The 51,068-nt window shown below is 34.7% G+C and overlaps 1 protein-coding gene across 1 annotated transcript; it reads right to left on the bottom strand.

Annotated features, from left to right (window-relative positions):
• Positions 1-10,637: 10,637 nt before the first annotated feature.
• On the bottom strand, positions 10,638-45,718 carry LOC115929870. The gene is made up of 14 exons (XM_030999962.1): positions 45,615-45,718; positions 34,442-34,623; positions 33,789-33,948; positions 32,140-32,366; positions 30,521-30,592; positions 28,928-29,106; positions 27,733-28,011; positions 20,407-20,556; positions 19,858-19,890; positions 18,666-18,698; positions 16,653-16,700; positions 16,019-16,063; positions 13,976-14,095; positions 10,638-13,250 (listed from the first exon to the last, which is right to left on the bottom strand). The coding sequence occupies exons 1-14, from the start codon at positions 45,716-45,718 to the stop codon at positions 13,140-13,142; spliced, it is 1,743 nt and encodes a 580-aa protein (XP_030855822.1). The 3' UTR covers positions 10,638-13,139.
• Between the last annotated feature and the right edge of the window lie 5,350 nt (positions 45,719-51,068).

The raw sequence follows: 51,068 nt of genomic DNA, 5'->3' as shown, positions 1-51,068 counted from the left end.
GGCTTTCCACACACACTTTTTTAGTCAGAACTGTACCAAGCGCCTATCCCGAAATGAGAAAATTCATGCTGTTCTCACTGCAATTTATTAGCCCCGTACTACAGTACACCATTGCGTACATGTAGTACCGGACTATTTTTTTGTTTCTGTTTTCATTCATTTACTTGGCACCGCAATTGCGGAATTAGCACCACAATTGCGGGGTTAGCCCTGCTTTTTTGCAGGTCCAGCTAACCCCATACATAGGTGGGGCTAGCCCTCTTTGGTAAATACGTGTCTGAACAGAAAGTGGAATAAGCTTAATAACCCCGGACTGCAGGTGGGGCTAAGACCCCCCTTTAACCTATAGTCCGGGTTAAGCAAAATTTTGCCAGTGTGAAAACAGTATTAGTGAACCGGTATCTTGTTCTGATGTGCAAGTTCCCTATATTTCCTAAATTATTATATACTTTTGTATTTTTTCTGGAGTCTAAATTCTTTCTACTTTCAAATAATATTATAAAAATTAAGTTCCATTTGTAATTTATTTACTACAGACAGTAAGCAAATCTCTTGTGATGTTAGTACCAATCTTGTTTATAAACCTTGTTGTTTATGCATGCAGATACAGTGGACATCTACATGTACATGTCTTTTTGTACAAGTACAATCTACATATGATGTAGGTTGTGGATTGTCAAGTGCTTTGTGACTTTGTGACATCAGTTAAGCAAATTCTTGGATCATCAGTGTACGTTCTGGAACAAAGTCAGCCAGCAGTTTGACTTGTCAGGAAATTATCAATAAAAATCAAAGTATGAGCTCATTATTTAGAGGTTAGCATATGCTAAACAGATGGAAGTGATATCATCAAACAATATAGCTAAAGTTAGCTACCTGACTTCTCTCGACATTGTATGGTACTGAAAAATGATGAATTTATGTACTCAAACTTTATAAATCTTCACAAGTGGTCCAGATTTGCAGAAGTTTTTTACAGTACTAAATTTTTGCAGTTAATAAAGATTTATTGCCTAGAAAATGTCTGTTATTAGTATTTAAAAATATTTAAAGAATAGATACATGTATGTGGCACAAATTTCTGGTTATATAGGTTATTTATGCAAATTACTGTCATAAATTGTTCATAATTATTGTTTTAAAAAATACTTTTTTGTTCATTGGAGATTTTTCTGAATTAGATTCAGTGAAAAGAGAATACATTGAACATATAATGGGAAAATGGTAAGTTTGTTGTTGTAGATTTGTATGCTTTTGTGTTTAGACAGAACTAATTTTAAGTTTACCAAACCACATTTTGGAGCTTATCAGGGTTGAATTGCTCATCACTCATTCATTGTTTCTCAGTCGTTTACTATTGCCGTTATCTCAAGCACAGATTTGCAAACTGTGCATTAAGTCATCTTTACACATTAAAACTTAATTAACTTGCTACATGTTCATGAACTTAATTTTCACAATTGCTTATTCAAAACTGGAAGCAAACGAGAAGCAAATGTAATGGGCAGGGTTCTTTGTTAAGACTAATCAAATTTTATATGGATTGCATACCCTGGAGCAGATTGATGATAGATGGCATACTCGACAGACAAAGCTGCAGTTGTTGCGGTATAAACGGCATATTTCTTTAGTGAGTAATTATTGGGTAGTCCCTGCAGCAACATCTATTTAGACATCTCGCAACCTCGAACTATCTTACACTCTAACAGTATCAAAGTTCAAAAGTTAAAGGGTCATACTCATAGACAGCATTTTACAATGCATGGGGTGCCTTTGCGGTAGTCCTGCTTCCAGCCAAATGTTTTTTTCCTCTCTTTACTCTGAGAGAAATTTGAAATGAATTTGGAATCAGTTGCAGAGATTTACAGCTGTTGATTTGATACAATAAGAATTGTAATCATTTTCAAGACTGAAGTCTATATTTTAATTTCAGAATTGTAACCTTTTATGAAAAGAACTTCTTTTTGAAACACTACGTTTTACACAATTCATTCTTTCGCCAGGTGGATGTCATATATATTTCATCAAGTGATATTTTATGTTTTCCCTCTTGTGTGACATGGCCCTTTGTCGATTGATCGATCGATTGATTGAGAGAGAGAGAGAGAGAGCAGGGTGCTACAAGAATTTTTTTCACCACTTGCCCTGTCGGGCAAGTGGGTTTTCAATTTACTTGCCCAAACAATATTTCCACTTGCCCAAAACTTTAAAGCGAAAAAGGACTCGAGGTTAAAGCATTTATTATCTCGTAATGATAAGTTAGTGTTTTAGATAGCAAATTAATGCACATACATGTACAGTGTAACTGTACTGAATAATAACCTAATATGTCAAAGAAAATGGTCAACAAAGGATGGTTGAAGGTTTAAAAAACGCATTTTATTGATTCTCCATAAATAATCAGATTCACATGAATCTCGGCAAGGTAGAATGGTTCAAGCAGGTTTAAGTTTTTAATATTCAGTCATGTAAAAAAGCATAATGACCCTGTTGTAAAAAATATGATACAAACATGTCATTAATGGTAGCCACATGTACCATGGTGCAACATCACATGTGTGTCTGTGCAAGCCGCTGTCATTTGGAAACGTAGGCTAATTTTCAGCTGTTAATAATTTGGGTCAACTCTTCCATCAAGAAACGTCATGTAAATAATGGGTAATCAACTATTTTAAATAAAGTACGGACATTTTTATTTCATCATTCACTGCTATAAATATCATGCCAAAATTTGTAAATTCTTACTAAATAATAATATTGAAGATATTTTACGATAAATCTCGGATAAGTATGCGAAAACTAGACTAAACAACGTCGCTAAAACCATGAAAACAAAACAACAACGGCTTATATTCTGGGGGTCTCGATACTATTATCAAAATGACTCGCTCGGTCGGATCTTGAGACCGCAGTAATAAATTGAAAACGAGACAAAAACATTCATCTGATTTATATGAGCAGCGAGTTTTAAATAATATGTTCACAATCATTAACAGTCATTATGAATAAATATCAAACATTTGACTTTTTGTACTTACTAGAAAATCCCTGTTGTTTATTCCATTCCGATTCGCACGTGTTCATTTCCCTAGAATAATGACGTCATATTTGGCGTGATTCAACCAATCGGCAATCAGAGAATAGCAAAGGCCTGTCGGTGCGGCCTGCAGAGCTAGAGAGAGAGAGCGCGAATAAGCTCGCAGCTGGTACGATCGCGCTAGCTGTCTCTAGCTAGCTCACGGCCGGCCGTGCGTGGAGGCGGAGCGGCATTCATGGCTTGAAGTGTCACTGTTGCATGCGCGCTGAGCTAGCTGAGCTGGCTAGCTGTCTGTGAAGTTTTTTCGAAATCGGAACGATCGCTTTTTTGCTTCTGGATTTTGACGACGGGTAAGAAGTTGATGGGTGAATGGTAGAGTTCTTGGACACTAGGAAATTACTGTAAAAGTATCACTTGCCCGAATCGGGCAAGTGATAATTTGATTTACTTGCCCGACGGCTCAATTTGGTTGCCCCGGGACGTCGGGCAAGCGGGTTTGTCGCGCCCTGGAGAGATAATATTGCCTACATTATTTCATTAATCCTTCTCCAGCAGAAGAATTTGCCTATTAGTAGTATTAGTCCAAACTTCTTAATTGTATTGTAGGCCTACATTTAGTGTAATTGTTCCCATCTTGGAAGAATGAATAGAGAATGTAAATTTACATACAGGTATGATCAAAATAAGCCTCAAATAACATGGGAAATACACTGGCCATGTGAAGTGCATCTGAAATTATTTCTCCCTCATCAACGATCACATCTACAACTGTAGATACTCATCCTCAAAAAGATAGAAGATATCTCCTGCTGTTCTTTTATGCACAATTCAAACAGCATCTTTTTGGCTGTACATGATACACTATGGGGTACCCATTACATTTTTTTCAAGCCATTAGGCAGTAAATCTTCCATAACCGTAAAGTTGATTTTATCGTTTTTTGTTCTGACCTAACCACAGCCCTGTTGTAGTATGTGACCTCAAGATGGCCTGAAGCAGGGCCAATCTTTCTACCCAACCCATACAACAGGTTGCAACTTTCAGGTGTTGGCAATATGGCCAGTTTTTTTTTTTAGGGCAAACTTTCCTGACTTTCCGCTAAGCAATTGGTTACTGAATCTGATTTTTTCAAAGATGTCTCTCCAGATCACAACTTTTTTTTCTTTTTTTTTTACAACTACAGTCATTTCCATAAAATTCTATTTAGAATATACAACAAACAACACACCACATGTTCCATAAACCACTGAAATAGGATTAATTTGTTTCTCTGTCCCTCTACAAGATACTTTATTGTATGAATGAATTGGGTCTAAAATATCTCCATGTGGTTATGATAAAATCTGAAATCAGATAATTGCATTCATAATCACCTCACATCGTCCTCTGTAAGATTCTCCAATGTATCCAAAATATCCTCGTATAGTTACATGTTGAATTGTGTAATGATAATCATATTGTTGTGATCATGTTGGGTAATTGATACTTCCATTTTCATCACAGTCAGTCATGAATTATGAATAGATAGCAGCTACATGTAGCAGCCTGCATTCAGGCCTCGAAGGGGAAAAAGTACTCATGAAGTTTCTAAACGTGAAATTACAAAACAACATTGTAGCATGGACTAACATTTTTAAAGGCCTTGTTCAGGCACTCTTTTCAAGCTTACCATACTGTTAGTTACATGTATGTAACCCGCCAGAAGAGGCTCCTAAACGTTCCTAAAGCGAACTGTATCGTATCGTACCGTACTGCTCAAGAAGCGTACCATGACAGACCAACTCCCAAATTGGTCCAGAGCATGCCAAGGTAAACTGGTGCGTACCTTATTGAGCACCTGAACACAAGCCGGTCTAAAGCGTCCCACATACCATACCTGAAGTGATCGAGTGCGCTAATTTAGCAAAAGTGATCAGGCGCAATACAGGCGGCTTTTCCAACTCCCCCCCCCCCCCACCCCCTGGTTTGAGTGCGAAGCGTATGGAATTGGTACCTTAGACCTGCACCTCCAACATACATGTAAGCCCCTCAATGCTCGCAAAACGAACAACCCTTGTATGGTACACATTGGGGCGCCACATCGATAGGGCACAGTTTGCCTCAAAAACACACCCCTAGACCAAAGCTATGGCTATAATATTTAGGATACATATAGAGTGATAGACTGGGGGGGGGGGGGAGAATGTCTTAACAATGGTCACCATATTACTTCTCCATTTACGGTAGACAGGGAAACTAAACAATGTTCTGTACATCGGTTCAATGTGATTAGATCTTGCTTGTGTGAATCAGTTGTGTAGCAAAACATTGTAGACTTGATAAAAACAGAGGTTTAGGCATCATTTTATTCCAACAAGTCTGTAAGGAATAATCGTTGAGATATATGGCCGATGATACATCTTTAATGTCTGAAGATTGCATTTTAGTAGTTCTAAAACATTTGGAGTGTAAATGACTATTATGTATACATTTTTCGATGTTTAATACAGCTTTATTTTTTACCTTACTGTACCATGGATAATGGTACAATACATGGATGAAAAATGTCTTACATTGTGAGATGCACGAGCCATGATAAATCAAGAGCATAAAACTGATAGAGATTTATAGATGGTGACAGGAACCCCTGTGCTTGCCGCATTACCATTTACCAACCTTCTCTCTTTCTGCTTTTCATCTCTAAACTTAATTCTCTGATTAATTGTTTTGAATCGTTTGAAATAACTGGAAAACTGGATGTGTTTATTCATCATGTCATTTAATTGTATCACTCATATGAAATGATATGTTTGAATTCTTATTTTGTGGTACAATTGACAGACTGTTTGAGAAGACTAAACGTGACATCTCCTGGGAAGAGGCCCAGTGTTCTCTTGTCCTCTCCCATCAATGGGATGGCCCAGCCCATAGAGGTCAACAAAGGTCAAATCCAATGCTGTGATAACTCCTCCTTAGGTTTCCTCCTCATCTCCAACCAGAAAGTGTTGGATCAGAGAGGAATGGAAACTCCTGAATTCCTAAACCAGGATGAGGATAAAAATATCTCTTTGGTTCTACTGAAACCCTATAGCCCAAGACTAGAGGAGAATCTGCATTTCAAACACAGCTGCACTGTCGTCTGGACCTATTTTCTCACAAGTTATCAGACTAGGTTACACTCATGTGGATCACATGCACAAGTTCATCATTACAGATGGCATGGATCTGAAACTTCTGTTTGACAAATATTTGTAAATTCCTATATTTGTTTTTTTCCTGAATCAATTTCTATTTCTTTTTCAATTTCTTAAAGGAAACCAAAACCTTCATACTAAGTTACTTTTATTGTAAAGTTTAAGATATTTGAAAAATATCAGTGAAAATTTGAACAAAATCGGGCAAGGAATAAGGAAGTAAGAGCTTTTTGAAATTACTAGTCACTAGAGGGCGGTATTCAATTTGATGACATCATCTGTGGACAACTCTCCATGCCTTTTGTACATCAAATTTCATGTTTTTCCTTCTTTCTTGTGATTGAGATAATGTACCCCCTGAAAGCAAGATATAGAATGCAAAATGATATTCTACTTCACATGTTATGAAGTCGGATCAAGAACACAAATAAATACGAAGAAAACAAAAAAATTGTGAAATTTTATGTACAAAAGGCATGGAGAGTTGTTCACAGATGATGTCATCAAATTGAATACCGCCCTCTAGTGACTAGTCATTTTAAAAAGCTCTAACTTTCTTATTCCTTGCCCGATTTTGTTCAAATTTTCACTGATTTTATTCAAATCTTTTAAACTTTACAATAAAAGTAACTTAGTATGAAGGCTAGAGCAATTCATTTCATGTAGTACGTTGCTCCTGGTTTTGTTTATGTCAAAGATATATGGATTATGGATAGGGTATAGGGACTCAAGACTGAGGGTTGCAATTTACTTCTAGGTTACATTTAAGGTGAAGGTTAACTCGCGATTAAGGTTTAGGTTTGGTGTTTGGTCCAAGTTTGAAGTAAGGAACTCTGTTACTGTAGGATATCGACAGGAGCAGTTGTCGTACAACTGATTTTGGGCCATACAAAATGTCCCTGTACTGTATTTTTCATAGTGGACCTGTCAAATCTGTTGCATGTTGTTTGGGAAACACTGACAAGCAAACATGTGGGAGAGTGTCGTAAAGTGATGAACCCACCCGATAGGCAGTGATAGCATACCGCACATAGCAGACCTGTGAAGTATATAAGGTCATCTGCCCCTCGGCATCATCTACCATTGGGTCTACATAATCTAACGTATGAAACACCACCTCGGGACATCAATCTTCATTTTGGAACAAACGCTATGGTACAAGTAGGTCTTGAAGGAACTGAAATAATGGTGCCTGCTGTCCTTACTCTTAGTTCTAGAACTGAAGGATAGGCCTATGACTATGAGTAGAAAACTCTGAGGTCACAGTTTTTAGACTGTCTTTTGGTGAACCCAGAGCATTATGTCTTGTAGGTCTACAGGCTACAGCTAGTGCATATACATGTATATGCTAGTATGCTACATAAATAAACATGATATTCCATCTTACACAAAGTATCCAGAAGTTAAAAAAGAGATTGAATGGGCATGTATGTCGTCATCACTACATGAGTAATTTCAATACCACTGCCACCAACCAGGGGATATTTTTATATGTATTTTTAAAAGTTGAAGTAATACCTCTAAATAGAAATATAAGACTGAAGGTCAGGGCTCTTTGTGTTGTGTCCATACATGTACAGAATATTGCCTTGCCTGTATTTTTGTTGATATATTTCACCTTGCATAATTGCATTTATTATGGCCCACGTGAAATAGAGGAACAGTAACGATAGTGTCTGTCTTTAAAAAATTGTGAGCATTGAGTCATCGGATGGCAAAAGTGCATTGGCCACATAAAGTTATGTATTGCGCACATGCATGAAAATACGGTACAGATTTGATCTAAATACTTATTGGACAAACAAAAAGCTGTCATCACTGGTTTATACAGGAACCTGTAGATAACTGTCTGGTCTATTCGATATCCTTCAGTATATTTATACATGGTACGCTGGCTGCTTTCACACCATTTGTACTATCCCTTAAATTCAATCACCCACCCTTTTCTTCAGAATGCATTCTCTCTCTCTCTCTCTCTCCGTCTCTCATGGTAAAGTTGTTGTCCACTTTTTGCATTTAAAGCCCCTCCCCCTTTTGCTCACTCAATTATGAGACTTTGAAATTTTCATGCACTTTGAATAGGAAAATGACAACAACTTTACCCATTACCAGGTTGAAAAAATGGTAAAGTTGTGACACAGGTTTTTTCACCATGATTTGACATTGAAAAGTCAAGAGAATATAATTTTTGCAGAGGGAATAATCCATTCCCTTATCAAAATTACTATGATATAGTAATCCACTTTTATTCCCTCTCCAAATTTGAAAAAGTGTCCTCTTTACCATAATACTAGACAACCCCTAATGTGACCAACATAGTGAAGCAAATGTAAAAAATTGTTTTTCCTTCTACTTGAAAGATCAAACTTTTTTTTCACTTAATCTCATCACACATTGTTCTATTTTGGTATTAGTACTTAGATAATATATTTATGAAAGTAATTTAACAATTTGTATGTTGATATAAACAGCGATATTTTTTTTAATGATTTTTTCTCAATGGAATTTATTGGGCATCATAGTCATTTTCTCCAGAAAATATGACCATAACATGGTAAAGTTGTTTCACAGGAACCAGTCAATTCTACAGTTTTCTTCAATGTCATTGCTCATTTATATAGAAAATATCAATCATATAGCCTTAACAATAAAATTTACCCTAAAAAACAACAATTTTGACTCAAAAACTCTAACCCTAATCGTGTTACTTGAAAATTTTGCCTTTGTTTTCTATTGTTAGTTCACTTTTTTGGTAAATGTGTGCCAGATAAAAATGACAGTGAAATGCAAATAATACAGGGAAATGCCCCATTTTCAAGATTTCCTATATTTTGAATATCAAAATTTAATGAAAATGATCATCCCATCTTCCTAAAGCTTAAAAGTAGTAGAGAAAATATGTTCTCACTTTTTCATTTTTTAAAGTCCCCAAAAATAATTATAGCGCCCTCTACTGCCACCAAAAGTTTTCTAAAGGAATGCCTTCTACTTTTTGTATTAACAATTCTGTAAATAACACCAGTCAATAATACTACATGCTGCATTTTAGTTACATGTGTATCATTGTCATAGCATTGAATTTTTCATTATTCAAGATTTATAATAATCACAGATATGAACAGGCTATTTTTCTCTTTTTATTAAAAAGTACATGTAATTTTTCTCATAAATTATGGTGATGATTTTTCTATCCCTTATTTTTTCAAATCAAGGATATATGCTTTTTGATAGCTACTGGACACCCATGGCATTTGAATACTGCACAAGGAAAATTGAAATGGACAAGTAATGCCTTTAAAAAACGGCAGTGAAGCTGGAGGGGGCGATTAGGGAGTCTGTGTCTCCCCCCCCCCCCCCCGCTCCCCATCAAGTGGTCAAAATGAAAGAGAGAAAAAAATAAATTAAAAAAACAATCAAAGAGGGGGGAAGGAACCTGATCAAAGACCAGGAAGATGATATGACCCCTTGTACACCCTCTTCCCAATTTGCCTTGCAAATAATTACTAAGATCGGTGCCCCTCCCCCTTGCCATCCATCCTGAAAGCAGTGCCCCCCCCCCCCTTTGTCTTGCACTGCAAAAGGACAATATCTGAGTTATCTGCACAGCACATTTGAAGATGTATATGGAAATGCACTATATAAATTCATTAATATGATTATTAATATTATTTGACCACTGTTCTACCACTAATCCATCAAGCCCCAAATAATGAAGGCCTAATGATCATTACTGTTAGTGATGTACCAATCAATCATTGTTGATAAAAACATTTCAAAAGCCTCATCAGCATCATCAGTACATTATTTGCTCTTTGATGACCCCCCCCCCCCCCCCACATAGTTTAATCATTTAACAAATCAGACTTTTTGTTTTCCTTTTCTTTTTCGTTTTGTTACTGCCACATGTTTTTGAAGGTCTATCTGCTTTATTTGCATCTTTCATATGTATGCCTAACAACCAATGAGGAGCGCAAACAGAAATGAATATTTATTTTGGGCAATCACCATGTATTGGTTGTTGTTCTTGTTGATATGTCACAATGTTTAATTACTGTTAATGCTTGATGTCTATGTTCCTGGAAATCAAATTAATAATAGTAAATTCAATCATTCAATCAATCAATCAATATCATCATCACCCTCACAATTATTACTATCTATTATCTGATCAACAGCATATCTCAACAAAAAGAGATAAATCGTTTAAGAGATTTGATTCGTATTGTAACTGTAAAAACATTCTGCTAAATAATAGTACACCATGCCATTGCAATGTTTTGTGGAATTTTCATCTTCAACACACAATCAACATGAGCATCATCTTCACGATCATCAGTTTATCACAATCATTACCATCTTCACTACCAACACTATGTCATCATAAACAACATAAGGATAAAAAAATATACAAAAGATACAATGTCATGTTTGTTTTAAACTGTACTGCATTGTGTAATGTTTTTAATGGTTGCAACATAATCAGTACTTTTCTGCATCCCTTTTTTTTATCCTCAAAATGTTATGTACAGTGTTTTCAGAATGTATATCTTCAAGTTACATGTAGCAAGTACGTCCCTCAGCACCTAATGATCTTCTCATGGTCCTACATACTCTTACAAATTTTCACTACGATACCTTATTTCGTTCAAGTTATGCACTAACAAGATATTTAAAAAATACATTTAATCAGGTAAATCTATACATGGTCATACATAGAGATAAATTTAATATATACACTGTTTATACATGCAGAGATGCCAACGTCTTGACCAAAAAAAAAACATACTGAATATCAGATTTTGAGAGAAAAATCAGATTTTTACAAAAACTTGGCTGATCACTGGCCCTGGGCCAGCAAAATGTCAGAAGTTTGTTTACTGGTAAGAACGAGCAAGTAAAATGTTTGCTCTTTCATTAAACATTTAATGAGAAAATTGTAGTGCATCAGTAATAATTCTTAGGATGCAAAAAGGGTGTTAAAATGCATAACGAGAATATTATACAACTTAATTGCTTGCATATATTGGCCAATGAGAATTTGGTTCAAGCCAGAAGTAGAATTGAGAAAAAATTACTGTATAGATTTGCATTATATACTTGAGGAATGTGTGCCACATTCCTGTTGACTGACATTATAAACCAATTTAAAGAAAAAACAAGTGTCTGATATTTAAAAAAAACACCAAGTTTTCTTTTTTTAATATGAAAAGTAGTATTATCAAGGGGCGATATCGTATAATCGTATTTCACATTTTTTTAATCTTACCAACAAATTTTCACTACGATACCTTATTTTGTTTAAGTTATGCACTAACAAGATATTTAAAAAATATGTTTAATCAGGTAATCTATACATGGTCATATATAGAGATAAATTTAATATATACACTGTTTATACATGCAGAGATGCCAACGTCTTGACCAAAAAAAAACATACTGAATATCCTAACCAATTGGATTTTGAGAGAAAAATCAGAATTTTACAAAAACTTGACACTACCGCTGGCTGATCATTGGTCCTGGGCCAGCAAAATATCAGATTTTTTTTTACTGGTAAGAACGAGCAAGTAAAATGTTTGCTCTTTCATTAAACATTTAATGAGAAAATAGTAATGCATCAGTAATAATTCTTATGATGCAAAAAGGGTGTTTAAATGCATAACGAGAATATTATACAACTGAATGCTTGCATATTTTGGCCAATGAAAGTTTGGTTCAAGCCAGAATAGAATTGAGAAAAAAATTACTGTTTAGACTTGCATTATATACTCGAGGAAATATGTGCCACATTCCTGTTGACTGACATTATAAACCAATTTAAAGAAAAAACAAGTGTCTGATATTTCAAAAAAAACACCAAGTTTTCTTTTTTTAATATGAAAAGTAGTATTATCATGGGGCGATATCGTACAATCGTATTTCACATTTATCGTACCAAATACGATAAGATCGTACTGGTTGGCATGTCTGTACATGTAGTACATGGTCAATGTCTCACCAACAATTACAGAAAGCGATACATTTTATTCAGGCATTATACACGATGTGCATATAAAATAATAGACAAAGATCCCCTGCATATGTCATCATTACTAGTTGAGGATACTCAATGGGGAAGAGACACAAAATCAAACAACTTTGGATACAAAACAAATAATACCTCTTAAAGGTATGATATTCCACTCACTAAGAATCTTGCTGTACGATTGGTGGAAAGTAAATCATGTGATAAATTGTACTTTGGCCCATCAATCACCCTACAGTGTTTTTTGTTTTGCTGATCTCTTAAGTTAATAGCTTTGATCTATAGAGTAACAATGCGCGTTATCAATATTTGGAGTATGCACAAAACGAAAGTGTGTTGCACTGTGTACTATCTTTGATAAAAGTGCGTTGCACTGTGTACAATATTGGATGAACGTTTATCTGTACTATCTTATCCAAAAGCGCACTAAAATAGGCGTTAATATAAAGCCCGCATTACCCATGCAGGCACTTAATAACACATGCGCGCACCCAGGAGGAGACGCATTTTAAAGAGAGAGTCTACATCCAGACTAATTCAGCTTTATCATAATTCGTATCTTCATTCTTCGCTCGAATCTCTGCTTGGTTCTAAAGCCTTATTACTTTATTGAGATTATAAGTTTTGTCTCCCTTACTTCATCGGCAAAGAAGCGATATTACTTGTAAATAGTCTACATATTCTTTCTAAGGGAACTGTGCAATAATTGAACGTCTACCTATAACTCACATTGTAAATTATCTCAGAAGTCACAGTGAGATAATATTGTGGCTTTCTTACTCTGGTACCGGTTTCGACAGGTGTTGCATCAACACAAGGTAGGAAAGAAACCACATTCAATTTCCTTTATTTTAGATCACCAATTCCCTAAACATCTATATCTTGACAAGGCTGTACCGTGGCACTACTTTAGGGGGTCTTTGTCCAGCTTCATGTGTCTGGCTTTATCATAAAAAGCCTTAGCTGTGAAACTTAGGGGTCCTTCCTTCTCCATCCGCTCGTAAACTGCGTTGGTCTATAAGGAATAGAAAATGAATTATATGTAATTTTGTTTAATGAACCATAGAAAAAATGTACTTCTTTGATTAATTGATATGATTTTTTTCTTCATATAATGGCAAGGTTGACCCCATTCCAAGTAGCAGCAGCTAACTATGGAATGGTATACCTTGGGGTGTTTCACAAAGAGTTAAGTTTGAATTAAAGTCATGCGTAAGTGCCAATGTGCATACAGTATTAAATGCGTAATTTCATTGGTAAATTACCCAATAGCGCGCGTCCCTTAGCATGATCTGACCAATGATGATGTGTCATATACCACACGCAACTGGGAACTTAACGTCTAACTTAAATCTTTGTGAAACACCCCCTCATGTTAAAGGAGGCAGTCACAGTAGACCAGTTTACAAACAGACTGAAAACTCATTTGTTCAACAGTAGTTTTAGTCAAGTTTTGGTTAAGTTTAAGTTGGTATTTGATTTTAAATCTATGTTTCCATCATTGTCTGCTTCCTTCTTAACTCTTTACCTCTAAAGCGCAAAGGGACTGAAAAGTGATATGCGCTATACAAATATAGTTTATCGTTATTAATATCATCTAGGCATTTAATACTTTACATAAAGTAGCTGCAGTTAAGGAAAAGTAAACCCTATGTACAGACACCTGGAAGAGGACATTAAACAAAACATACATGTACATGGATTTTACTGTATGCTTTATATGGCAATTATTATGCTTACAAGTGTTCGAAATGGCTTCTTTTTTATTCTTGACGCATTCGACATGACGGCCTGTTGAATCCTTGTGATCATCAGCTGTTCTCTATCTGCAGATAACAGTCTTCGGCGATGGGTTTTCCGCTGAAAGAAAGAAAATACACAGATTTTGTTTCTTTCCAATTCTAAAGGTAACTACATAATATCCATGTATCTACTAGTATGAACATATGTTTACATTGCTAGCATTTTTTTTAAAAGTTTGGCAGAACAGATTTTTTTTCCCCATTTGATCCAACAGACTAGCCAACATTTCATTTAAATATACCTTACACACTGTACACAAAAATTCCTCTACAATATTTGTAAATAGGACGGAAAAGAATGACAATATATATCGCCCTTTAACAATTTTCTACAGGACATTTATGCTTATATTTTCTTGGAAAGAGTAAAACTTTAACTCATTTCAACATTGGTTGGTCTATTTATCATATACAAGAAAGAAATGTGAATTGAGAGATTCTGGTGTAAGTTAATAATGATAATAATAATATTATTCCGTGTTTATATAGCGCTCAATACATCGATCCAACGATGTGCCTAAGCACTTTACAGATATATTATTACCTCGGTCATCGGATTCAGGCTTACCCGCACACAATGTATGCACATTTTCTACTCCCTGGGGAGCATTCCAGCCAGTTGCCATTTTACAAGCGCACACTTGCTCGTCCAACCTTATGACGCATCCACGTCACATTTAAATGCACTTTTTTGTGGATATACTTAGGAAGCTGCCCTATTTCAGGTTACCCCAGTATCTATACTAAGAATATGAACAGTTTTGAGAGCAATTGTCACATTAGATTAAAATTGTTTACAAAATGCTGCCCTAATTTTGCAAAAGGAAGCAAGTAAAAGAATAAAATGCATCTGTCAATGCAATACCATGATGTCTTGCCTAACATATCTCTTCGCAGGATGAGTGTACATGCATACAATTTTGCCCGGAAGAAGAGCACACAAGGTATGACATGAAAATAACAATAACTCGAATTTGTTTGATATGTCATTTGCTTCCTTCTGACAAAGCAGGGCAGAAAGTTTATTGGGCAGTTAAGGATGTATAGTACCAGTTAAAAGTTTTCTGTTCCACACGCTGGTCTATAAGCACTGTCAAATTTTGTACAAGTTTGGGTACATTTTAAATCTAAACTATTAAAAATCCATTATAATAACACCCAATTGTGATTTACTAACATGTGACTTTTTTATGCTCAATTATATCAAATTGGTGATAATTTCATAATTTTCTTGATATCATAAGTTCATCCTGCAAGAAATATAACCTCCCCCAAAAAAATTGATACAGAGTCCCCCTTAAAAACATAAGTTGCAAAAAGTCTGCCCAATTAAATATTGGAATACATTTTCAAGAAATTTCTTTGAAATAATCTATAGCTTAGGATTTCTTCTATAAGTTTAAATTAATGAGTTTTCAAAAAAATGACCATAAATTTCTTTTTTTGGTAATTATTAAAAAAACAAACAAACTTGTATTTCATTTAAGTGTTCCGGAACTGCTTCACGTAACCCCTATTCCATCTTTTCCTTCACATTCCAAGTGTTATGGCATCATTCCTATGGATTAATACCCTAACTCAACCGTCAGAATAACCATGCTCTCCTTAAAGGTAAATACCAGTATTGGTAACGCCCCAATTTCAAAAATGAAATGGAAGCTCTCATTACCAATCATGTGAAAGAATATGTTTTGACTAATACATGATGATAAAAAATTTGCCGGGAAACCGCCTACTAATTCATATATTTGGTAAATTTGTTTCTCTCATGGTAGTCCCATATCCATCTTTCTGTGTATAGTGCTTGTAACTTTACGAAGAATGGGCCAAATTTCTTATCATTTTGATGATTCCAGAACCTTGCAGATGCTAGATGCTAGATGATCAACCTTTTCTGATCGATTCCACAACGTTTCTTTCACAATTCAATCGCATGACCATAACTGGTCTTTACCTTTAATACACATGAATGGATTCCTACCTTTTTTTCCTGTGACTGTACATCTTCAAAATCCGACATGTGGCCCTATAATAATGACAAATAAATAAGGTGAGTGTGAATATGAATGTCTAAAACCAACTAGTAACCATAACCCTTAATGGCCTGGCAAGAGGAAGGGGGATAAATTGTCAAAAACAGAGAAAACTGACATATTTCAAGAACTTGACAGTAAAGGCATTTTTCTTGTTGAACTTACTGCTTTGTGTAGATTCAACGATTTACCATGTTTGTATTTGAGTGTCTGGATTAATGGCTCAGATAAGCAAGAATATCCTTGAATAGTGAAACAGTGAGTGTCATTTGTGAAATAAAAATCTGCCACATGTAAAATGTAGGCTACAGGCCATAAAACAATAAGGAAACAAATTCACATTTGCCTTGAGAGGAAAATTAATATTTTTTTCTTGACTAACTGCAAATTTCAATAATTTCTCATGCTCAAATAATATAAAAATCAAAAGATACACAACTTTTAGGACAGTGCTAAGGGAACTACATTGTCATGGAAACGATATTTTCTTCTGTGAATTAATTGTAGGGTGTCCTCTCAGGGAAAAATAGGGATTTTTTTTTCTCATTCAAAAACATATCAAAATAATTCTTTTAAGCTTACCACATCTGCCTCGCCAATGCTTGGTTGCAGACTTTGTATAACAGAAGGCTGTAAGTGAAAAGGGAAAACATGAAATTGGTATAATTGCGTTTAATTCATAACATTATATTTCGCTTCTTATTTGAGTGTGATCAGTTAATTAAGGGTGAGCATTTTGTCCAACAGAAAAACAAAATTACCATAAAATCAATTCAATGCCAATCACTACCATGAAAAAAATCAAACGTTACTAGAAATTTGGTTCTGTAAACGGTTCAAAGGTGCCAGAGTTCCCAGATCAACTACTTTTAACAGGATTATTGTCAACAAATGACAGACTTGCAATAAATGTACGATATTCAAACACAATGACAATGTCTTAATCAGCTGATTTCCATCACATTTCATCTTACAAACAAAAATTGAAAACAAGATTGCCCTTAACCCTATTTAGCCCGGGGGGGGGGGGGGGGCTTTAGAAGTCCCCCCTCGACATTTTTCGCGATAATTTTTTAACACAAGAAAATCTTGCACTGAAATTTTGTGACTTTTTGCTTTCGAGCCTTGCGTATCTTTTGAAAGAAATTTTTCGAAAATCGGACCTACCATTACAAAGTCACTGTAAAAAGTAGTTGATCTGGGAACTCTGGCACAAAAATGAGAGATATAACACGTGCCGTAAAGTATTTTGGTGACAATAGTCAAATTACTGACTAATCGCCAATAAACCAAAACACAACAACAACAACGTGTCCTTTTGTCTTTGCATGTCAGCCCGAAAATTGCTCATTTTTGTGATTTGTGTACAAAACATATGGAAATCTCATTTTTCAAATAAAGAGATAAAAGATTGGTTATTTGGTCTTGTTTATAGTTTAGGTTTTATTTTGGGGTCAAAATAGTTGAATTATAGTTGGAAATGAAATAAAACAACAAAAACATTAAAATACATAAGTTAAAAAAACAAAGAAATACATAAGAAATTATCAAAACAATAGATAACATAAGGAATAACCCTGGTTTTTCAATTTTTTGTGTTGTATTATTATTCCAAATGGTCTAACAATTATATGTAGTGAGAAAGAATGCTTAAATATGAATAATGTCTGATTTATGGGCAAAAATGTGAATTGTATGACCTTATTTGCATAAATTACCATAAATATGCAAATGAGTGAATTTTTCAAAAAATTGAAATTACCATAGTATTCTATACACTTCACCTAACATGTATGCAAATTTTCGCGGCGATCGGGCGTTTCACGGCCGAGATCATAGGGGGGGGGGGCCTTAGAAGCCCCCCCCCCCCCCCTGGGCTATGCAGTTTCAAAATATCCCAGGCTAAATACGGTTAAAGAATAAATCTTGATGGCCATTTTCACATCATTCAAAACAGCTATCTTAATGAGAATGGGACACTATTGGCATTAACTGCCTGAACGTCATTAAAAACACAATCCATCCTCAAAAGTAAAAGAGAATTCACTGTTGAAAATAACAGTGCCGTTTGAAACATTTTGCTTTTGGACTTAGACCCATATTTAGCTTCGCTGTAGAGTTGTTGTGGTGTATTGGATAACTTGTCGGACTGTGGATCACAGGGTCTGCTGTTCGAGTCTTAGTCCCGCCGCGACACTAATGTCCTTTGGCAAGACATTAATCTACATTTGCCACTCTCCATCCAGGTGTTAAATGGGTACCAGTAGGAAGGAATTCCTTGAATGCTGTAAACGCTGAAATTGGCAGCCTAGCTAGCAGAGCCAGAATAAGATTGGAGCGCCTTGAGCACCTTGAATGGTGGATATGTGCGCTATATAAATACCCAATATTATTTGTATTATTATTATTATTATTATTATTATTCCATGAAAAAAACTACATTTTAAATAGGCATCATTGCAGGGTGGGGGGGGGGGGGAATTGCCTTTGTAATGATAAGTCAATTATGGCAGTAATTGAAAATGATGCTCAAACCTGACTAGGAGAACTTTTATGAGGGGTATTTAAATGTCAATACACTGGCAAGAAACTTACCACAATTACGTCGCTTCTTGATGCAGAAACGTCCTATTTGGTGGAAGTAGAAAAACATGAAAATTATCTTTTCTGGATCTGAATTACACCATGTATGTGATCAATTGCATGGCTTGGCTCAGTGGAACATTTATAAAACCTTTGCATCATATAAACTAACATTTATCTGTTTAAAATATACAAACATAATGTCAAATTGTTTTGCATAGCACTGTTTTAGTTGATATGAAAGAAATTGTATTCATAAATAGTTGATCAAATGTAGTTTGGGTTAATCACCACCATAAGTAATGTCGACCAATAAGTTGCCATTCAGCAACCATTTTCTAAAGATACCTTTCATTTCCTCTATAAATCAAAACATTGGCCTGAGAAGATGCTATTTGAAACAACATGAAAGCTTTACAGAAAAATTTAATGTCAATCTTCTCCTATATGAGATTTTCTTTAGGATATATATATATATATATATATATATATATACATGTATATATAAGAGAGATACAATAGCAAGCAACTCATCTTTCTAGAAATGCAATTTTCTCTTTGAAATTCAGATACCGTCCGCCAATTGACTTTTTGGTTTCCTCTCTTCAAATTCATTTTAATCGCTCATGCATGAAATATGCATTATATGAGTTGCATCAAATGAAAGAGAAGGATCTAAGCTTTACAAATATATGTCATTTATCAATTATAATTGTGATTAAGTTATGATAAAACATCAATAATTCTCGCTTTCGTTTTTTCTGGGACGCACTGTATTGTGAAATGTAACCTTAATAGTTAAATGTGAGAAAACAAAAAAAACAAAGAGATCATACAGTGGAAACTCGCTATAAAGAGATCCAATACCCTGATGTTCCTGATATACCGGTTCATGTAACAAGGTAATTTTGCTGGTCTCAGGACTTTTATGTTCTTTAGTTTTTTACCCTGATTTTAGGAGATTAAAGATATAACATAGTTATTTTCAACGGTTCCAATGTCCTTGTTAACAGTGAGTTTCCACTGTATATGTACCAAAAATAAAAACAAATTAATAGCAACTAAGAGAAATTACATGTCGATGAAATGCACATTACACAGACAAAATATTAGAAAGATGTATAAAGATGAAGTTGAGGTTAATTATTTAAAGGTCTAAGTGTCACATTCTAATAAAATGTCAATGCACAGACAAGAAACTTACGTTGCTTGTTGTGGGATGTTCATGACCTTCCTCCTATTTGGGGGAATAGGAAAACATGGAAATTTACTTTTCTTGATCTGACTTTAATACATGTGTACAATATTACAGGGGAGCGATGTATTTACTCTTGCAAGGGAAGTAAATATTGCACTACAGTTACAATTTCTTTTTGACAAATCAAGTTTAACGGAAGCAACTTGGTTAGGGATTTACAGATTACTTTACCAAGAAAATTGTGTGGTTACTTATAATGGACTCCTTTCCTTGTGTATATGTGTTCTGGATCAGCAATTGTTATTTGAAGATTTCAAACATAAGAACTAAATATAGACACACAATCAAGTAAAATATGTTTGTCACATTCTCATAATAATACCAGGAATATTGCAAATATTGAGCATATCGGTAATAATAAATGTTATGTATACTTGCAACCTTTATAGAAATGCTCTTACTTGGAGAAGTATTACATTAAAGCAAGTGAATATCACTCTTGTGTTTTGCAAAGATAAGAATAAGTTGTGAAGGCACTACTCAATCTGGTCTTACCAGGGGCACGAGTTTTGCCACATCAAAAGATGCGGCAATGTTTTTGGCTGATTTTGTCCTCGCCTTATAATAGCCTTCCTGGACCGTGACGCTGTGTAACATAAAGTTCGCCAGCCTCTCTCTTTTCTTCGGTGACATGTCCTCGTGGGCCTAACAATAAAACGAAGAGGAACAATTGAAAGATGATCAATGACATTAATATACCACCTGTCAACTGTGCCATACAGCCTATTTAACAAAGAGATTTAAAAACAAAATAATGATAATAATTTCGAATTCAGAGATTACAAAAATTCTACAAAAGCTAAGCTAAATTGTTACTTATGACTTTTATATTGCGGCACCCAAATTAACAAACATCAAGGTGGAGGTTGAAGGGGAAGATCTAATCTATCAAAAAACATATATTTCATTAGAAGTTAGATGGCTTCGACTATAGCGGACTAGCCCTCTTGCCCTTCTTAAAGCTTCAAATGTTTGGAATGAAGAATGATGACAACGTTCAAGATTATAATGTGTTTTAACAAATTCAAAAAGAATGATAACCAGTGTTCCCTATTAAAGAATGATAACAATTTAGTGAATTGGCGTAATGATTTACATTTTTTCAGACATTTTATTGCACCTCTGTTGATGACATGATCTTAATTAATTAGTTTTGAATCCGGTGCTAGGTTTTGTGGAGTGAAATTGTAGTAGGTAATTATCTGACGAGCTTTGTAATTAGATTAAAAAGAATGACATCATTGCTCCCTCTAAGACCCTATGTCGCAAAATTGGCTCAGCAGGTTGAAAAAATGGCTTGACAGAAATATGAGATGGGGGAATGATTTACAAATTCTGGTGTGAAATATTATTGCAACGCTGTTGACAAAATGATTGCTTTATAAAGCTCTCTGTTTATAATAAGTTTAGATTTTGGTGTTTGAATTTATGGAATAAAATCATTGTAAATAAATTAATTACACCAAGATCCCTGCATTGGGTGTACATGTTGGCAGTGTTATTAGTAGTACTTAAGTGTTTTTGAAATATTTTGAAAATGTTGGAATGCCTAAATGTCACCGTCCACGACAAACAGTTGTAAAGTTGCCATTTTCAATTGATTTTGATAAATCCTGATTAAAATAAGCTTTAAAATAATACATTGCATGTGGTATTTGCTTGGTTAATACTAATAGGCACTCAAAATAGTAAATAAAAACAATTGAATATCCTCTGTTTCCTATTGAATACTGTGGAGTTTATTGACCTGTTTCTATAAATTGGCCTTGGCGACTTCACAACCAATTTGTCATTGATGGCCACAAATGAGAGCTGTATAATATGGCACTGTTTTTTTTTAAACATATACCAAATGTGTCCCCAAAAGGGTAAAAAATGAAATTATATTGACTTACTTTAAACATATATTTTTAGGTTCAGGACTATTCCTATTTTTTAGAAATGCAAATTTTGGAGCTTAAATCTATCTCCCTATTTATTCACCAGATATGAATACTTTGAGTTCTTACAATTTTATTGTGAACTATGGCATATCTAATAACTGTGATATAAACTCATTTGCTATTAACTACACCAACAAATATGTTGGCCTTTAAGAATATGTTTCAGAGATTATTCATGGAAATTTTTGAGTTTCTATCTTGAAAAATACAGATTTTGTATCCCTTGAAAGTGAAAAATAGCTCTAAATTATGGTTTTGACAATAACAAGTTTTTATTTCATTAGGTAAAGTGCTTTTTTTTTCTTCTTCGGTCAAACTTATTTTATTATAAGAACTGATGATATAAGATAAATACATACAAACAAAATTGGGAACCAGTGCATTGCCTAATAAGTTTCATATGTCACACCACTGGTGTTTCGGACGTTATACACTGTTAACATCATAACTGTATTCAAGTTAGTTGCTTTCTTTTGGTTTTGTTGACCTAAGTTTGCAGAAAAATACTTCTTTAACATTTATGGAGAAAAAAAATGTGCAGTTTTAATTAGTTTAACACATATACCTAGTTTGTCTTATTCGACTACCCAATTTATGTAAGGTATACTGTTCATTTAAAGAACGTGTAGTTATAAATGCTTATGTGATCTAACAGAGCGAAATATGAAGCTAATAGCAATTGTATTCATCAAAACTCCTTAGAAAATTTACTTACAGAAATACTCTCTTTTGCACTGTTATAATGTATGCTATAGTTTGTTTTGGATGTTACACAATGTTACACTTTGCCTTAAACTATATAGTGTGTCATTCAATAATATCACTAACACATACATGTACATGAATGTAAGCAAAACATTGAAAAATCTTTTTTCTTAAATAAAACTATAGAGAAGTATCCCCAGCCATTAAAATAATACAAAATAAGAGAACTCTTATCCTTTGTACTTCCCGAGAATGAGACGTTTTACATGTATTTTAAAATTGTGCATGTTTTAGATTTTAATACTAGTAACAATCATCCCTTTCCACTATGTGTATTAGGAGGCTGTTTCAAAAGACAACACTTTTAAATGCTTTTCAATAAGTATTTATTTATTTACTTGATGGCCGATTGATGGATTGATGGATGGATGGGTGGATGGATTGATTGGTTGGTTGGTTGATTGATCTTAACTCTTGCTGTGCCAATATCACAGGTGACAAACAGTATAGGTTAAACATGCATCTTAGATTGCACATTGCTCGAACAGGTATGTGGAGACCAGTTAGATGTTTGGAGCATAAATCAAGTATTCTAGTTATCTGTGAAACATTATAGATTCATAGAATATAATTTTGTACAGGATCCTTCAATTTCTCTGTTTAACGATAAACGATGGTTAATGAATAGGCAAGAGAAAAGAGACAAGCAGTATTAAAGCCCATTTATATTTCACACTAGCTTACATGTATATGTATGCATAAGTTTGAGGAAGACTGTGGCCCGATTCTGAAGTCGTGTCTAACTCCTTTGTTCAACTAAACAGTTGTCTAAGTCCTGTCTAAGTCCAGTCTAACTTTAGACACGAAGTCGTGTCTAACCTTTTTCGTATTCTGAAGTCGTGTTTAAATAAAGTTAAACACAAAGACCTGTCTAAGTCCTGTTTAACTTTAGACAACTGCGAGGGGTTGTTTAAGGGCGCGATTATGCTGCTTTTCAACGTCGAAGGTACACTCTACTTGCTGACCCTGAACTTGCGGGGGAGAACGATGGTACGTGCATCCTCTCAAATTTCGAATACGTTTTGCAGGATTTTTTCTTGTGTAGCCTAATTTTTTCTCTCAATAATATTAACTATTCCTATCTACTGGTGACATCTTGGAAATTCCATAATCTATAATAAGCTAACCATTCTGTTGGAGAAGTTTCTTTTCTGGTTCTTCCGAGCACTGAGGCACTGATAAGTAGTGTGTTTGCCAATCCAGTGTACAGTACATGTGCGTGCATGTACGAACACAGAGTACATGCAGTCTAGTCATTACGTCACGATCACATCACCATGGTACCAGCTAGCTGTGCGCGTTAATTTATTTATCCGGTGCACGCACGCATGCGCATTGGGTCTTTCGTCAGAATTAACGCCTACTGGGCATGCGCAGAAGTCGTGACTAAAAGTTAAACACGACTTGTGCAGAACTTAAACAGTTGTTTTGTTAAACACGACTTAGACAGGACTTAAACAGTTGTTTAGTTAGACGAGACTTAGACACGACTTCAGAATACAAAATTTAGTTAGACAGGACTTAGACACGACCTCGTGTTTAACTAAACAGTTGTTTAACTTTAGACATGACTAAGTTAGACACGACTTCAGAATACGGACCTGTATGTTTAGGATCATTAAATAAAGTATTAATGTTTTTTCAGTATTGGATAATGGCAGTAGTAATCCTTTGTACACAGATTAGTTACCTGTACTTAGTGCCCTTTTTAAAAAAAAATTTCAGATGAAAATCCATATTTCCCATAAATTTTTAGAAAAACATTTTAATTTGCTTGATTTTGTCAACTTTATATACCTGTATCATACCCATGTCATGTACATGTACACTGACTGGGTATTGCTTAAGTGGGTGATTTTGAGCTTTTGTAACCTACCAAATAGTTTGCATTGACCATACAATCTTTGGTTATATGACATCATTTGAACAACCTCTATAAAAATGAAAACCTGATGATTTGCAAACACACAGCAATGTAAATAGCAAGAGGAGAGGTTGAAAAATTGAAATTTGCTATTCTCACATCTATCTTTGCCCTTCATTTGAACTAGTTAAAGAACTAGTGTAACGTCCGAAACACCCTTCTTGAGCTTACACAAAATTATTGGTTATGAAAGACCTGATATGTGTTTTGACTCGTGTTAAGACTTATAACTTATTTCATAATGATTTTTTCACTCCAGATACCCTTAAATATGGATTATATTCATTTCATTGGTACTTTTTGTTTTTCCGACGTTACAACTGTTAACGGAAAATTGGTTTTAACTATAAAATAGTATTGTAGTAATGTATTGCAAATTTCTTTTCTTTGTTTAAAAAATGTTACGATAGATAGGTCCTGCAGTTCATATATTTTCTGCTACTTCAAATTGATTGTTTACAGCAAATGAGACAACTTTTTCAAATTTTGAGCATATTTCTAATATAAGCCCTACTATAATTAAATAATATTTTCCTTTAATTTAATGACTTGGAGTAACTAATAAGCTTATTCAAACCATATACAATCTCATTAATTTATTGTTCTAGTGGGTTAAATGAGGATCTACATTGTTTACGGAAAATGTAACGTCCGAAACACCATTTTCAATTGCACTGTTCCATCAAAATACACGCGTTAATTCAGATTACTGTTAAATTTCTTTAAGATCCACCCACGCTCATTAACCATCAATAGAAAAAAAAAAACATATTTTTTGTGGCTATATTTTTTTTCCGGCTTCAATCAAAAAGGTATGTCAATTTTGTTACGAAATTCGGTAAACAATTTCCTGTTCGGGGATACCTCATGCACACAAAGCAACGTTGAACATTTTTCATAAAGCTATGGGAGGTCAATCTAGGTCCATGCTACAAGAAAAAGTTGTAACTGATTTCTAATTCTTTATCTTTGTAAAGTGTCAGGCTCTCAAAGGGCCATTTAGCTATTTGGTCATAGTTTTAAAAAAACTGTGCCATATGCATAATTCCAATACCGGCAATAACATATGTAGTTTGTCATAATTTGTGTGATCTTCCTACTTGCAAACTAAACCAATTTAATTTAGTTGTAAACTAGTGACTATATTAACACATATTGACTTAAATTGGATCACCACACACCAATATTTTCTCAGAAATGTCATATTTACTTGCCATTTAACAATATAAAAGAGGTGTTTTCCAAAAGTTTTTTTATAATTAAGTACACACATGAACTGCTTTGTAGTTAAAAGCAATGGGCCAGTTTCGTAATGTATTCACAGACCTTTAAATCGCATTACGTAATCGGAGGGTCGGTCAAACAAAGTACTCGCGGTGCATAGCAGCCTACACGGTGTGCATACAATACATGTGTTCACTCTATATGTTCAAGTTGTGATTTATCGTTTGCTTTCGCTATTTTGAGAGAGAGAGAAGAGAAAGTAGGCAGTTTCTAACTTGAATAATACATATCTTTGAGATGTGATTTTGTTCTTCATACATTAGATCTTTAAAATTTGCTGAGTTTTAGGCAAGAATAACGGAAAAGCATTGCTGTTTAACGGAACGTGCAATAGCGATTCGCATCTTGCAGCCAAACCTGTTCAGGCAAATCCCCGGTACAGGCAGCGCATGATACCCCCTCAAAAAGAAGAAAAACAGAGGTCGATGATACATGCGATGTCGGCTTGAAAGCATGATGAAACAGAAGGCGAAGAACTAGAATATCAGTTAGCCGATATCTGTAATTTCCATTCAATTTTGCATTTAACTTAGCTTGAAAGTGAGTACAAATTTGGACGTAGAAATGAAAGAAGTGATGAACTATTTTCCACCCGTTCGCACACACAGTCACCTCTGATTGCAGAAGAACGTGGGTACCACATAGTCCGCCATATTCTCTACTAGATAATTTAATACGTCATAGGTCCCAAAGTCAGGAATATCGTCAAACTTATTAAAGGGGGGTATGTAACTAGTTCACTAAACGAAAATCATGCCCGTTTTTATTTCCCCACACACGGTCACGCCTACCGAGTGACACGGGCCCCGTAGGTCAGGGGCTACGGGCAGGCTAGTTCGCTTCTGCGGACGCTAATTTAACGAGTCTTTTCTCGAGAGTATACCGTGGTCGAAACTCCTCTTTTTCTAAGAAAATATTGCAGCTGCCTGAAACTCAGCTTGTTGAATGGCAAGTTGGAAGTCATTTCCGGCCAAAACGGAAATTCATGTATATAAACGCAGTTTTGATAGAAAGATATGAATGAAATTTAACGGCAAAGACCGGCAGTCTAATACAAAATGCACAGATTCAATACGGCGGCCTGGCAACGCTTGACGGACCTAGTTACAGTAACCGTGCATTACGTAATCGCCGAAACCGGCTTATTAGTGCAACCCCTGAAACATTAAAACATCAATTTAAGCCTACATAATTTTCACGAATTGAATTTTTTTCAAGCCTATTTCAGAAGACGTAATTTTGTTACCATTTTTGTAATTTTCGTTACCGCTACCTTTGTTCAAAAAACCATCCAGCACAGAAAAACCATGACAACTTCGCCCCCCAAAAATCTTGCTGTAGGACAGTCAACAATACAAGCAACCTTTATTAGCATTACTTCACCCAAAATCGGTTGCAGATTTCAGATGAATTCTTTTCAAAGTTATTGAAAAAATTATCCAATTTTTCTGCCGTAATTCCGTTACTGACACACTTTTGGTTTGGGGTGTTCTGAATGTAGAAAAATAATTTTTTATATGTTGATTTGCTTACAGGTGCATAATACAATAGTTTGTAAATAATCAGCTAGGTCTAACCACCTGTCTACAGTATATACAAATAGAGCCCAAATTTCTCTGAAATGTAATTCCGTTACCGTGGAATTGCCCATACCGGTATATACAATACTGCTAGAAATTACTGGAGCCTACACATGATCAAACTATAAGTGCATACAACACTTTTCATTAATTATCATGTGCTACGTGAATTAATACACTTCTTCTCCTCCTTTCTACAAGGCAATTAGCCAAACAAGTTTTGTTTCAAATTTTTAAAATTTTCTTTTAAAATTTACATAATGAATGTGATTTAATCAGATCTGATTACATGTATTTATCACAAATGCAGCTTGTTAAGTCTTACCATCGTTACCACCGTCTTCCTGATGTTGGTCGGCAGCATCTTGGTTGGGTCCGTGATGCCCAGAGCCTCCCCACGACGTTTCAAGGATTGCCCAACCTTCGTCATTTGTGTGCTTACTGCACTGAGAAAGAAAGGGCTGTCATCTCTCTCCATTGCTTCTGAGTAGTTGGGTGTCAGGGGCCGTCCCTTCTCCTTGTATATGGAGAGCCACCTCCATAGAGCTTCATCTATGATGATGTTGGCAGCCCCATACTTCCTGTGGGTCTTGTGTACTCTGACCTGCAACAGAATATAATTTTTTCACATTGGATATACATGTACATAAGAAAGTTTTGAAAGATTGAGGCAGTTTTTTTAGGGGTGACAGGTTGACTGAATTCATATTTTAAAGGTACTACCGGTATGTCCCATTTGCAGGCCCCAAAAATATAAAGGATAAATTCCAACGGCATTTGGAAGACAATACTAATTTAGAACATCTTTCAAAACGAAAGGGCTTGAAAGTGGCTTTCAGTGGGAAAATAACGACGATTAGATGTCAAATCGACTTAAACGATTACAATCACCTAAGTAAAAGTCTGATTTTCAGACCCTTTTGGCAAGACATTTTCTGAATACTGAATGGTCGTATGTTTTGTGCTGCAAAAAGATTCAATCAGTTTAATTTTGGCCATTACAAGTAGTGAGTTATTGATGTAGACGAATGCTCATGTACCTGTTACAGCTCAATAAAATAATTTCCGACAGTGAAATCTAGAAGGTACATGGGTTTCCTTGCATAATTTGAATAATCTGCAAATGTTTAAACTTCACAGACAGGACATACATGACATATTCATAATTCCTGCAAAGTTTTACAGAATTTGATGTCGATGCAAAAGGGACATAGTATCTTTAAGCCTTGTGCCATTGTCTGGTGAAATGTGAAAAATTAGGCAAACCTTTGTAGGAAGAAATACCACAGAATATCATTTGGCCTGTTTGTCAGTAACTAATCAAGGGAGCATACTTTTTTGTATTCGTCTATATGGTTATTTTATTCAGTTTCTCATTATTGCTTATTAGTTATGCAAAAACTATCAATTCCAGCATTTGTAAATGTGATTATGAATTGTCTTGACCGTATGGTAATTGCACTTGAAAACAATTTAAGGTGCATTTAAATGCAACAGTTAGTAACACTCTTTTTACCAACCTTCACGACGTGAAGGGAGGTTTCATCAGCCATATCACTTCCCTTTTGGAAGTCTCTCAACGTGATGTTGGATATTACCCCTGGTCTGTGAGGATTTCGAAATAAAATCCGAACGATTAGGAAGTCCCTAAAGAGGAGGACATCTTTGGGCAGGACTGCTTCCCCTTCCTGCAGTTTGCCTTTAATTGGTGAATGAAAAAAAAGCTTGATATTAAGAAAACGCAATGTAAAATACTAATTCTTTTTTTCTAAAATCAATGTATCTGTTATCAGGGAAATGATTTCAAAGAGTCTTGTTTCATTAGCAATATATGTACATTCTACATTCTGCAATTAACTGTCTCACATAAACTGTAGATTATGGCTTACACAGTCTCAGCCTGTCGTAATGCAGGCTTAATTTCCTCGTCATGATTTTCTTTCAATCATAATTTGTACATTATGATCACAATGGCCCGAATTCACAAAGGAGGTTTGTCGACAAACCTAGGGTTATGTGCGTCATATGACGTGTTACAACGCACATAAACCTAATTTGTCGACAAACCTCCTTTGTGAATTTGAGCCATCATATCTGTAAGGAATGAAAACCATGGATGATTCAAAATATTAAAGTGGAACCCAGTACTACACAGTACAATAATAGCATCAATTTTAAGGGGACTAGTGAACACACATCACACACTAAACAAAATAGTACTAAGTGTTTAAAAAAAATAAAATCATAATACAACAATTGCCATTGCGTGTTGTAGTTGTCTTTACAGAATACCTTTTTAACTCATAGTCTTGAATCATTAATGACACTGGACAGCGAAAGGTTGGCAGAAATGACAGCAGCAACACACAATGGCAATTGTTGTATTTTGAAATAATTACTGATACACACACATTTTGTGTTTTGGGTTTTTCAAAAAGTGAAAATGTTAATTAAATATTCAGAGCAATATTTAAAGAGAAGTAATCAGAGAAATGTCACAAGACTTGCTCCCAATAGATTTTACATCCTTCAACTTTATAATGTAGAAGCCTCAGTCTGATGCGAGATTTAATTTTTTAGTTAATAATGATCAAAAGTTTTTTTTAAAACCCAGTATGCTAGTAAACACAACCAAAAAAGTACCCCCCCCCACCCTAAATCAAAATGGCGTAACTTTTTCACAAAAAGGTTTTGAGCAAAATAACTTATCAGGAGTGTTCTTACACTTATTGACTAATTTTCGTGTGAAAATGAGATTGAGCCATCGAGTCATGCATGAGTGTGCAAACAATTAAGGTAAATTGTCACTTTTCAAAAGTGGCAAGGGTAATTTTAATGCTGTATTAACATTTCAGCATTTCTTGCACGATTGTTTGAGTGTGCTCACTGAACCATAACACAATGACAACCTCTTATACATTAAACACTGCTGATCTTTTTGACCACTGCAAAAATTGGATTCATATTGAATGTTGAAATGTATCTGAAGAGTGAAATTACATGGGTAAGAATTAAATGAGATTTACACTCTTTTATTATTTCTTTTTCATATGTACACTTGGTGACAAGTACAGGTGCAATGCCCCAAATATGCTACATGTATTAAGCAATACCTGCAATTTCCAATCCTGGCTTCCTCAAGGCAGCATCCACTTCTTGGATCTCTGGCTGATTCAGACAGATATCTATTAAGAAACAATTAAAATAATAATTGATTAAAGGCTCATTGAAATTGAGCTTTATTATTCAAAATATTTAATTGAGTCAGATCAGTTCACCCACCCCCCCCCTTCTGAAAAAATGTTCTACCATTTTTTTGTTTTTAATTTAGGAAGCAAAGTCTCTTATTAGACCTGTTAACTACAGAGTTCTCTCACCCCCTCTTGACCTAACTGCCAAGTCCAATAAGTATGGAACTAAAGAGAAGGTTGAGTTCTGGGAAAGGTGAATAATAATTTGTGAGCTTTCACATTCCTTTTATTTCAGTTTATAACAACATCATAGTAGAAGTGTCCCTGAAAAGGATATACTCTTCGAACGCCCTCATAATTGATATATGACGAGAAAGTGCTTGTGCCGAAAATTCATACCACATTTGTGTACCCATTTCTGAGTGCAGTGCATGTGCTTTATAGCGAGAGTGATCAGTCATCATTATCAACTCTTCTCAATTGCTCTGAGACAGTTTCTTTCAAAATATATTTGCATGAACAAAACTCAACTTTATCTTTAAAGGGGAAGTCTACACTCATATCAAGTTGGTTTAAAGAGCTGTAAAAATTTAAAGAAACAGATCAATGAACGTTTGAGCAAAATCTGATAAGAAATAAGAAATTCATGAATTTTTAAAATTTTCAAGCATTCAACAAAAATTTACATAATTTGTGTGGTCCTCTCCTTTTTTCCCAGTACTAAAAAATCATGAATTCCTATTTTCATTTTCTTCAAAAGAAAATATTTCACCATACAAAAAATCTGATACGATAACAAAAAATCTTGCAAGATGCGTCAAGGGGTTTCCAAATTTTCATTTGATTGATTACAATTTTTTTTTAATATATGTTTTTTTATATGTAATCAGATATTGCTCAAAACTTTCACTATTATTCTCTCATTTTTCTACTTTTAGTAAAACCAACTAGATACATGGTAAAAACATTTTATTAGTGTATTAAATTTAAAAAAAAGAGAAAACAAAAGGAAAAGGAATATAACAATAGTTAACATAAATGCAATAGAAATAAAGAAATACATGAGAAAAATAATTTACCTGGTAATCTGTGCATATAATTGGCATCAATTCATTTTGTAATTTAGTCATTTATACTAAACAACTTTGTTTCACATATTCCCGAGTGGGAGACCATTGTAGGTGCACATTGACCCCCCCCCCCCTCAACCCATAATAATCACCATATGTGCATGATTAATTAATGGTTAATTAATGTTACAGTAATTTTGTTTAATCTAACTAGATTTAACGATGCATTCTTGTACGTTTTATCATGAACTAAGTGCACACCAAATGTGATAAAAATTAGACATTGTAGAGCAAAGATATGATGGGGGACCTTCAACCCCCCCCCCCCCCCAAATAAAGAAAAACCTCTGAAATAGCAATAAAGTTAAAGAATAATCATTCAAAATATCCTCTTCCAAGATGTACAAATAGAGAAAGAAATATAATTCTTCAAAAAGAATAGAATTTAAAAACAAAAGAAAAAAGTATTACCTTCAATCTTATCCCTGTTCTCGGCCTCGTGTGCCATTATGTCCGGGCCCATGGCCGCACCATACTTTTTGGCCAGGCGCAAAGTCCTTTTTATGTGGGACTTCTTTACACCGACCTCTTTTAGACTTAGTCTATCATCTAGCAACCATTCCGAGAACTCTGCGATGCCATGAATCTTCGCCCGAGTTGTTTTGGGCTGGTATTTCTTTTTCAGCTCAATGATGAAGCTACATAGTACATACGAAAGAAATCATTGCAGTTGAAGTAAAACATGGTCAACAATTAATGTAATAGTAAATTAAATGAATGGACAAGCAGTGACATTGTCAAGATATAAATTCTGCAGCTTTTCAAAACTTTACAGAAGTGTCAAAAGTTTTAGATTACCTGAAGAAGGTTCATCTACATGTATGTTGGTTCTTTATTGCCAAAAATTAAAAGTTGCAGATTAACAGGGTATTAGCGAACTACATTGGAAGCCCTTGACAATTGTTATGTCTATGAAGTGCCATCTGACTGATTGTAATGTACAGGTGTACTATGAAGGCTTTCAAGCACACCCAAGGAAGAAAGTAGGAGGAATGTAGGATAACATTTTTGGGAAAAGTAAAAGAAAAGTAGGATTTTGGAGAGAAAAAATAAGATAAAGGTAGGACATTTGCGGGTCCTCCAGATTGGCTATTTTTTTCTTCTATGTTGATACTTAATTGTAAATAGGTCTCAAATTTGTATTGACTGCAGTGATAGATTATACCCATTTCATGGTTTAGCTCCAAGGGATACTTGGAAAAGCCCATCCATCCATAGTTCACTTTTTTTGTTTATCATAACGTAAGCAAAACTTCTGTATAGCAATATTCTGAAGGATTACTATGTCAAAGGATATGATATATATTATGTATGTAAACTTATTTTAATTCTTTGTACGTTAGTAAAATGTGAGCTAAACAAAATTTTCCAATATTGGACAATAAATTGAAATTTTTTTTTTCCAATATTGGACAATAAATTGAAATTGATTGTTTTAATACCCAAAGACCCAGTAGTCTAAAACCCTGCATGGTAACACCTGAGATAGTGTGTGAGGCTAGCCCCCTCTTGGTGCAAAATGCAGGTTCTTAATTTTATGTCGATTTGTATCCAACCGGTAAATGTGCATAGAATGTGGGACTTTTACTCAATAAACCTCCATCCGAAGTACAGAGTATTTTCTACTTGAACCAAGCCTGTACGTATCAATGGAACCAGGGAGAGGCATCACTCATCTACCTGGACTAGATGGATCTTTGTTTTTAACAACAACACTTTATTTAGCAGGATTTAGGAGTAGAGTTTTAGTTCAGTAGTAGTAGTGGTTATTTTACCTGACTTCTAAGAAAAGCATAAATGCTTGTTAGTATAAATCAACCAGAGGAACAACTTTAGGTCCTCTCCGAGGGACCTGGTAATGAGGATTAATGCCTTACCAAATGGCACTAGCGCATAGACTTGGTTTGAACCCGGGTCACCGGATTACGAGCCCACTGCTCTACCAACTGAGCTATCGCGCCTCCTTTCATGCAATTCTCTGAATAAACACCCATGTTTAGATGTCCATGTTGTTGATCTTATCTTCTTTATTCCTTGACAATGAGAAAAAAATTACTTACTTTGCGATGGCATCATGGTCGTTGAAAAACCCTATTAGGCCACCTTTTTCATTGGCAATGTATCTAATGATGCTGGAATTGGCCTTGGCAGTTTTGATGACTTTTCCCAAGCATCTCAGATGCTTCTCAAACCTGCTGAATATATCATCGCTTCCTTCTGCTGAAATAAAGAGCAATCAAGTTTTAGAATAGACCTGTTTACTATTCATTTAGCAGATTGGGGCATGTCCAATACAAACTATGGGAAACTTCCCTAGATCACTGTCTGCTGGAACCTTGTCTGTATACAAAAGTAAATAGGTGAGGTGAGGTGATTTTATAAATAAAATGAACCTGGACAGTTTCTTTGTTCCTGTATTCTATATCTTTTTCTAGCCCAATTCAAAACAACTGAATCAAAGTAAAAGATACATTCTGAGTTGTGTGGGATACTTTAATATTGTATCAAACCATATTATGTTCATGTTTATGATGAAAAAAGAAAAAAGATGCAGAAACCAATAAATCAAATCAAATCAAATACCATGAATGTTTTCAGTAAAAACTGTGATCTGATCCTAAAATACAGTATAATCAGACTTCGGTAGGAGCTACAAACACTATGAGCTGATCTGATCTGATAACTGCATTGATTTTCGATTAAATATACAAACCTTTACTGAGCCCTTTCTTTTTATCCATGGCCTTGGTGGCCTTCCGCATTTCTGCCCCTCTCTGCATATTGTGCTTTTGGTTGAGATGTACATCCAGCCTCTGAAGATTTGGGGCACCACACAAGGAACACGTCTTTCCTCTCCTTCGATTCTTTACCTCCTTCTTCCAAGTAATTGGTTTTCTGAAATGAATGAATGAAAAACAAAACTGGATTTAACGGCAGAAATTTTCCATCATAATGAATAATTTCTTTAAATATATACATGTACTTGCATGAAAAGCTCTGCTTCTCTTCTTTACTTTGATGCACAACTTGCTATTCAGAATTCACACATGATTGAATAGAAACCATGGAGAGAAGTGCTACCCAAATTTCAGTTCAAGACAACAAAATGAAACTTTGAATAAGTTTTTAGGGTAGGAAATGTAATTATTTTGAAACAAAGAATGAAAACATCACATAAAATATTTTGCTTTTGACACCTCATGCATCAAAATGAATGGTGTAGGCCAGAGAAGAAGTAAAATGCAAGCATGCTCAATTATGATATCTGCCCAAATAAGTGGACAGTTAAGTAAAAAGCTATTCAGCTTTCCTGACCTAGCAGCTGACAGTGGACGTAATGCTTTGGTGACTTGGGAGTAGGAATGAAAAGGAAAAATATAAGATATAGTTGAGTATAAAAAGGTTTGAAAATCATGCAATCTATCATTAGCTTGCCTGACCATGCAGCTGACCACAGAGTGTTCATTGTAACAGGATGAAATTGCTCTAGAAGTCTGCAGCAAGTTGCTGCAGACTCCTAGAGCAATTACATTGCGACATTCTTGCGAAGTCTACATTATGGAGAAACATATACAAATATCAGCAGGAAGGGACGAGCTTCAATGTCAACAAGGGTCGACCTGGTTGAAGACCTGCCAGGTCGGAAGAAAATGTGGCTCTCGCTGTAGGCTCCCAGAGTCCCATTTACGGTACACAGAACACTTTCGTTTTGTGGTCAGCTGCTAGGTCAGGAAAGCTGAATGGCTTCGTACTTAACTATCTACTGGTTCGGGCAAAAAAGAAGCATGTATTTGTTTTCTCTGGCATTCATTGCTGGTCAAAAGTTTTGGTACACCCTTGATTTTGTGACGAGTTTTTATATCAGTTTTTATTTCTCTGTAATTTACCTCTACTGGGCTCTCAAGAATGGTTTTGATACTATGTAAAGATAATCTATGTGTAATGTTTTTCATAATTAGAGGTGTATTTTTCTATCTCCTTTTTTATACAAAAGCTTTATAAACAGGCAAGAAGCAGCCTCCATGTAAGGACACATTTTGTCAAAAATGTATGGACATTGGCTAGGATCCCCCCCCCCCCCCCCCAATTTTTGTTTTTTACCACAGTTTGTTTTTGTTTCAGCTTTCTAAATCAAATAAATTTACCATAGTCACTTGATTACTTTCATAAATAATTAACTTAAATATCAGCATTCTTGCAACAATATTCCAAATATATGTCTCTTTGCCACTTCTTTTCAACTCCTCCCAGATATGACATTTAAGATTCAAGTACAGAAACTAAGTCACGTTGCTTGTTTTGGCAATTTGCTGTAGCATCTATGGTGGTCAGAAATATCATGAACCTTGTATAAAACACCAACTTGATCACCATGAAAACAGCTCTAGACTATTTAATGAAGACAGACATTCATTCATATTTTCATTTTTTCATTTTCTTTCTTATGTAAATGTACACATTTTTTTGTGATGAACAGTAAGTAAGATCAAACTAATTCTAAGCTGTTGTGTTGTAGTTTTTTTTTGTTACATCACATGGAATATTAAACAAATGAGAAGAATAAATTATTTATATATTGCTGTGGCATATTAACTCCAATAACGTCAGCATGCACCGAACACATGTAAACCACCAAAATTAATAGTAAAGTCATTTAAGTTGTTTAATAATATGAAAATTTGCTCTTTTATCTTCTACATCATACAATCAGTATCAGAGTTGGGTAGAGGGAAATACTCAAACAGATTTGGGGAAATTTGATTCTGCAATATCATTTTCTTGTACATAATGAAGAAGTAAACAGCCAGTTACTTAAAAAACTACCCATACTTAAAGTAGAAATTCAAAGAAAATCACAAATATGTCAACTAATGTATCACTAGAATCTGGTAAGCTAACAGATGGCCATCGTACAAGTTTTAGGTCAACTACATATCGGGTGATTTATAAAAATACAAATACCACCACCTCCATAGCAGCTGGGATATATGAGAGATTTGCCAGAAAAATAACGATGTTTTAATGACGTCACAATATGGACCCATACTGCCCAAGCAGACGACATCCCATAAAGGATGAACATAATTGCTAAGCTATTATTTGTCAAATTATAATGAGTTTAGTGTATATAAATGTAATAGCATTTCAAACCATTCAAAAGGGGATATGACCCGATTCTGATAACTAAAATCTTTTGCTTGTAAATACACAGGATAGGGGTTAATTAACAAACAAAGAAACCAGACTTACAAATTGAAAAACCCCTGTAATGATATTTAGGACGGCATTTGTTCCCTCTTGAAACGGTGTGTGCAGCTGAATATACAATGGCGTCTTATTTCGTTTACAAGCGACAGTTTCCTTTATTTTTGTATCGCTGCATTTGTCATCAAAATAAAACCATGTGCAGGGTTTAGAGTGAGGCAATAGATTATACATTTAGCCTGACGGTAGTGAAGTAGGAGAAAGAACTCAAACGAAGATGAAAACAAAGGCACTGAAATGTGTGAGATGTCATGGGACATCGTCTGCTTGTGCAAATCATGTCCATACTGTGATCTCACACACCTCAGCAGCGTTCGGAGAGCTCTTCAGGTGCTATGCCGGGGCTGTATTTAAGCGTTTTGTAATTTATAATAATCAGTACTTCGAATATTTCCAAGCATTGAATTTTGATAACCTTGTCGAATCAAAATTTCAACTTCAAAATGATAGTTGACGGTCGGAAATATAAGTTCCCTTGAGGGAACTGTGATAAGCCAGTAAAATGTAATCAACACGGCCTTCTGTGTTCTGATTGTAAAAAATGGTTTCACACTAATTGTCAAGCTATTAGTTTTTCAGAGTACCGCAGGTAATATTATGAATGCCCTGATGAGAAGTGGAATTGTTGATTCATTATTTACTGACGATTGTCTAGAGAAAGAAAGCCAAAATTAGGATCGACTAAAAGAAAACTATTTTAAGGTAATGCGCGTTACATCTGAAAAGCAAGCGATAGCCAAACCACAAAGATGAAAACACTTCTCTTAAATTCTCTTTATCAAGAATTTGAAGAAAAGTTTATAGTTAAAGGTCTTCATTTTTTACACCTTAATGTGAGGTCTATCCTAAACAAGATATCGGAACTTAGAATTCTTTTTAAAAGAAAAAGTCTGTCTATTATTGCTTTCACTGAAACATGGTTAAACAATTCCATAAATGATGAAGAAATTGAAATAGACGGATATAAAATCATACACCATGATCGATCATCTGGCTCTGGAGGTTGTATATGTTTCTATATTAGAAATGATATTGCATTTAATATTATGGATGCTATTTACTGGAGATACGGAATCCCTGTGGATAAATTTGCTTATACCAAGATCAAAACCAATTGTTGTTGGCATTCTGCATCGACCTCCAAAAAACAATTTGTTTATCGAGAAATTGTCCAATATTCTTGATACATTAAAGAAGGATGACGAAATAATTCTTTTAGGAGTCATGAATATTTGTCTTCTTCACAAATCGCCACTGGCTAAAAAATATATTGACTTGTTGAGTCTTCACGGGTTTAGTCAACTCATTAAAGAGGCAACACGCGTTACACCTACATGTTCTTCTCTACTGGATCGTGTTGGTTGTAGCAAAGAAAACAAAATAAGTCAAAGTCATTGATCTAGGTATTAGCGATCATTCTTTTACTTTCTGTACACAGAAAAATATTAGACTGGTTATAGGTCATCACAGGACCAATGATATCAGATCAATGAAAAAATATACAGAAGAGACTTTCAATCTTCAACTATCTGTTGTTGATTGGTCAGAAATAACTGACTGTATAGATGTAAATGAGACATGGTCAATATTTCAACATCTTTTTATCTCAAATTTGAACATGATAGCGCCACTGAAACGGATTAGAATAAAACAAATACGGTATCAGAAACTTGGGTGACTAAAGATATTCTTTCCCTAATTCAAGAGAGAAATATAGTATACAAAAAATTGAGGAAAAGAGCAAAAGATGAGACGCTCTATAAAAGATACAGAGTATTAAGAAATATGGTCCAAAGAGAGGTGAAAAAGGCTAAACTTGATTGCTTACAAAACAAGATAGAAGAAAATAAACAAGATTCGAAAGGCTTTGGCAGAATCTTAAAAGCTTAGGATTAAAAAATAAGAAGCGAAAAGAACAAGAATCTTTCATTACAATCGATGGGGAATTATGTCATGATAAGATGGCCATCGCTGATGAATTCAATTCTCATTTCACAAATGAGGCTGCTAAATTAGTAGACAAACTCCCCCCTTACAAAGACTTTTTCAAAGCAGACAATGATTGTATTTGTGAGTTTTACGAAAGAAAAGGTGTACGTTAAAACAGCTTCGAGTTATTACCAATCACTGAACAATTTGTTTTCAAAGAGTTACGTAAGTTGAATGTATCAAAAAGTACTGGGTTAGACATGATTCCAGCTAAATTTCTAAAAGATGGTGCAAAGGTTTTAATTAAGCCTCTAAGTTACTTAATGAACCTATCTATCTTGACGAGTACCTTTCCATAGGATATGAAAATAGCAAAAGTGACTCCACTTTATAAAAAGAAAGACAAAACTGATGTTAGCAACTATAGCTATTAGTGTTTTAAGCGTAGCATCAAAGATTCTAGAAAAATTGGTCTGTGTTCAAATTGAAAGATACTTCAAAGAAAATGATATAACTTATGAATTTCAATCTGGTTTTCGACATGATTATTTGACTGAAACATGTCTAATTTGACTGATTATTTGAGGACAGAAACTTCCCAAGGGTGCTTTGTTGGTATGGTGCTCCTTGATCTGCAAAAAGCTTTTGATACAGTTACGTAATCATTGCGTCTTATTGAAGAAGTTACAACTAATGGGTTTTAATAAGGCAAGTTTAGAGTGGTTCAGATCCTACTTATCTAATCGACACCAACTGGTGGCCATTCATAATATTTGTTTCAAACTAATGCCTATAACATGCAGTGTTCCTCAGGGAAGCATTTTAGGCCCAATTCTATTTTCAAGTTATATAAATGATATGTGTATTTGTATAAAAGACTTAAAACTATTATTGTACGCAGATGACAGCGTACTACTCTACTCAAATCTTGATCCTAAATATATTGAGGAAAAGCTCAGTGAACAGACATGTAAAGTCCATCTGTTTGAGGTCTCAAATAATCATACACTATACATTTATAAATAGTGAAGGCAAAGTTTGGTTTATTTTGAGCCTCTGAGTCCAACAAAATGCATAATCACTAACCAATCGGTGGCCAATCATTAGAATTTTAAGACTTCATGCACAATTTGGAATGAAAATTGGAACTTACTTCTGTCTCGCTTCAAACAGTAGCTTCTTCCTTTTGCCCTCATCGTTGATTTGATGCTTCCTCTTCAGATGAGTGGAAAGGTACTTTTGTACTTTCCCACATAGCGGGCACGAACGTGAGATTCTGTTCAGCTGTAAGACATTCTGAGAGTAATGAATTTTAAATCCAGAATGTAAAGTGCAACTGCATCTCTATTATGTTTCTTACTGTAACGGCACATAAATATTCAGTAAAATGAACCTGTCAGATTACAAGGACTTCACCCAATGCAACTACTTTAGCTTAATTTTTCACCTGAAAATAATGTATTTCATCATATAATAGTAAGAAATTATCATACCACATTTAGTAATAGTGTAACATATAATCACCTTTCCCTGTGATGGGTTGCCAGCTTCACCATTGACATCTAGAAGAATAAATAGAAACCATGAACATGTCAATGAAAGCTCAAAATAAAAATTATACCCGTTTCAAATCATGTGAAGGACTTTATGTTCACCCCTTGCTAAAAGAAAAAAATAATCACACAAAAACAGCCTATAGTATACATGCAGTTCAATATAATCTGTAATTGTTTGCTTCACAAATTGTTTATTTTTTGAGAAGGTACAATATATAAATTAATTTTTCATTTACACTTTGTTTACACCTTAAAGGTAATACAAAGTTTTGGTACGAGGTCATGATTTGGTTAAAATGAACATATTGGAAGCATATGCGATCCCACACTATTCAAAGATCATTGTCGCGTTTGAAATTGAGTCTAAAGTGATGAAATTGTAAGTAATTTACAAGCTCTTGCAGTACAGTAGAATATATCCACATAGTTGTTGCGCTTTACAAATTAATATATTATTATTATTATTCTGAGATTTTCATGGTCGCAGCTACAATTGGATGGCCATATGGGCGCTATTTTTAATATATCGGCAGCACCGGTAAATTTTGATATACGATTTTTCTCGAAGGCAGTGTTTTAATGGCTAAATTTCAGAGTGCTTATAATACATCCACAGGGGCATCCAAATATATCAAATTTTAAAGAATCACTATCCAGCCATTTTTCAACATTTTCCAAAACTTTGTATTGCCTTAATATTACTTTAATATATGACAATAGCCTTGTACAAAAGCTTATCCGGCATCAAAATACCCTTTGTGACAGAATCGTGATATCAGCCGTTCCCATATTGAATATTTAGGATTTAAGTTACATGTATTTGAAAATTAATTTCACAATATTATATCAGTTTTCAATGTTTGGGACTGAAAGTTCTTCCTTCACGTTTGAAAAATTTGTGCTCAAGATTGTTGATGGATTTTCAGCATTTCAAACTTTGCAGAGCAAAGTAAACATTGACTACCGGGTAAGTTAAATGACATTTATCCTTTTTAACAGCAAGTACATATTTGGGATAAATTTCATAGTCAAGGAAAGACATATTGTATCTCCAGGGTGAAGAATTGACTAATACAAAATTGGAGGTACAGACATATTTAAAAGAAAATTGTTTTAACGTCCTGCAACAAGTTCAATTAATCCTCCCTGCGGTGCCTTGTAATAACTCTTACTATACAACACCTACGTGGATCCTTGTCATTTGATTGGAGGATTGTTGGTCACATGATATTCAATAGATGTTATATTGCATGGTCGTGCATTTTTGGTTATATGCAGACTGCGTACCTTGCCGTGCGCGTATCCCTGCGTGTATCTGACGCGAAGGCAATCTAAATGTAATCGAGAAGGCTTGACTCCAACTTTAATTTATCTTTAATATAAGGAGTAAAGCATAATTTGTTGATTAACGTTCTATTAGATCTTCTTCGATGTTATATAAAACAAATAATGAATGTTTTTCATTCGTTCAATAGTGCAAATATTTTCATTCGTTGAAAGATTAACGTTAATTCTATTCAACTCGGCTGACGCCTCTTGAATAGAATGTTAATCTTTCAACTCATGAAAATATTCGCACTATTAAACTCATAACCATTCATTATTTGTATATTAAAAAGCGTGAAATATTTTTCAGTCCTATTGAACTCTTTTTCAGTGCGCAGTAGTGCGCGTAGAGGTTAGAGCGCTTAATACTGCGTGTGCATGGACTTATATTTTTGTGCAACAGTATGCGTAAATGGGTATAGAGGTAAGTGTGCTTACTATATCTATGTGTGCGCCCTAAATTAAGCCTTATTAAACTTGAGATTTATTTGTCAGCCTAGCCATACTGTCACGAAACGATCTTGAATGATTCTTTTTACATGAAATAACAAGGACATATAGGAGTTTTGTTGTATAAAACAAATGATGCATGTTTTCATTCCTTCATTATACAATCTATCCGCCCTCGTTGATGCTGTGAGTATCTATTGCACGAAGCCTTTAGGCTGAGTGCAATAGATACACACAGCCTCAACTCGAGTGCAGATAGATCATATAATGAACTCATGCGCATGCATCATTTGTATACTATCGACTGCAAATGACCAAAATACAGGAGTTGCATATTTTAATGCATAAAGATTGCAATCTCAAATTTGATAAGAGTGAATTTAGCATGTGAAAGAAAGAATACTTACTCTCCGCTATCTCTTCAGAATGGTGTCCCTCTAGCCCCTAGTATAAAAAACAAAAACAAAAACTTCTAAATGTTACAAAATTTGTATAGAACACACCTTTATATTGGAACATTTTAAAAATTATCTAAGATTCTTCAGTAGGACATGTTTTCAATGAAATAGTTTGGGTATGGCTTTGAAAAAACATTCACATTGTAGAAAAATATAATTTGTAAGATCATTTTGTAAAATTGAAATGGAGCGTTAAACTTTCAATAGTAATCATAGAGTTACATGTACCTTTTTGTAATTTTTGAATCTTTAAAACAGAAGAAAAACTTCCTAAATGTGTATTCTTTATCAAATTTTCCCCTAATTATTACAGATGAAAAAATGCATAAGTCAACTTGCGATTTGGTAATCATGCAGTTGCCATTTGAGGTGTTGTGGTCGAGTGGTTATGTCACCAGACTGCGGTTTGAGTCACGCCGCGGCACTAATGTCCCTTTGCAAGACATTAATCTACATTTGCCAACTGAGGTTAATGGGTACCTGCAAGGAATTAATTCCTGAAGATGCTAGAGCGCTGTAATTGCAGGCAGCACTAGATTAAGCTGGGGTAATATTTTCCAAATTTGGAAATGCATAGAGACAATTAAATGTGATATGCACTTTACAAGAACCTAATATTATTAATATTATTATTATTATCATTATTATCATTTTGTATATTGAATCTTTGAGACAGAAGTAAAACTTCATAAATGTGTATTCTTTATCAAATCCCCCTGATTGTTATATTTTTGTTCCTCTCATTTTATACTTTTATGGCAACTGACTTCATATCAGAGTGGACTTCCCCTGTAACCAATTAATAATGTCAGCGCTTTAGATCGCATGTACTGTACCCAAAGAACAATGTAAAGCATGCAGAATGACACCGGGATATGGATAAAGGATATATATACATGTTCTTAAGGCACTGCAGGTACCCTAGGTGAAATGATTACTCATGAAAAGAAATGTTGAGTCCTTGTAATACTCCAGAATATAAAGTGAATGTTTTAACATTCATAAACAGGGCTGTCAACCCTTCCGCATTTGGCGGGAGTCCCCTGCCTCCACGCTCATTCTCCCATTTTATGAAAAACCTACCACCATCAGCCAAAAACGCTAATAACCTTCTTCTTTTCTTTTTGTTGCTTGTCAGAGAATGTGGAGTAAAAAGACATCCCCCACTGAGCAACTTTTGGAGGGCAGGCAAGAGACAAAAAAAGAAACACGCATCTCACTCCAAGCAGTTCCCCAAAGTTGACAGACCTGCTCATAAATTCTACTAAATGAGGAAAAAAGGTCCTTCGTACTACCGTTTCTGACACCGGGTGATATCACACTTGGTGTTGCGTGGTTGGTGTTTAATAATATTTATTTGCTGCAAAATCATGCTCTACCATCAACCATGAAATGAGAAAAGATCTGTCTTTGTTGGGTGTTGACCTCTGATTTTGGGCATAAAGGAATTAGGTTCATATAGGCCTGATTTAAATCTAAGCCAGAATACGGTCTGAAGTTCGATCTAGATCACATGAAACGGAATAATGCTGTTCAAAGGGGTCCAAGGAGTGAATTTTCTTTATAGATAGATTTCACAAAAGTGGCATTTGATTTTCTGTACTAAAAACCCCTTAAATCCAAATCATTTGTCAAAATTAACTCTAAATCAACATTTGAATTACAAATTTTTCAAATTTTTTGTATCTGAGCCCATGTGTGTAATTTTGCTGTTTGCCATGTATTAAAGCGCTACTCTGTCCGATCCCGCGTCTAGCTGCAGGAGCTACCACTTTCTACCTCAAACTTTTGAGAAACTTAAGAGAAGTCAAATCTAAACTTACTGTTCCAATCAAGACTCTGGATGGGTGGTATTCTGAACATTGCTGCAATTGTTGTGTTAAGTATTTCAATGTTAATTGTCATAACAAACAAGAAATATGGTGACCGTTAATTACAATACAGTAATAACAATACACTGTACATGGACCGGCTGGCGGTGCGTATTAAAACCAACATGAAAGGGCCAACAAAAAGCCAATGGCATTGGCTGGAATAAAACATACAAGGCGCTATCTTGTCTTTTAAATGGCTGGTTCAGATAATCAAATATTTTAAAGATATTTGTAGATTAATGAAGATCACATTGTGAATACCACCCCGATCAACTTGTAGATATAGACAATGTATAGAAGCCAATAAGCTATTAATTTCAAATTTACTACTTGTACAGAAGCTTTACTTCAAATTGTGCAATTCATAGTCAATAGTACGAGAAATTCAAATATTTTAGTATGCCATTATATGAATATAGTTTTTCACAAACAACAATATCATACACTGGTGTACAATACTGGAATTTAATACCAATATAGATTAAGGACAGTCCCACACTTTATATTTTACATAAAAACAATTCATTAATTTATAACAGTACAATATTTAAAAAAATGTTGCCTGTTACATTGCCAACTTGATTTTTTTTGTTATGTATTGTCAGTCACTTTTATGACTGTCATATTGTTGTGGGTTCTTTGTTTGTTTGTTTTTGTTTTTTGTAAATATAAAAATATCCAAAATACCTATTATTGTACTGGGGATTAGCCTTGACAGGCCCCTGGCCATTGCTGGTCCCCTCACATGTTCTTTTATATCTATTTAGTTGTTCTGTGTTCTTGGACATTTGTTCACTATTTTTTCTCTTAATATTATTGTTTGTTCATTTTGTGTTACTTTGCATTTTTTATATGCCTATCTTCAGTTAAAAGATAAAGGCTGCCCGACAATATATCAATCTTAATAGATCACTTCAGGAACATGTCAGAGATTTGAAGGATAGCAAAATAAAGTGACTGTCAATTAGAAATTAAGTTTTCAAGGTACAAGAATAATAACAAATTAACTGAACAGTGCATTCACTTACTTTGCTTCTCTCTGTGCCTTGTTCATCATCTTGATCATCTTCATCTGTACTGTGGTCAACTGGACGCCAATCCTCATCTCCATCTGTTTCTCCCTCCTCTCCATCTGTTTCTCCAGCCTCGTCTCCGTCCGTTTCTCCCTCTTCCTCTCTGTCCGTTTCTCCCTCTTCCTCTCTGTCCGTTTCTCCCTCTTCCTCTCCGTCCGTTTCTCCCTCTTCCTCTCCGACCGTTTCTCCCTCCTCCTCTTCGTCTGTTTCTCCAGCCTCTTCTCCGTCCATGTTAGTTTCTGTATAGATGTGGACAATAAATCTATGTTCATGATTTTCAAATTTTATGAAGAACAAACCAACATTTTTTAGGAAAGTTTTTAATTATGGGGGGGGGGGGGGAATTGATTCACACTTTGACACTTTAGTTTTAACATTAGAATTATGTCTCATGCCAGGAGTGAGGAAGGTGAAACGAATCACCAACACCACAGAGAGAGAGAATAAAAAGGGGGAACTCAAGGAAGGCAAGGGGAAATAAGTAAGAAAATTAGAATCTGTATTGGCTATAATATGTGCAAAATGCACAGTGTAAATACATTTATTTTGAAACTGAGCTTTAAGAGCATTTGAAATGCAAAATTTTCCAAAGCTCAGTTGTTTAATAGGTTTTTTTTGTTTGTCACGTCCACATAGTCGATGTCAAAGATGTGACGTCATTTCAACGATTTGCGCATGCGTGGGGTCGTCTGGCCAAAGTTGAGGTTTATCAGAAAACTAGTGCCCCGTCGTCAAGATGACGTCATCTTGCTACATCGCAGCATAAATCAGAAAGTGATAACAGAAAGAGAAAGTGATAGAATGATAAAAGACAAGGTGATAGAAGTAAGAAACAAAGAATAACATAAGGAAAGACAGAAAAAGAAAGTGATAGAATGATAAAAACAGAGAATAAAATAAGAGAAGATGAAAGAAGGAAGAAACAAAGAATAACATAAGGAAAGACAGAAAGAGAAGGTTATAAAAGGAAGAAACAAAAAATAACATAAGGAAAGACAGAAAGAGAAAGTGATAAAATGATTTTTAAAAACAAAGATTACACAAGAGAAGGTGAAAGAAGGAAAAAACAAAGAATAACATAAGGAAAGACAGAAAGAGAAGGTTATAGAAGGAAGAAACAATGAATAACATAAGGAAAGACAGAAAGAGAAAGTGATAGAATTATAAAAACAAAGAATAACATAAGAGAAGATGATAGAAGGAAGAAACAAAGGATAACATAAGGAAAGACAGACAGAAAAAGTGATAGAATGATAAAAACAAAGAATAACATAAAAGAAGATGATAGAAGGAAGAAACAAAGAATAACATTAGGAAAGACAGAAAGAGAAAGTGATAGAATGATAAAAACAAAGAATAACATAAGAAAAGGTGATAGAAGGAAGAAACAAAGAATAGGGAACGACAGAAAGAGAAAGTGATACAAAATCGAAGAAAATGGAAAGATAGAAGAGAAGATGAATGATAGAAAAACAAAGAATAACATAAGGAATGGTAGGAAGAAAAGTATAGAACGATAAAAACAAAGAATAAGAAAAGGTGATAGAAGGAAAAAACAAAGAATAAAATGAGGAAAGATAGAAAGAAAATATGATAAAATGATAACAAACAATAACATTAGGAAAGACAGAAAAAGAAAATGATAAAGAATAGACGATGGAAAGATAAAAGAGAAGATGAAAGAAGGAAGAACAAAGAATAACATAAGGATAATAGAGAGAAAATAATAGAATAATAAATGAAGAATAGCATAAGAAGTGAAAGAAGGAGAAATTGAATAAGCGTGTGCGTGGGCCATTACGTCATCGTGTAGAGAATGGGCGTTGACTAAAAACGAAAAGGGTTATAAGGTACCCTGGTAGTGAACAGGACAGGTGTCTGACGCCAATTTGCATCGTTAGCCCCATAATATCTAGAATATAGTTTGCATTTTGTAAATTGCATTTTAGAATGTTCAGAATTTTTAAAATGTAATGCTTCTTGCTTTGCTTTCTATCATATGATTTAATTTTTTTAATATTATGCCCCCATGTACATAAAGTGTATACAATTTATTCGCAAACTTTCAAGATTTGAAAGAAATTTGAAAGACTTGAATTGCCTTTGTCAAGATTTTTTGCTCATTTTGCATCCCATTTGAGGAGGAAATGAATGGAAACCCATCTGATACTGATGATCAATTAAAAACTCTACTGTTCGATTATTAGTGCTCCCAGGATAATTTGCCTATGGGTAAAATGTATACAACTTTTTAATGTTAAAATGCAAAAATAAAATATACTGCTCATTTGCTTTGCTCGCTCGGTTGTACAGTACGGGGGGAGAGGGGCTGTCATATTATTGTTCGTCCCATGCTCCATAATCTTTAGATACACCACTGAAAGTTCGATGATATATAAGGGAGAACAAAAATAAAGGAAAAAGGCTAATCAAATATAGAGCTACATGTACGTACACGGTACCTTACCTGCCACATAGTGTCTCTCCACTTCAGTCTCCTGCTCTAGCAATTGATGAATTAACTCTTGCCCTTCCTAAATAGAAATTATAAGAAGAACATGCTGCTATCAACATTATTGATATTGGGCTGTCAATTAAACACATTTCCATACAAACATATTTCATGAGCAACACTTTTTTCTCATTCTGGAACAGCATTTGTAAACGCATATATATTGAAAAATTGATATTTGCAAGAAATTGAGTTTTTTTTTAATGCTAAGCAGGGTACTATGTTGATGAGCAATACCGGTATAAAGTTTTCATTGTCAAAATGGTGTTTACATACGGTACATCAAAGACATGTAAAATGTCATTCAACTTTGTAGATATTATCCATGATAAAACTCAAGGGTGGAAATCGATATCATCCCCCAAAATCAAAAACTTCTCTGAAAATGTTGGTTTGTTCTCAGATAGATGGTTACCATGACAACATTTAGTGAGGTACCGCGGTATATACATTTTGTTGGTATCCAACTGTCATTGAAATCTGATTATACAGGTAAGCTCATTGAAAGGGACTGTATACAGAAAGACCTAATGAAAATGAAAAACCTATTTTCGTCACTTTGGACATCAATCCTTTTTTTTAAAGATCTTGAATAAAAGAGGTAAAAACAAATGGTTTTGTTTGGGGGATGTATGTACAGTTCGCTTTGCATGCATAACTCCAATTCGCTTAAGTTGTCTTTTGGCGAAGTCAAATCAATTAATTTTTTAAAAGCAAACTAGGCAAAACATGTATTATTCACACTACCTACAATGAAGCAGTAAGTGTCTTATGTAGAGACAACTGTGTAACCCTCTAAAATAGCTACCGGTAACTATACTGGGTGTACACATGAGGCAAAAGTTAAAAGTTCTAGGATTACACAATGGCCCTGTAAAACATTTGATTTGTGTGATGAAATTGCAGATACTCATCAATGCAACTAATTCCAAAAAACAATTGTACATGTAAAGGCAATCCCAAGCTCTTGAGTTACATGGTCCAATTTTTCTTTCAATTACAAGAGCCATGACCTTTGAATTTGAGAGGGAGGCAGGGGGGGGGGGGGGACAGTGCCCCCCTTTTTTTTCAAGTACCTTTTTTACATAGGAAAATTGCCCCTTTAACTTTGTAAGAAGTGCCCTTTTACTATGTAAAATTGCCCCTTCCCCTTTTCACCTCTGATAAGTGCCCCTTTTATTTTGACAAGTTTTCTTTGCAATAAGTGTCCATTTTTCATTCTCATAAGTGCCCTTTTTAATCTCTAGCAACTGCACCTTTTCAGGTACGAGAACTGCTCCTTTTCAGGAATGATAAGTGCCCCCTATAACTCTGATAATTCCCCTATTTAAATCTGAGAGGTTTTACTTTGACGAGTGCCCCTTTTACTTTGTAAGAAGTGCCCCTTCCCCTTTTAATAACTACCCCCTTTTAATAACTACCCCCTTTTTAACTTGGATAAGTTCACCTTTCATTTTTACATGTGCCCCTTCCCCTTCTCATATATGCCTCTTTTCACCTTTAAAAAAAGTGTCCCTTTTCATTCACATAAGTGCCCCTTTTCATCTCTGGTAAATGATTCTTTTTATCTTGGTGTAAGTCCCCTCCTATGGGAAATTTGATTATCTTAACTCACACCACAAAGAATATAGTGTTTTTCTTGATAGGCCTACTAGATAAGTTGGCAAGACTAAATAAAGCAATAGTATCATATTTTTTTTAATGTAATGAAAGTAATATATTGTCTTCAATAACCGTTAAAGGCATGATGAAATTAATCAATACAACATTTATTCATTCAGCCTAATCAATGCTTGACTAAATAAATGTGAATTATTGTTTGCTTTATTTAGTGAAGGACTTCCAATAGGCCTACTAGATAAATTGGCTGGACTAAATAAAGCAGTAATCCATTAACTCTTAAACTGCCCCCATGCAATGCACCCATGCAGTGCCACAGTGCTAATCCCTATTGTGCACTGCCAGCCACTAATCCCCCTGCACCGAGGATTTATTTTAGAGTTGGTTCAAGTGCACATAGTTTAAATCTTTACTATGTTTCATCCACTGTAACTTCTCATCCGTATGTTGTATAAAAATGAATGGGGATGAAAGTTGTAGGAAATTTCACCCTCTTTCCGTTTATACCAATATCATTTTATGAATTTGTCATTTTGTTGATGTAAATAAGCACTATCAGTGAGTTGTCAAACCAAACCGTTGTCTCATTTCCCGCACAAAATCTGGATCTAAGTACCGTACTTTCTTACTCTGAGGAGCCATCATCAAAACTGATAAATTTGATGATAAAATATCACAATTTTCTCAATTTTCTATAAAGAACTGATTCCGACATTCAGAAATAGTATTTAGTGACTGATGTGATCATTCACAACGGAAAGGCCAGCACACAAACAAATTACATTTCCTCTCTCAGCTCTCTTTATGTTCAAGTGACCTTTGGAAAAGTACGTTCCTGAATTTGACGCATGCGCAATATGCAATTACGAACTTGCCTATTAATTAATCCATCAAAGATTTGTTACCCTTTCATCATTATAACAAGTTACATGTACATGTACATGCTGCGTAATCAACATGTACATGCATATCTACATACAATTCTTATTATCACAACATTTCAAACTAAAGCAACATCTGAAAAGATATAATGGAACACAAAATCATGCATGGAATGTATCAATACACTAATGGATGGAGTGCATCAATACAGAATAGATAAAAGCTCTAATTTGCATGGTCTGCTGTGCCTTGCCTTGCCCTACAGGTAATTCCTTAACATGAAATGAAACATTATTTAGTCTAGACAAAATAGCAAATTTAGGGGGTCATTTGAAACTAAAATTTGCAAAAGAATTAATTCCACAACAGTGCACTTCAGAATAGTCCTATAAACA

This window comes from Strongylocentrotus purpuratus, unplaced genomic scaffold (assembly GCF_000002235.5).
Source record: "Strongylocentrotus purpuratus isolate Spur 01 unplaced genomic scaffold, Spur_5.0 spur5_scaffold_6, whole genome shotgun sequence".
Taxonomy (NCBI): Eukaryota; Metazoa; Echinodermata; class Echinoidea; order Camarodonta; family Strongylocentrotidae; genus Strongylocentrotus; species Strongylocentrotus purpuratus.
Note: the sequence above shows the minus strand (reverse complement) of the source record. Positions and strands in the feature narration are given on the sequence as shown.

Bases quoted from the DNA above. Each gene is read 5' to 3' on its own strand.
- LOC115929870 (XM_030999962.1), bottom strand. From the start codon at position 45,718: ATGGAGAGGAGGGAGAAACAGATGGAGATGAGGATTGGCGTCCAGTTG. The intron at 32,367-33,788 runs GTAAGTAATTTT...TGTACTATGTAG, and splicing joins GACCATGATGCCATCGCAAA to CTTCATCATTGAGCTGAAAA. The intron at 14,096-16,018 runs GTAGGAATCCAT...TCTTTCTTTCAG, and splicing joins TACAGTCACAGGAAAAAAAG to CGGAAAACCCATCGCCGAAG.